Raw genomic sequence first — 71,872 nt, 5'->3', positions numbered from 1 at the left:
TAGGGCAGTGTGTAGCGTGATGGCGATTGCATCATCTGTGGATCTATTTGGACGGTAAGCAAATTGAAGTGGGTCTAGGGTGGCAGGTAAGGTAGAGGTGATATGATCCTTGACTAGTCTCTCAAAGCACTTCATGATGACAGAGGTGAGGGCTACGGGGCGATAGTCATTAAGTTCAGTTACCTTTGCCTTCTTGGGAACAGGTATAATGGTTGCCATCTTGAAGCATGTGCGGACAGCAGACAAGAATAGGGAGAGATTGAAAATGCCCATAAACACACCAGCCGGCTGGTCTGTGCATGCTCTGAGGGCGCGGCTTGGTATGCCGTCATGGATGAGGGCGAGGGTTAACACGTTTAAATGTTTTACTCACGTCGGCCATGGAGAAGGAGAGCCAACAGTCGTTGGTAGTGGTCCGCGTCGGTGGCACTGTGTTATCCTCAGAGCGTGCGAAGAATGTGTTAAGATGTCGGTCTCGGCGACGTGACTTGTTTTCCTTTTGTAGTCCGTGATTGTCTGTAGTCCCTACCACATACGTCTTGTGTCTGAGCCGTTGAATTGCGTCTCTACTTTATCTCTATACTGACGCTTAGCTTGTTTGATTGCCTGCCGGAGTGAATAACTACACTGTTTATATTCTGCCATATTCCCAGTCACCTTGTCATGGTTAAATGCGGTGGTTCAGTTTTGTGCGAATGCTACCATCTATCCATGGTTTCTGGTTAGGCTACGTTTTAATAGTCAAAGTGGGTACTCTATCTCCTAAACACTTCCTTATAAACTCAGTCACCGTATCTGTGTATGCGTCTCGATTATTTTCACAAGCTATCCAGGACATATCCCAGTTCAAGTGATCAAAACAATCCTTAAGCGTGGATTCCGATTGGTCAGACCAGCATTGAATAGATCTTAGCACGGGTACTTCCTTTATGAGTTTCTGCCTGTAGGAAGGGAGGAGCAAAATAGATTTGTGGTCAGATTTGCCTAAAGGAGGGTGGGGGAGGGCCTTGTAAGCATTTCGGAAGTTTGAAAAGCAATGGTCGATTGTTAGCAGCGCGAGTAGTCCAGTCAATATGTTGATAGAACTTCGGCAGCCTTGTCCTCAAAATTATTTTGTTAAAATCCCCAGCTACAATAAATGCAGCCCCAGGATATGTGGTTTCCAGTTTGCATAAAGTCCAGTGAAGTTCTCAGAAAGCTGTTGTGGTATCGGCTTGAGTGGGGATGTAAACGGCCGTGGCAATGACGGAGGAGAATTCTCTTTGGAGATAATATGATCGGTATTTGATTGTGAGGTATTCAAGGTCGAGTGAACAAAAGGACTTGAGTTCCTGTATGTTCCTAGAATTACACCATGAGTCGTTAATCATGAAACATACCACCCTTCTGCATCCCGGAGAGAAATGTATTCCTGTCTGCGAGATGTACTGAGAATCCTGCTGGCTTTACAGACTCCGACAGAGTATCCCAAGAGAGCCATGTTTCTGTGAAACAAAGTATGTTACAGGCCCGATGTCTCTCTGGGAAGAAATCCTTGCTCTAAGCTCATCAACTTCATATCCAAATAATGAACATTAGTGAGTAATGTACTCGGAAGCTGACCAACTGAAGCGGAAGATTCCCGGTGTGCGCGCATCCTAAGACGAACCAGCAGGCCGCCTCAAATACCTCTCCTCCGCCGGTGATGTTTTGGGTTCAGCCTCTAGAATAACATCAATTGCTCTGGGGAGAGTGAACAAAGGATCTGCTCCAGGAAAGTAATATTCCTGGTAGTTCTGTTGAGTTACCGCCACTCTAATATCCAATAGTTCTTCCCGGCTGTATGTAATGACACAAAACATTCCCTGGGCTAATAATGTTAAAAAAAATAGTACATAAATAAAAAAAAATAATGCAAAGTTTCGTAAGAGCTAGTCGCAATGCTGCCATCTCCGCCGGATGTCCCCTTTAAGAACGGAGCTCCCTTGGTCATGCGCAGTGTTGCTCTATTTTATTCTTGTACTAATTCGCTTTGTAAATGTGAAGCTCCAGTTCACTTCCTTGTATTCAGAGTCTTTCTTAATATATAAATTAGTAATAAGAGCTAAGACACTACACTTGCCTTTTGGCTGATCGATTCGTGGTTTCAGGTTGGGTGAAAACAGAGTTGGGTGCTGTGGAATCGGTGAGGGTAACCAGAAGGGGTCTTGTGATAATTGTTTATGTTTCTGCTGGTCATTGAATTGTTTTGCTTTCAAGAAAGGGCGCCATTATAAAGGAGTGATTACTGGGGTAGAAGTAAACGTGTGAAAGTTGACCAACTGAAGTAGAAGATTCCTGGTGTTTGTGATGCTTGTCGTTTGGTGCGACGCAGACAGGGTGGTATGTGTGGTGAAACAGAAGAGTCATTGTCTGTTCTTTTGAGTTCAGATGTTGAGTTTTTGCCTGACAAAGTGATGTTAGAATATATAAGTTATTCTGTACGAGCTTTTGTGCCGAATACATTACGTTGTTACAGGTGTCAAGCTTATGGGCATTGTTGCAGCAGAGTGTATGAGGGAGGTTCCTAGGTGTGAGAAGTGTGCAGAAGGGCATGAGACAAAGGAATGTGTAGCATTGGGGAAAATAGTGGTATGTGTTAATTGTAGGGGTGCCAATGAGTCTGTGGAACAGAAATGTCCGGTGCGAGAGAGGCAGGTTGAGGTATTCAGTGTTAGAGTACTGCAGAATTTTTCATATGCTGAAGCAGTGAAGAAAGTAGAGGAAGATGGGTCAAGGGGGAGGGATCCTGAGAGGAGTGGTGTGAGTAGTAGATCAGTACCAGTACAGAGGGATAGGGCAACAAGTGATATGTGTACGAGACTTGACATCAGAAGAGTTACAGGGTGTGTTAAGTAATGGTGGCCCATCTGTTCAGGCTGTTGGCCTGAAGTAGGACTAAATATATTTAAATAGTGGAGTAGGATATTTTTTGGGGGGGGTTGCCAGGGCGGGAGGGTTTGTGAGTGTAGTGTTTTTTATTTATTTTTTCAAGCTAAGTATAAGGGAGTTATACTCCAGTCTAGTAGGTGGTGGAAGCGCAACATTTATTTGATGCCAACCACCATTAAACCTAGAAGAAGAAGAGTAGGTTACCTTGAAAACAACAGTCGTACATCTTGGACACAGTCTCCAGTTCTTATTATACCTCTGTACTTCAGCCCCATTCAGCAATATGGTGTGCTTCAAATTAAAATACTTTCGGCTTCATACGCTATCAGGTGTTTTTCATAGAAATATGTGGATGACATCAGCACCACCACTATCTACTGATTTTAATGTCTATGGATTAATCAGACAAGCCTGGACCAGAGCAGCCCCCTAGCTCTGAAGTTGATTATTAATTAGCTAGATGCTTCAATAACAAAAAATGACACATTTCTTCAGCAGCAGTGTGAAGTCAGGGCTTTGGATAGTAGCTCCAAACCTCTCTTGTTTTTCTTCCAGGAGGTTAACTGTAGGTTGCTAGCTGCTTGAAGTCCTAAAACCCAGAAAGCCATCCCTATGGGGAAAATCAATGGGGTTTTGGGATAAACTCAGAAAATAATGTCTGAGGTTAACACAGGCTTAGGAGATCTTATATGTTTTGTTATATAACATAATATCAGTCAGTTGACATGACCTTTATGAATTATGAAGCCTTTGTGCTTATTTGTCATTACATAAATGCTTAAAAATGCAGGAAGAAAATACGCTAGTGGATGAAGATTATCTCATAGAACAAAATGTATAAGATCTCCTAAGCCTGTGTTTACCACAGACCTTATTTTCAGCGTTTATCCCAAAACTCTACAAAAACGCCATTCATTTCCCCATAGCGACGAAGCGTCCAACAAACCATGGCAGAGTTAGTGCCTACAAAAAAATGGCATTACTATTTCTCTCTATATCCAGGGATCTGTTCCAGTGGCGACCTGTCATTTTTGACAGGGTTTGCCTGTTTTACATGTTATTTTGGCACTAATACGTGTCACATATCAGTTTGCAAACAATGTTAAAAAAATATATAATAATAATAATTCAGTTAATAAAGCAGAATACAAGTATGGTCTCTTTTTTGCTTTCTTGAGTAAGGCAGCTTCAAAATGCAGGTGTTTCAGCCTAGCTCAGTGCTTTCTGTGGTGGTGGGGCAGCCAGTGGGAAAAAAACTGAGCGTAGGGGTTGGTCATGTTCTCTAGTTGCGCTGTGATTGGCTCAGTGTTCTGTCACTCATGGGGACACAACGTCACCGCCTATCCTAAAAGGTAGAGCTTCGAAAATTGAAGCCCCTTGGGTGCTGCCATAGAGTTACATTAGAAGTGCCCATCCAAGAAGGCTCAAGCTCATTGGTTACATATAAAAGGATGTCAAATCACGTTATATCTACAGTAGCTTTGATTGGACTGATAATGTAAACATTATACTTTTAAAATATTAGCTAGCAGTCATCATCATGAATTAAGTCAACAATCTACTGGCAAATCCATTTTAATCCTTGTCATATGAAGAGAACTAATGAAGAGAAACTATAGATAAAATGTATCGGTGCTCATTGGCCATTAGACATAAACATTACACAACAAGTTGGAAATTGCAAATTCAACAATGAGTGTTTTGGAAGTAATCAGTGGCTAACTGCAAGCAATTCAAAGCAATAACTAGCCTGCTATTGAGTGGAGTGGCTGTGTGATCCCAAGTCTGGCATAAAAGGTCTCTTTTCTAAGCTTAAAATGATAAACATTCAACGTTGGCAATGCTGTCAATGAAGCATGATTTGTGCCGCACTCAAAACAACTTAACTCGGAAATCTGACTTCAGTGAGTTCAAGACAACTGGGCACTCGGGGAAAAAACTAGACTGGGAAAATATGTCATGAACAGTCAACCAAGTCAGAATTGTAAATCGGGAAATTGGGCCTCTTTCTGGAGCTACAATCTGAAGATCACTGATGTCATCATCGACCTTGTTTTTTTCCCAAGTTCCCAGTTGTCTTGAAAACACCATACATCCAGAGAATGCCAGACTGATGAAAAAATTTGCCCAGGAAGGACCGCCGCACCACCTTCCTGTTCAAGTGAGTATAGCACTACAAGGAGAGTCCAAAAATGTATTGTATGCTGCTGCATAAATTATGTAATATGCCAGGGAGATATGTATACTGTAGCTAAGAAAGTAATACTAAGTGTATGTTGTGTAGTAAGCTGTTAGTAGCCCACGTGCCTCACCCTAATACTTTGGTTTCTTTTCCCCTCTTAATTTCACCTACTGTTCTGACTTGGTGGTGCACATGTAGCCTTTAACATGTTTTAGAGAAATATAATCATTGACTATTGTAAGAGCTTTCATTGTCTGTTTATATGCCTAATTTATCCTACTGTTCTGACTTGGTGTACAGGGAGAACACGGTAAGAATGTTCCATGTTCTGAATTCTGTCACTGTACATTTAAAAAGTGCTGAACAAATAATTATATTTCCTGTCCATCCTAGCTCGCTCATTAATGTTTTAATATAAATTACGGATTGCCTCTTATCCGCATGTCGTCCCCTTATGCCATAGTTTGTACATCTGAATTGTTAGTAGAAACTACATTTGTTTAAGCAAGTCAGCCATATCAGCTGTTTTTTTTAAAGACAGTAAATGAGGCCGAATTAACTGTTTTTCTGCCAGAAAAGGCTCCGCTGATAGCCAGGGGTAGCAGTGGTAAGGTGTTGGGACTGTTCTGCTGGAACTGTGCTGTTGGGACAGCGATATGTAGGCCCTACAGTTTGTCACCGTTATAGTGCAATTAATGTATTGTTCAGTGTTGTGTAGTGGCATGCATCCCATATTTTTTTTTTTTTTTGCCCCACCAAGATTTACATGCTAAAATTACCACCGATTACCACCGTGTGTTAGCTGGGGCTGGGGCAAAACTGTGACACCAATCAGGCCCACAAGGACTGGAATTGCCCACCCCTGTTGGGAATGTCCCTTTGGCCAGAAAAGCATGGTAAGCTAACGTTACTGAGTGAGTATCATGCTAGCTAGTTTGACCACAGCTGATAAAGTTGAGGTGGCTAGCTAGCTGCAATGTACAGGCACTCAGTTTTACACTTAGCTAGCCAGTTAATGAATTTAACTGCAATGATCATAAATCATTGCTAGCTAAGGTACCTAAATATCTGTCAGATGTAAAGCAAGCAGTATCGTGGCATGTCAGAAGCAATGCATGTTGACTAGCTCACGTTAGCTAGATCATTGATTAAGCAATAGAGTGGATACTTAATTAATAGGGTTGTCATTTAGTTAGCCAATGTCATTCTTGACATCATCTTTGAAGCGGTTTGGCTGCAAAATTAGGTCTCAACAATCCAGGCATCTAAGATAGCAGCTAGCTACCTACAGTCAAATAAGAAGAAACATGTTGTCATAATGGAATAATTATTCTATGTGAAGCTAGCCACAATACGGATTAGCCAGAATAGTGGAATTTGCTGTTCGCCTTAGCAATTGTTAGTGAGATGAAATGAGATGTGATACCATAATATATTAGCTTGGTATAAAATCACATGTATGCCATGTCATTTGTCATAGCTATTATCACAAAATGGCATGTATACTTTTAATCAGGTCTATTGCATTTACATACATGAATGTGGAGTAGGCAAACTGATACATTAATTCAAAATACAGATACCAGGTTGAGGCTTTTGACCAGCAGGATCATTGAGCACTCTGTCAGTAAGTCATGAAATTGTTTTCCTTCACGTTGCATGATACTAGGGAGGAGGCCATGGGCCAGTGGGAGGTCAGGGCTCTCTCTTTCTAGTATTCACTACCTCGCTCTGTCTCTCCAGGTGCTACTAAAACAGACTGGTCCAGGAACATCCGGAGCTTTCTGACCAACTACCTGCGATCTCTCCAGATTGGATTGGATTTACTGTACTCATGTCAAAACTCATGCGCTCTCCTCCCTGTAAAAGTCTCCCAGACATTTATCAGATACATTACACAGGTGTCAACTAAAATATATATCCAAGACAAGATTGAAGAATGAGACAAGACAAAGTGAATATATGTATGTGACTGTGTCTGTAGCAGTTTGTATGAATTTGAGTGGTTACTTACAATACATGTTGACAGAATGGCTGCGAGACAGAGAGTGAGAGAACTGTTGCTGTACTCCCAGCACAGGAGGTTGGTGGCACCTTGAAGAGGAATTTTACCCTGGAGGAATCTGGGCTTGTTTTCATCATGTCTGAGGCATTTCTAGGACAGTGAGATAATTACCCAAGAGAATCGCAAGTCAGGGCTTTGCGTGCGGAATGATAAACCCTATGATGGCTTCCAGTGTATTGATGGGGGGGTAATCAAAATGTATGTAGTCCTGCTTTGTGGCATTTCGAAGGGTCTATGTCAAACTGATCATACTATACGTTTTTGTGGGTATAAATATGATTGTCCTTAGAGCCATTGGACGTCTTTCAGCGATGTTCCTATCGGCGGAGTCATTGCTAAATATACAAGCAGACATTTTTTCCAGTCGTTAAGACTACAACTTGTGTTGGGCGGTGTTTCATACTCTGGCCCCCGTCCCTCACCCAAAGCGGGCTTTTTTGAAAAGGAGACGGACACTAACAACAATCCTTTGGACAAAACTGAAATAACTCCAGACGCAATGGCTTCAAGTGATTACTCTCATCGACATGAATTCAATGATGGAGCATCCATTAGCGACATTGAACCATACATGTTTCAACCGGGATAGAGCGAAGAGGATTTGAAACAGAGTTTGATTTAGCTAACATAACGTTTGAAGCTGAGCTCCAGCCGATGCCAGTACCAAGAGGTCAGATGACATTACCGTACCTAGCAGTGGAGGCTGATGAGGGGAGGATGGCTCATGGTAATGGCTGGAACGGCGCAAATTGAATGGCATCAAATACATTGAACTCATGTGTTTGATACCATTCCACCCATTCTGCTCCAGCCATTACCATGAGCCCTTCCTCCACAATTAAGGTACCACCAACATCCTGTGGTGCCTCACTAAGAAAATTATTTTTCCTGCAAGCCATCTGGTTAATTTAGTTTATCTACTGAAACCCATATTGCTGGCTATTGCTGGCTAACATAATACTGTTACAGTAGGGGGAAATCAAATAATGTTTCTGTTTGCTAACTTAGCTACCTAGATGCTATAGCTAGCAAACAACTACCGGTAGCCATATCTATAACTAAAAATAGAAGAGGTTTTACAATTGGAGATCTTTTGTATCTCGATTTTTAGTCGTAGATATGGCTAGCTACTAAACAGCAAGCTACAATGTTACAACCAGCCAACTAAAGCTAGGTTTACCAGCAAAAGTTAGCACAACTGGAATTGGTTAGCTAGTTAGCCTGGCGCCTGCTAACTTGTTATGCGCCACACCTCACATTTGTAACTTGTTCGCAAATGTGTAACATCAGCAACTGTAAATCATTTTACGAGCTAGCTATGTAAAATCATTTGAGGGTTGACATTGGTTATGATTATGACCGTGTATTTCAATCTCATAAAATGATAGGTGTGATGCAAGATAAGCATGCCTGATAGACATGGCTGTATGTAGATACGGTCTGCCTTCCTACCTAGGCTCATTTGTACAGTCTTGGTCACTGTGCAATGGTTGATGGTTATGCCATATTTCTTTCTATTAGGCTAGATATTGTTGTAAATGTAATCTCTGTGCCTGTGCACATGTATGCATGTTCAACTCGTCTATCCTAATGTTGATGCTATGCTGGCATGGTTCAACTGTTGTTCAAACTGTATAAATGTTTTAGTTAGTCTTACAGAAAATACTGTGTGGTGCCTGGGCTTCTTCCTGGAGTGGATTCTAGATACAGAAACAGGATTCCTTTGCTTGCGTGTGTCATTGTAGCAGAACTGTATCCCTTGAACCATATCACGCTCGAGGGATGAGACATTATGCTGGAATTCAAGCAGATGACTCATGAGGAGTTGAATGGCAGGTAGATCATGACAACACTCCTTCCACAGATTTACAAGTATTTCCTGAACTTACTGTATGTTTCTTTGAAATGGCTATTTCTTGACCATCTCTCCCATCTGCTGATCACCAGTTCTCTTAGCTAAAGATTGTTACAACGGATAATGTGATTTAACTGATTTATGGGGTACATTACTGGGCGTTACAAGATACAGTTGATGTCAAGTTTACATAAACTACTTTTAATGACTCCAACCTAAGTGTTTCAACCACTACACACATTTCTTGTTAACAAACTATAGTTTTGGCAAGTCGGTTAGGACATCTACTTTGTTCAGGACACAAGTAATGTTTCAAACAATTGTTTACAGACAGACTATTTCACTGTATCACAATTCCAGTGGGTCAGAAGGTTACGTACACTAAGTTGACTGCCTTGAAAACAGCTTGGAAATTTCCAGAAAATTATGTCATGGCTTTAGAAGCTTCTGATAATCTAATTAACATCATTTGAGTCAATTGGAGTTGTACCTGTGGATGCATTTCAAGGCCAACCTTCAAACTCGGTGCCTCTTTGCTTGACATAATGGGAAAGTCCAAATAAATCAGCCAAGACCTCAGAAAAATATTTGTAGACCTCCACAAGTCTGGTTCATCCTTGGAGTAATGTTCAAACTCCTGAAGGTACCACATTCATCTGTACAAACAATAGTACGCAACTATACAAACAATAGTACGCAACTATACAAACCATGGGACCACGCATCCATCATACCGGTCAGAAAGGAGACGCGTTCTGTCTCCTAGAGATGAACATATTTTGGTGCGAAAAGTGCAAATCAATCCCAGAACAACAACAAAAGGACCTTGTGAAGATGCTGGAGAAAGCAGGTACAAAATTATCTATCACCACAGTAAAACGAGTCCTATATCGACATAACCTGAAAGGCCACTCAGCATGGAAGAAGCCACTGCTCCAAAAATCGCCATAAAAAAGCCAGACTAAGGTTTGCAACTGCACATGGGGACAAAGATCATACTTTTTGGAGAAATGTCCTCTGGTCTGATGAAACAAAAATGGAACGGTTTGGCCATAATGATCCTCGTTAGGTTTGTCTCGCAAGCCAAAGAACACCATCCCAGCCGTGAAGCACGGGGGTGTTAGCATCATGTAGTGGGGGTGCTTTGCTGCAGGAGGGACTGGTGCGAAGTATGTGGATATATTGAAGCAACATCTCAAGACATCAGTCAGGCATTTAAAGCTTGGTCGCAAATGGGTCTCCAAATAGACAATGACCCCAAGCATACTTCCAAAGTTGTGGCAAAATGGCCTAAGGACAACAAAGTCAAGGTATTGGAGTGGCCATCACAAAGCCCTGACCTCAATCCGATAGAAAATTTGTGAGCAGAACTGAAAAAGCGTGTGCGAGCAAGGGGGCATACAAACCTGACTCTGTTACACCAGCTCTCTCAATTTAAAGGCAATGCTACCAAATACTAATTGAGTGCATGTAAACTTCTGACCCACTGGGAATGTGATGAAAGAAATCAAATCTGAAATAAATAATTCTCTCTATTATTCTGACATTTCATTTTATTCTGACTCCCCTCCCGCTCCGTGGCTCAACGACTCATTGCGAGCTCACAGAACAGGGCTCCGGGCAGCCGAGCGGAAATGGAGGAAAACTCGCCTCCCTGCGGACCTGGCATCCTTTCACTCCCTCCTCTCTACATTTTCCTCCTCTGTCTCTGCTGCTAAAGCCACTTTCTACCACTCTAAATTCCAAGCATCTGCCTCTAACCCTAGGAAGCTCTTTGCCACCTTCTCCTCCCTCCTGAATCCTCCCCCCCCCCCTCCTCCCTCTCTGCAGATGACTTCGTCAACCATTTTGAAAAGAAGGTCGACGACATCCGATCCTCGTTTGCTAAGTCAAACGACACCGCTGGTTCTGCTCACACTGCCCTACCCTGTGCTCTGACCTCTTTCTCCCCTCTCTCTCCAGATGAAATCTCGCGTCTTGTGACGGCCGGCCGCCCAACAACCTGCCCGCTCGACCCTATCCCCGCCTCTCTTCTCCAGACCATTTCTGGAGACCTTCTCCTTACCTCACCTCGCTCATCAACTCATCCCTGACCGCTGGCTACGTCCCTTCCGTCTTCAAGAGAGCGAGAGTTGCACCCTTCTGAAAAAACCTACACTCGATCCCTCCGATGTCAACAACTACAGACCAGTATCCCTTCTTTCTTTTCTCTCCAAAACTCTTGAACGTGCCGTCCTTGGCCAGCTCTCCCGCTATCTCTCTCAGAATGACCTTCTTGATCCAAATCAGTCAGGTTTCAAGACTAGTCATTCAACTGAGACTGCTCTTCTCTGTATCACGGAGGCGCTCCGCACTGCTAAAGCTAACTCTCTCTCCTCTGCTCTCATCCTTCTAGACCTATCGGCTGCCTTTGATACTGTGAACCATCAGATCCTCCTCTCCACCCTCTCCGAGTTGGGCATCTCCGGCGCGGCCCACGCTTGGATTGCGTCCTACCTGACAGGTCGCTCCTACCAGGTGGCGTGGCGAGAATCTGTCTCCTCACCACGCGCTCTCACCACTGGTGTCCCCAGGGCTCTGTTCTAGGCCCTCTCCTATTCTCGCTATACACCAAGTCACTTGGCTCTGTCATAACCTCACATGGTCTCTCCTATCATTGCTATGCAGACGACACACAATTAATCTTCTCCTTTCCCCCTTCTGATGACCAGGTGGCGAATCGCATCTCTGCATGTCTGGCAGACATATCAGTGTGGATGACGGATCACCACCTCAAGCTGAACCTCAGCAAGACGGAGCTGCTCTTCCTCCCGGGGAAGGACTGCCCGTTCCATGATCTCGCCATCACGGTTGACAACTCCATTGTGTCCTCTTCCCAGAGCGCTAAGAACCTTGGCGTGATCCTGGACAACACCCTGTCGTTCTCAACTAACATCAAGGCGGTGCCCCGTTCCTGTGGGTTCATGCTCTACAACATCCGCAGAGTACGACCCTGCCTCACACAGGAAGCGGCGCAGGTCCTAATCCAGGCACTTGTCATCTCCCGTCTGGATTACTGCAACTCGCTGTTGGCTGGGCTCCCTGCCTGTGCCATTAAACCCCTACAACTCATCCAGAACGCCGCAGCCCGTCTGGTGTTCAACCTTCCCAAGTTCTCTCACGTCACCCCGCTCCTCCGCTCTCTCCACTGGCTTCCAGTTGAAGCTCGCATCCGCTACAAGACCATGGTGCTTGCCTACGGAGCTGTGAGGGGAACGGCACCTCAGTACCTCCAGGCTCTGATCAGGCCCTACACCCAAACAAGGGCACTGCGTTCATCCACCTCTGGCCTGCTCGCCTCCCTACCACTGAGGAAGTACAGTTCCCGCTCAGCCCAGTCAAAACTGTTCGCTGCTCTGGCTCCCCAATGGTGGAACAAACTCCCTCACGACGCCAGGACAGCGGAGTCAATCACCACCTTCCGGAGACACCTGAAACCCCACCTCTTTAAGGAATACCTAGGATAGGATAAAGTAATCCTTCTCACCCCCCTTAAAAGATTTAGATGCACTATTGTAAAGTGGCTGTTCCACTGGATGTCATAAGGTGAATGCACCAATTTGTAAGTCGCTCTGGATAAGAGCGTCTGCTAAATGACTTAAATGTAAATGTAAATGATTTCACATTCTTAAAATAAATTGGGGATCCTAATTGACCCAAGACAGGATTTTTTTTACTAGCATTAAATGTCAGGAATTGTGAAAAACGGAGTTTAAATGTTATTGTCTAAGGTGTATGTAAACTTCTGACTTCAGCTGTAGGTAATGTTTGGTGTAGCACAGAGAATTTTCCACCCACCTTAGCGATGCCGTGTCCGTCCTTGATTTGGGGAAACATGGTTCTTAAAATGTCTGTGTCCAGTTGCAGGGGGTCCGTTTGGATTTACAAAATGATCCATTATTAAAATAAATACTTTTTTTGCTCCATAAAGTAATCCAACAATATGTGCGCCGCCATCATGTCTATTTCAAGTCTTCTCATTGATCGAGATGGCTGTCTGTCATCATGACATGCAGAAATTTAGGGCGGACACCCACCTGTCTCGATCAATGAGAGAAGACTTAAAATAGACAAGATGTCAGAAAACAACTTTTAAATCACATTATCTGGTGTAACAATTTGTAGCTACGGTTCTCTGCACTTGTGCGTCTCTACACCTGAGACACACTGAACTACACTGTTCATACCATTTTTTTTGTATGTTACTTTTACCATATAACATTTTTGTTGAATAACCAGTTAACATGTGTACACACAAATAAACATTCTTTGAGATCTGAATGTCTAGCATTTGTTTGACGCGACTGAGCCCTATCTTCTGTGAATCCATAAGGACAGACAAATGTCTATGATTGATAGAAAATATCCATATTTATGTTATGATGGTTTTCCAACCTTGTTCCTGGAGAGCTTCCATTCTGTAGGTTTTCAGTACAACCCTAATCTAGCACACCTGATTCTAATAATTAGGTGATTGATAAGCTGAACCAGGTGAGTTACAACTGGGGTTGGGGTGAAAACCTACAGAAGGGCTCCAGGAACAGAGACCAGAGACCCTTGTCTTACCACAGGAGGTTGGTGGCACCTTAATTGGGGAGGACGGGCTCGTGGTAATGGCTGGAGAGGAATAGGTGGTATGGTATCAAATATATGGAACACATGGTTTCCAATTGTATTTTGTAAAGTGGTTTCTTGCATCAAACATCACATTTTCAGTCACCTCCTTGTCTGAAGGACAAGTGAATGAACAGGTTAATGTCAAACCCTGCATGTGTTTTTCAAAAGTCTCATGGAATGTAGGCCAACATTGAACACCACACATTTTATGCTACTGTAGGCTGAATGATATAATAGCTATTTCCATGTTATGGGATGCATATTTTTCCATGATTTTAGATGATAAGCCATTCTGGTAGGCCAGATAATCAAATAGCCACAGTACCTACTTGGCCACTGTTAAAACTAACTTAAAGTGACTACAGCATCAGTGTTCACAGTAAACGTGTGATGGAAGTGTCAAACTTCTGTGCAAATGTTCAAGTTTGCTCTCAGCAGACCTGAAATTTGCTCAGTGCCTAAAAGAAATTGAGGGAACATTTGATTATGAGCCACATTATTCAGCCTATTGTGTGAATTGAACATGTACACTGCTCAAAAAAATAAAGGGAACACTTAAACAACACAATGTATCTCCAAGTCAATCACACTTCTGTGAAAGCAAACTGTCCACTTAGGAAGCAACACTGATTGACAATAAATTTCACATGCAGGTGTGTAAATGTAATAGACAACAGGTGGAAATTATAGGCAATTAGCAAGACACCCCCAATAAAGGAGTGGTTCTGCAGGTGGTGACTACAGACCACTTCTCAGTACCTATGCTTCCTGGCTGATGTTTTGGTCACTTTTGAATGCTGGCGGTGCTTTTACTCTAGTGGTAGCATGAGACGGAGTCTACAACCCACACAAGTGGCTCAGGTAGTGCAGCTCATCCAGGATGGCACATCAATGCGAGCTGTGGCAAGAAGGTTTGCTGTGTCTGTCAGCGTAGTGTCCAGAGCATGGAGGCGCTACCAGGAGACAGGCCAGTACATCAGGAGACGTGGAGGAGGCCGTAGGAGGGCAACAACCCAGCAGCAGGACCGCTACCTCCGCCTTTGTGCAAGGAGGAGCAGGAGGAGCACTGCCAGAGCCCTGCAAAATGACCTCCAGCAGGCCACAAATGTGCATGTGTCTGCTCAAACGGTCAGAAACAGACTCCATGAGGGTGGTAGTATGTGGTCCCGACGTCCACAGGTGGGGGTTGTGCTTACAGCCCAACACCGTGCAGGACGTTTGGCATTTGCCAGAGAACACCAAGATTGGCAAATTCGCCACTGGCGCCCTGTGCTCTTCACAGATGAAAGCAGGTTCACACTGAGCACATGTGACAGTCTGGAGACGCCTTGGAGAACGTTCTGCTGCCTGCAACATCCTCCAGCATGACCGGTTTGGCGGTGGGTCAGTCATGGTGTGGGGTGGCATTTCTTTGGGGGGCCGCACAGCCCTCCATGTGCTCGCCAGAGGTAGCCTGACTGCCATTAGGTACCGAGATGAGATCCTCAGACCCCTTGTGAGACCATATGCTGGTGCGGTTGGCCCTGGGTTCCTCCTAATGCAAGACAATGCTAGACCTCATGTGGCTGGAGTGTGTCAGCAGTTCCTGCAAGAGGAAGGCATTGATGCTATGGACTGGCCCGCCCATTCCCCAGAACTGAATCCTATTGAGCACATCTGGGACATCATGTCTCGCTCCATCTACCAACGCCACGTTGCACAACAGACTGTCCAGGAGTTGGCGGATGCTTTGGTCCAGGTCTGGGAAGAGATCCCTCAGGAGACCATCCGCCACCTCATCAGGAGCATGCCCAGGCGTTGTAGGGAGGTCACACAGGCACGTGGAGGCCACACACACTACTGAGCCTCATTTTGACTTGTTTTAAGGACATTACATCAAAGTTGGATCAGCCTGTAGTGAGTGTGGTTTTATACTTTAATTTTGAGTGTGACTCCAAATCCAGACCTCCATGGATTGATACATTTGATTTCCATTTGTACTTTTTTGTGTGATTTTGTTGTCAGCACATTCAACTATATAAAGAAAAAAGTATTTAATAAAAATATTTCATTCATTCAGATCTAGGATGTGTTATTTTAGTGTTCCCTTTATTTTTTGGAGCAGTGTATATTGCAATGTGATTTCCCACAGTCAAAGTCCTGCAAAATGAGCTACAGTACAATGGTAATATTTGTAAACTCTTCACAGTTGTGTTCTCTGGATGTCACTGAGTAGGCTGATACCCAATTTTCAGGACCCAAGATCCATAGGTAAAGCCTATGAATGTACAATAGGCTGAATAGTGAGGCGATTTCCCACAGTTAAAGTCCTGTCATAAGAGCCCTGACTCTAAAATTTGTGTAAACTCTTCACAGTTATGAACATTTCATGGACCCAAGATCCATAGGCAAGGCTTTACCATGCCCCCAACGCAATTCTGAAGTCTTAATACATCCAGAGTGGGATTTTCAACTGATACATTTTTTTGTTGGTCAAATTAACTCATTGTCTTTTGTTGAATTGCTATAACAACATTCCGAACTTGTTCAGCATTATCTAGTCCAATTCTGTTATGATTCCACTATTTGTATCTGTTTATGTCCATTTCAATGCTGACTTTTATTTTGATGCTCCTTCAAGCAATTTATATATATTTTTATTTGACCTTTATTTAACCAGGTAGGCTAGTTGAGAACAAGTTCTCATTTACAACTGCGACCTGGCCAAGATAAAGCAAAGCAGTTTGACACATACAACAACAGAGTTACACATGGAATAAATAAACATACAGTCAATAATACAGTAGAAAAGGTCTATATACATACAGTGTGTGCAAATGAGGTAAGTTAAGGGATGAGATAAGGGGCAATAAATAGGCCATGGTGGCAAAGCAATATAGCAATTCACGTACTACGGGTTGGTGCTGCTATGGTGACCAATGAGCTGAGATAAGGTGGAGCTTTACCTAGCAAAGACATGTAGATGACCTGGAGCCAGTGGGTTTGGAGACAAGTATGAAGCGAGGGCCAGGCAACGAGAGCGTACAGGTCGCAGTGGTGGGTATTATATGGGGCTTTGGTGACAAAACGGATGGTACTGTGATAGACTGCATCCAATTTGTTGAGTAGAGTGTTGGAGGCTGTTTTGTAAATGACATCGCCGAAGTCGAGGATCGGTAGGATGGTCAGTTTTACGAGGGTATGTTTGGCAGCATGAGTGAAGGATGCTTTGTTTTGCGAAATAGGAAGCCGATTCTAGATTTAATTTTAGATTGGAGATGCTTAATGTGAGTCTGGAAGGAGAGTATACAGTCTAGCCAGACAGTTAGGTATTTGAAGTTGTCCACATATTCTAATTCAGAACCTTCCAGAGTTGTGATGCTGGACGGGTGGGCAGGTGCGAGCAGCGATCGTTTGAAGAGCATGAATTTAGTTTTACTTGCAGTTGGAGGCCACTGAAGGAGAGTTGTATGGCATTGAAGCTCGTCTGGAGGTTAGTTAACACAGTGTCCAAAGAAAGGTCAGAAGTATACAGAATGGTGTCGTCTGCGTAGAGGTGGATCAGAGAATCACCAGCAGCAAGAGCGACATCATTGATGTATACAGAGAAGAGAGTCAGCCCGAGAATTTAACCCTGTGGTACCCCCATAGAGACTGCCAGAGGTCCGGACAACAGACCCTCCGATTTGACACACTGAACTCTATCAGATAAGTAGTTGGTGAACCAAGCGAGGCAGTCATTTGAAACCAAGGCTGTTGAGTCTGCCGATAAGAATGTGGTGATTGACAGAGTCGAAAGCCTTGGCCAGGTCGATGAATACGGCTGCACAGTAATGTCGTATCGATGGCGGTTATGAAATCGTTTAGGACCTTGAGTGGGGCTGAGGTGCACCCATGACCAGCTCTGAAACCAGATTGCATAGCGGAGAAGGTATGGTGGGAATCAAAATGGTCGGTAATCTGTTTGTTACAGTGCCTTGCGGAAGTATTCGGCCCCCTTGAACTTTGCGACCTTTTGCCACATTTCAGGCTTCAAACATAAAGATATAAAACTGTATTTTTTTGTGAAGAATCAACAACAAGTGGGACACAATCATGAAGTGGAACGACATTTATTGGATATTTCAAACTTTTTTAACAAATCAAAAACTGAAAAATTGGGCGTGCAAAATTATTCAGCCCCTTTACTTTCAGTGCAGCAAACTTTCACCAGAAGTTCAGTGAGGATCACTGTGCAAGCGATAATATTGAAATGGAAGGAGTATCAGACCACTGCAAATCTACCAAGACCTGGCCGTCCCTCTAAACTTTCAGCTCATACAAGGAGAAGACTGTTCAGAGATGCAGCCAAGAGGCCCATGATCACTCTGGATGAACTGCAGAGATCTACAGCTGAGGTGGGAGACTCTGTCCATAGGACAACAATCAGTCGTATATTGCACAAATCTGGCCTTTATGGAAGAGTGGCAAGAAGAAAGCCATTTCTTAAAGATATCCATAAAAAGTGTTGTTTAAAGTTTGCCACAAGCCACCTGGGAGACACACCAAACATGTGGAAGAAGGTGCTCTGGTCAAGATGAAACCAAAATTGAACTTTTTGGAAAACGATGCAAAACGTTATGTTTGGCGTAAAAGCAACACAGCTCATCACCCTGAACACACCATCCCCACTGTCAAACATGGTGGTGGCAGCATCATGGTTTGGGCCTGCTTTTCTTCAGCAGGGACAGGGAAGATGGTTAAAATTGATGGGAAGATGGATGGAGCCAAATACAGGACCATTGTGGAAGAAAACCTGATGGAGTCTGCAAAAGACCTGAGACTGGGACGGAGATTTGTCTTCCAACAAGACAATGATCCAAAACATAAAGCAAAATCTACAATGGAATGGTTCAAAAATAAACATATCCAGGTGTTAGAATGGCTAAGTCAAAGTCCAGACCTGAATCCAATCGAGAATCTGTGGAAAGAACTGAAAACTGCTGTTCACAAATGCTCTCCATCCAACCTCACTGAGCTCGAGCTGTTTTGCAAGGAGGAATGGGAGAATATTTCAGTCTCTCGATGTGCAAAACTGATAGAGACATACCCCAAGCGACTTACAGCTGTAATCGCAGCAAAAGGTGGCGCCACAAAGTATTAACTTAACGGGGCTGAATAATTTTGCACGCCCAATTTTTCAGTTTTTGATTTGTTAAAAAAGTTTGAAATATCCAATAAATGTCGTTCCACTTCATGATTGTGTCCCACTTGTTGTTGATTCTTCACAAAAAAATACAGTTTTATATCTTTATGTTTGAAGCCTGAAATGTGGCAAAGGTCGCAAAGTTCAAGGGGGCCGAATACTTTCGCAAGGCACTGTAACTTGGCATTCGAAGACCTTAGAAAGGCAGGGTAGGATCGATATAGGTCTGTAGCAGTTTGGGTCTAGAGTGGCTCCCCCTTTGAAGAGGAGGATGGTCGCGGCATCTTTCCAATCTTTGGGAATCTCAGACGATACGAAAGAGAGGTTGAACAGGCTAGTAATAGGGGTTGCAACAATCTCGGCAGATAATTTTAGAAAGAGAAGGTCCAGATTGTCTAGCCCGGCTGATTTGTAGGGGTCCAGATTTTGCAGCTCTTCCAGAACATCAGCTATTTGGATTTTTATTTATTTATTTAATTTGACCCCCTTTTCGTGATATCCAATTGTTAGTAGTTACTATCTTGTCTCATCACTACAACTCCTGTACGGGCTCGGGAGAGACGAAGGTCGAAAGCCTCCGAAACACAACCCAACCAAGCCGCACTGCTTCTTAACACAGCGCGCATCCAACCCGGAAGCCAGCCACACCAATGTGTCAGAGGAAACACCGTGCACCTGGCGACCTGGTTAGTGTATACTGCGCCCGGCCCGACACAGGAGTCACTAGTGCGCAATAAGGCAAGGATATCCCTACCGGCCAAACACTCCCTAACCCGGACGACGCTAGGCCAATTGTGCGTCGCTCCATTGACCTCCAGGTCGCGGCCGGCTGCGACAGAGCCTGGGCTCAAACCCAGAGTCTCTGGTGACACAGCTAACACTGCGATGCAGTGCCCTAGACCACTGCGCCACCCGGGAGGCCCAGCTATCTGGATTTTGGAGAAGAAGAAATGGGGGAGGCTTGGGTGAGTTGCTGTGGGGGGTTCAGGGAGGTTGACCGGGGTAGGGGTAGCCAGGTGGAAAGCATGGCCAGCCGTAGAAAAATGCTTATTGAAATTCTCAATTATAGTGGATTTATCGGGGGTGAGTGTTTCCTAGCCTCAGTGCAGTGGGCAGCTGGGAGGAGGTGCTCTTATTCCCCATGGACTTTACAGTGTCCCAGAACTTTTTTGAGTTTGTGCTGCAGGATGCACATTTCTGTCAGGAAAGCTAAGGCTAGCTTTTTCAAACTGCCTGTGTATATTGGTTTCTACCTTCCCTGAAAAGTTGCATATCACGGGGGCTGTTCGATGCTAATGCAGTCCGCCACAGGATGTTTTTGTTCTGGTCAAAGGCAGTCAGGTCTGGAGTGAACCAAGGGCTATATCTGTTCCTGGTTATAAACTTTTTTGAATTGGGCATGCTTATTTAAGATGGTGATGAAGGCACTTTTAAAGAATAACCAGGCATCCTCTACTGACGGGATGAGGTCAATACCTTGACCAGGATACCCGGGCCAGGTCGATTAGAAAGGCCTGCTCACTGAAGTGTTTTAGGGACCGTTTGACAGTGATGAGGGTTGGTCGTTTGACCGCAGACCCATTACGGATGCAGGCAATGAGGCAGTGATCGCTGAGATCTTGGTTGAAAAAAGCAGAGGTGTATTTGGAGAGCAAGTTGGTTAGGATGATATCTATGAGGGTGCCCGTGTTTACGGATTGGATGTTGTACCTGGTAGGTTCATTGATAATTTGTGTGAGAATGAGGGAATCAAGCTTAGATTGTAGGATGGCCGTGAACCGCAAATTGTACTATTGTGGCGAATCCTTTTTGTGGCGAGCTTCACATAGGGGGGTGCAACAGCAATTGTGCTAGGCACTGTGACATTGATCAACCAATGCTGTTTTATACCCTGATGAAAACCGCTTGTCTGTCAACGTTGGTTATTAGGTTATTAAATTATTGCATCTGAGCTCCTAGAGTGTGCGGCTCTCCTTTTAGTTTTTCAAGTGTTAGATACCACCGACCCGACAGATGTTTGAGTGACACAGATGTTTTATTAACACCCCCTCATTATCATATTGGAGTAAGAAATACAGAAATGACTAAAAATGAATTCAAGTTTGAATTAGATAAATAATAAAATACATACAGATATGTAGAGAAGGTGTGTTCATTTTAGTCAGTATTTTTGTATTTCCTTGCTCATTCATTTGTCGATTTTATTGATTTATATAATTATGACAGGTTTGGTCCTACATAGTAAACTTGTAAAGAGAAAACAAAAAACTTTAGTCGCGGGAGAATGACGTATTCCACGTAGAGTTTGTGGGCGTAACATGGCTGAGTCCAAAATACAGCACAATGGGGGCTGTGTTCGATTACTTTGAAGATGTATCCACCCTTTCTTCCTCGTGCATACACTAAACTGTATGAAAGCGGAAAATGTTGCCACGTATCCATATTTATCTCAGATATGTGATTGTTCTAGGGGAAGGAATGTAAAATTATTTTAACGGAGCCTGGCTTGTAAAATAGAAAAAGTGTGCTAAACGCTTCTTCTTTTTTTGTTGGTTTGTTTTAACCTTGAGTTCTGCTTCTGACTTGTGTGTAGTGTGGCCCATGCAAGGTAGGCTACAGTGAAGTGGGACGAAGCCAATGACTATGTCATTCCATTTGGGACGCTCCCTGTTATTTGTTTATATCTTGTTAGATAGCGAGCTAGGTTAAGTAGCGTACTATTATGGTTATGAATGTCACATGAGCCTGTGTGGTTGTATTGAAATGTTTGACCCTGCCAAGTCACTTAATATTCAGCCCAAAATCCAGTCCAATAATTTCTTATAGGCAGCTGGCTAATTTTGCATGCTGACGTTAGCCTAGCCTACGGTCGGCTAATTCTGCCTGAAGGTAACTCTGGCATGGTAAATTGCTTTATTCCTAGTGCGCAAGCCGGGCTGGTGTGCTAATGACATGTTTTTTCTCTGTAGGAACACAATGTCCAGTACTGAGTCCGAGGTTAGCGTTGCAGGTTCGGTGGTGTCAGACCCTCAACACTCTCAGAAACTTCTCAAGGCCCTTCGCTCCTTTTGGCAAGAACAATGCTTCCAAGACGCAGTGTTAGTACTGGACGGGGAAAAGATTCCAGTCCAGAAAAACATTTTGGCTGCGGCTAGTCCATACATCAGGTAATCCGTTAGTTATGTCTTGCTTTACCATTTTGTCGAAAGCAGCACTGTTGCAATGGATTAAATCCATTCCATGGTTATTATAACTTTGATACGGCTGGGCATGTGACATTGTTTCCAGCTGTCAACAGGGCGTCTCTTTCAGTGTCCCACTCGATGCTGGTAGACTGTCAGTTTTTTTTACCTGGCATGCTGATCACATTTGTATTGGTTTTAGTACACATATTTTGCAGACTTTACCGCGGGTGTAGAGAAATGTGTATGTTCCTAGCTCCAACAGTGCAGTAATACCTAACAATACACTCAAAACCAAACAAAAAAGGAATGAAGAAATACTAGAATGCGACACATACTGTATTCTGACATATTCCATAGAACAAAACTGAACTACAACCCTCCAAAGGAAGATGGATCCATGTACACCATTGAGCTTCAGGGAATCTCTGTCACTATCATGAAGCAGATCCTGGACTACATCTTTAGTGGGGAGGTGAGTAGTGTGCAATGCTGTAAATGGGCCTAGAATAATGTGTAAATGGCTATAACAATATTGTCCTGTACTTCCTAACTCTTTTGAGGGAGTCCATATTCCTATTTGTAGCTTACAGTTTTTGAATCTTATGTTCCCTACTTGAACAACCCTGATCTTACACTCCTCCTTCCATCCTGCTCATTGTTATCTGTGTGTAGATCAGTTTGAGTGAGGACACCATTCAGGACATGGTCCAGGCTGCTGACCTGCTGCTTCTGACAGACTTGAAGTCCCTGTGCTGCCAGTTCCTAGAGAGCTGCATTGCTGCAGAGAACTGCATTGGGATCCGGCTCTTCTCTCTACATTACTGTCTGCACCATGTTCACCATGTTGCCACAGACTTCCTCCAGACACATTTCCGTGATGTGGCTGCCACGGATGAGTTCAGGGAGTTACCCCCAGACCGGCTGTGTGAGATCCTGTCCATGGAGAAGCTCAATGTGGGCAATGAGAAGCATGTCCTGGAGGCTGTGGTGCGCTGGCTCGGTCATGACCTGGAGGAACGGAGGGTGAGGACCTTGTTTTACTACTAGGGGTATGGGGGTTCTGCCCTTGTTTTTGTCTGTCAGAAAACAACCCGTGTAGTATTCCATGGCTACAAAAGTAGAATTACAAGTACAATTATGTTCAGAGACTACTATATCATTTGAAGGACTGTTTTTCGCACACTATTTGCCTATCCATTACTATTGGCCTCTCAGCTCATCCCGAGTAACCTATTTCTGATGCTCCCCCAGGTGCACATGAAAGAGGTGATGTCATCAGTGTGGATCCAGGGCCTGGACCAAGGTTACCTGAGGGAGCAGGTATTGGGAGAGCCCTTGATGAGGGAGGTGATCAGGGAGTACTGCAACGCTCCACTGGGGGGTGCTGCACTGCAGGGTGAGGCTCTTCTAGCCGCCTTCAAACCTCGTGGCTACTCGGAGTGCATCGTCACTGTAGGAGGGGAGGAGAGAGGGTGAGTATTTGCTGACTCTTACTCTGGGAGGATGTCCAGGCATAAGATGTCTACATTCTGTTGTGTATATGAATCATACAATGTGGCCATAACGCATTTATTCTCATTTTGCAGACTGCTGTGGTTTTGTGTGCGTATGCTTGTTATACAAACAACAGTTTGCAATGGAAGTTCTTGCAAAACATTCAGAGAACTGAAATGTATGTCAAGCAAGATGAGAATTTATTAAGGGCCGTAAGAATAGTGTGGTTGATATACTGAGAGATTTGAGGTGACAGAGATTTTTATGGTGACACAGAGAGAGGATGATGTTGGAGAGGGAGCCAGTGTGTCAGATAAAACCAACAGGATATAACTCACTTGACTTCCTGTTCTCTGGTTCCTGTTTAGAACGAGGAAGCCGTCAGCCATGGCACGCTGCATGTGTCCACTCTATGATCCAAACCGTCAGCTGTGGATCGAGCTGGAACCAATGAGCATTGGCCGAATAGGGCATGGGGTGCTGGCTGCAGGTTGGTATTGAATCCAGACGTACTTTTATTTTTACAGTACCAGTCAAAAGTTTGGACACACTTACTCATTCAAACTATGGAATTACACATGCAATCATGTAGAAACCAAAAAAGTGTTAAACAAATCATAGTAGTAGCCACTCTTTGCCTTTGACAGCTTTGCACACTCTTGGCATTCTCTCAACCATCTTCACCTGAAATGCTTGAAGGAGTTCCCACATGCTCAGCACTTGTTGGCTGCTTTTCCTTCACTTTTCATCCCAAACCATCTCAATTGGGTTGAGGTCGGGTTATTGTGTAGGCCAGGTCATCTGATGCAGCACTCCATCACTCTCCTTGGTCAAATAGCCCTTACACAGCCTGGATGTGTGTTGGGTCATTGTCCTGTTGAAAAACAAATGATCGTCCTACTAAGCGCTAATCAGAGGGTGTATCACTGCAGAATGCTGTGGTAGCCATGCTGATTAAGTGTGCCTTGAATTCTAAATAAATCACCAACATGCTTCAGGGTGGGAACCAAACATGCAGAGATGATCTGTTCACCTACTCTACGTCTCACAAAGACACAGCGGTTGGAATCAAAAATCTCAAATTTGGACTCATCAGACCAAAGGACAGATTTCCACCTGTTGAATGTCCATTGCTTGTGTTTCTTGACTTAAGCAAGTCTCTTATTATTGGTGTCCTTTAGTAGTGGTTTCTATGCAGTAATTCGACCAAGAAGGCCTGACTCATGCAGTCTCCTCTGAACAGTTGATGTTGAGATGTTTGTTACTTGAACTCTGACGCATTTATTTTCTGAGGCTGGTAACTCTGTAATGAACTTATCCTCTGCAGCAGAGGTAACTCTGGATCTTCCTTTCCTTTTGCGGTCCTCATGAGAGCCCGTTTCTTCATCAGTGCTTGATGTTTTATGCAACTACACTTGAAGAACCGTTCAAAGTTCTTATGTTCCGTATGGATGACCTTCATGTCTTAAAGTAATGATGGACTGTTTCTTGTTGCTTATTTGAGCTGTTCTTGCCATAATAGGGCTATTTGGTAAAAGACCAAGTCCATATCTTCTGTATACTCCCCCTACCTTGTCACAACAACTGATTGGCTCAAATGCGTTAAGAAGGAAAGATAATCCACAAAATATATTTTGATTTTTGTTTAACACTTCTTTGGTTACTACATGATTCCATATGTTATTTCATAGTTTTGATGTCTTCACTATTATCCTACAATGTATAAAATATTAAAAATAACAAAAAACCCTGGAATGAGTAGGTGTCCAACTGTTTGACTGGTGCTGTACACACACAGTATATACAGTGTGTTCGGAAAGTATTTTGGTCCCTTTTTCCACATTATGCTACAGCTTTTTTCTAAAATGTATTAGATACATTTTTATTGGCGGGAACTGGATCAAGCTGTCGATCCAGAGCATCCCAAACTTGCTCAATGGTGGCATATCTAGTGAGTATGCAGCCCATGGAAGAACTAGGACTTTTTCAGCTTCCAAGAACTGTGTACAGATCCTTGCGGCAAGGGGCCGTGCATTTATCACGCTGAAGCATAAGGTGATGGCGGCAGATGAATGGGGCGATAATTGGTCTCAAGATCTCGTCAAGGTATCTTTGTGCATTCAAATTGCCATCGATAAAATGCAATTGTTCGTTATCCGTAGATTTGCCTGCCCATACCATAACCCTACTGCCACCAAGGGACACTAATCACAATGTTGCCATCACAAAACCTCTCGCACTCACAACGCCATACATGTGGTTGTGAGGCCGGTTGGACGTACTGACAAATGTTGTAAAATTATGTTGGAGGTGGCTTATGATAGAGAAATAAACATTAAATTCTCTGGCAACAGCTCTGGTGGACATTCCTGCAGTCGGCATGCCAATTGCACACTCCCTCAAAATGTGAGACCTCTGTGGCGTTGTGACAACTGCACATTTCATGTGGCCTTTTATTTTCCCCAGCACAAGTTGCACCTGTGTAATGATCATGCTGTTTAATCAGCTTCTTGATATGCCACACCTATCAAGGTGGATGGATTATCTTGGCAATGGAGAAATGCTCATTAACAGGGATGTAGAATACATTTGTGCACAAAATGTGAGAAATTAGCATTTTGTGCTTCTGGAAAATTCTGGGGATCTTTTATTTCAGCTCTTGAACCATGGGACTAATACTTAACATGTTGTGTGTTATTTCATAGTGTTGATGTCTTCACTATTCTATAATGTAGAAAATTGTAAAAATAGAGTAGGTGTGTCCAGTCTTGACTGGTACTGTACCAGTGCAGTCTTCATGGCAGTTTATAATTATGGATCCCACAATTCTCATGTAAGTCAAACCCAACCCAGTGTAAGGGATCAACCATGAATTAACACCATTCTTTGTCCTCTTAGAGGGCTACCTCTTTGTGATGGGTGGTATGGATGAAACTAAGATGGTCCTGAGCAGTGGGGAGAAATATGACCCAGACACAAACACCTGGACCCCAATTCCTTCCATGAAACAGGTATTCTACTTAATTGATAATGCCCTCAACCGGTGTTTGGAGGATATATTGGCACGGGTGGTGTTTTGTCGAGGGAGGGCAAATCATGCCAATATATCCTCCGAACATCGGCTTTGAGGGCATTATCACTTTTTTCTACAATGGGGTTACCAACATATTCATATAATGATTGACATATTTTCATATGTTGGTTTTATTCATGCTATGTCATCCTTTCACAAGATATAGTTCCGACACAAATCTAGGGTTGCTACCTAAGCCGGCTGGTTGTTCGTTTGCCATTTAACGACTAGGTCACATCTGTCTTTTTATTCTGTATCTATGAACGCAACCCAGTTGTTCCTTCTAAATGTTCCATTACCATGCTGGCTGGCAACGTTCTTATCCCTTGCTTGCTAGCTAGCCAACTATGGCTAACTTAGTCACGTCAAACAGTGTAGCCAGAATAACAATAGTACCTTCATTTGCATTTATGCAAGCTGTTTTCTAGTGACATTTATTTGGACACATCCATAAGAATGATGCCAGCTGATTCATGATTTCGACTGGCTGAGAAACGCTGCCTGTCTGGCTCATCCCGACTCCCGACACGTTCATTACTATAGGATAGCTGGAGATCAAATTTGAATATTGAAACAATGTTGCAATTGTCGGAGAGGCAGGCGGCAAGGTTTATACAAATCTCCACTGTTGAAAACTAAATGTTAGTATAAAAGAAATTGGATAATGTCTAGATGCTTTTATAGTGGAGATCAAGTTTATAAATTGCCTGGCTGGACTGATGACTGGATTGCGCAGTCAGATGGAACAGAGGAAATAGGAATTTTAACGTCATAGATTTAGCCGGTGATAACTTGTGGAATTGACACCTTCTGGAATGCGGTTTTAACCAATTGGCATTCAGGATTGGACACACCCGTTGTATAATACTGCACACAATATAGAAACTGCAACTTTTTTTCCCTTTGCAATCCTTCCAACCTGTCAGTAGCAACATTCAACCCACTTGTTTCATAGACATTTCCAGTGATGCCATTTTGAAGTTACTTCAATTGGTTACATAGGCCAAATGTCTTTCACTGAACCAAGTAATTTAATCCATCAAACGTTCCATGTGTCCTTTTTACTTGTATAGGCTACTCACTGGTAGCCATGTTTTATGTTCTTATCTATCCTTCTAAAGCGTTATCGTTCTGAGTAATGCCACCAGGGGACAGTATTGCCCACTGTTATTAAAGGCTTCTACTCTTTGTTTGGTCAGGCGAGGCAGAACTTTGGTGTTGCAGAGCTGGATGGGATGATCTATGTTTTGGGAGGAGAGGATGAGGACATAGAGCTCCTGACTGTGGAGGTTTTCGACCCTCACTTTAACACCTGGACAACCCAAACCAGCATGACAATGGTCCGCAAGGTGAGACATGAGCACTTCCAGCTTGCTATAAACACATTCACAAATTGCAACCTCTCACCACTTGCCCAACGATCTCTCCTCAGATTGGCTGCTATGCCACCATGAAAAAGAAGATCTATGCCATGGGTGGTGGGTCATATGGAAAGCTGTACGACTCAGTAGAATGCTATGATCCGAAGACCAAGCAGTGGACTGCAATCTGCCCTTTGAAAGAGAGAAGGTACAGAATCAACTCAGTAGTTAAAATAAAATAGTTCCTGTCAAAAGTTTGGACACACCAAGCCAAGGTTTTTCTTCATTTTTACTATTTTCTACATTGTCTTTACTATTATTCTACATCAAACTATGGAATCATGTAGTAACATTTTTGTATTCATTTTTTTAATCTAAATATCTTAGCGAGATTTCAAAGTAGCCACCATTTTCCTTGACGACAGCTTTGCATACTCTTGCCATTATTTCAACCAGCTTCACCTGGAATGCTTTTCCTTCACTCTGCTATCCAACACATTTCAATTGGGTTGAGGTCGGGTGATTGTGGAGGCCAGGTCATCTGATGCAGCATGCCATCACTCTCTGTCAAATAGTCTTTACACAGCCTGGAGGGGTGTGTTGGATCATTGTCCCGTTGAAAAACAAATAATAGTCCCACTAAGCGCAAACCAGATGGGATGGCGTATAGCTGCAGAATGCTGTGGTAGCCATGCTGGTTAAGTGTGCCTTGAATTCTAAATAAATCACTGACCGTGTCACCAGCAAATCATCCCCACACCATTACACCACCTCCTCCATGCTTCATGGTGAGAACCACACATGTGGCAATCATCTGTTCACCTACTCTGCATCTCACAAAGACACAACGGTTGGAACCAAAAATCTCAACTTTGGACTCATCAGACCAAAGGACAGAATTCCACCGGTCTCATGTCCATTGCTCATATTTCTTGGCCCAATAAAGTCTCTTCTTATTGGTGTACTTTAGTAGTGGTTTCTTTGCAGCAATTTGACGATGAAGGCCTGATTCACGCAGTCTCCTCTGAACAGTTGATGTTGAGATGTCTGTTACATGAACTCAAGTATTTATTTGGGCTGCAATTTCTGAGGCTGGTAACTCCAATGAACTTAACCTCTGCAGCAGAGGTAACCGAATCTTCCGTTCCTGTGGCGGTCCTCATGAGCGGCGGTTTCATCATAGCGATTGATGGTTTTTTTGCGACTGCACTTGAAGAAACGCTCAAAGTTCTTGTAATGTTCTGTGTTGACTGACCTTCATGTCTTAAAGTCATGATGGGCTGTTATTTCTCGTTGCTTATTTGAGCTGTTCTTGCCATAATATGGACTTGATCTTTTACCAAATAGCCCTATCTTCTGTATACCACAGCTACCTTGTCACAACACAACTGATTGGCTCAAACGCATTAAGAAGGAAAACAATTCCACAAATGAACAAGGAACACCTGTTAATTAATGCATTCCAGGTGACTACCTCATGAAGCTGGTTTAGAGAATGCTAAGAGTGTGCAAAGCTGTCTTCAAGGCAAAGGGTGGCTACTTTGAAGAATCTAAAATATACTTTGATTTAACATTTCTTTGGTTACGACATGTGCTATTTCATAGTTTTGATGTCTTCACTATTATTCTACAATGTATAAATTAGACTAAAGAAAAACCCTGGAATTAGTAGGTGTGTGTGTGTGTGTGTGTGTGTGTGTGTGTGTGTGTACACACTCACTAACGTTTAAACGTTTGGGATCACTTAGAAATGCCTCAAGTCCTCAACTTGCAGCTTCATTAAATAGTACCCGCAAAACACCAGTCTCAACGTCAACAGTGAAGAGGCGACTCCGGGATGCTGGCCTTCTAGGCAGAGCTGCAAAGAAAAGCCATATCTCAGACTGGCCAATAAAAAGGAAAGATTAAGATGGGCAAAAGACCACAGACACTGGACAGAGGAACTCTGCCTAGAAGGCCAGCATCCGGGAGTCGCCTCTTCATTGTTGACGTTGACACTGGTGTTTTGCGGGTACTATTTAATAAAGCTGCCAGTTGCAGACTTGTGAGGTGTCTGTTTGTCAAACTAGACACTAATGTACTTGTCCTCTTGCTCAGTTGTGTACCAGGGCCTCCCACTCCTCTTTCTATTCTGGTTAGAGACACTTTGTGCTGTTCTGTGAAGGGAATAGTACACAGCATTGTACGAGCTCTTCAGTTTCTTGGCAATTTCTCGTGTGGAATAGCCTTCATTTCTCAGAACAAGAATAGACTGACGAGTTTCAGAAGAAAGGTCTTTGTTTCTGGCCATTTTGAGCCTGTAATCGAACCCAAAAATGCTGATTCTCCAGATACTCAACTAGTCTAAAGAAGGACAGTTTATTGCATCCTTAATCAGCACAACAGTTTTCAGTTGTGCTAACATAATTGCAAAAGGGTTTTCTAGCCTTTTAAAATGATTTGGATTAGCTAACACAATGTGTCAGAACACTGGAGTGTTAGTTGCTGATAATGAGCCTCTGTACACCTATGTAGATATTCCATTAATCAGCTGTTTCCAGCTACAATAGTCATTTACAACATTAACAATGTCTACACTGTATTTCTGATCATTTTGATGTTATTTTTATGGACAAAAGAAGTCTAATAAAAAAATAAAAAAACACATTTCTAAGTGACCCCAAACTTTTGAATGTGTGTGTGTGCATACCGAAAGTACTTGACATTATGGATTTATGGTACAGCCTTATTCTAAAATGGATTAAATTCTATTTTAGTGGCGGGAACTGGACCACGGGCATACACTTTTATCCAGAGCATCCCAAACATGCTCAATGGGTGACATGTCTGAGTATGCAGACCATGGAAGAATTGGGACTTTTTCAGCTTCCAGGAATTGTGTACAGATCCTTGCGACAAGGGGCCGTGCATTATCATGCTAAAACATGAGGTGATGGCAGCGGATGAATGGGATGACAATGGGCCTTTGAATATCATCACGGTTTCTCTGTGCAATTGTGTTCGTTATCCGTAGCTTATGCATGCCCATACCATAACCCCACCGCCACCATGAGACAAACCTTTCGCAGTCACAACGCCATACACGTGGCCTGCGGTTGTGAGACTGGTTGGACGTACTGCCAAATTCTGTGAAATGATGGCGACGACTTATGGTAGAAAAATAAACATTAAATTCTCTGGCAACAGCTCTGATGGACATTCCTGCAGTCGGCATACCAATTGTAGCATTGTGTGGTGTGACAAAACTGCACATTTTGGAGTGGCCTTTTATTGTCCCCAGCACAAGTTGCACCTGTGTAATGATCATGCTGTTTATTCAGCTTCTTGATATACCACACCTGTCAGGTGGATGGATTATCTTGGCAAAGGAGAAATGCTCAAAAACAGGGAGGTAAACAAATTTGTGCACAATTTAAGAGAAATAAGCCTTTTGTGTGTATGGAAAAATGTTACATCGTTTTTTTTTTCAGCTCATGAAACATGGGACTAATACTTTACGTGTGTGTCAGGTTTGACTTTAGAATAGAATACACAGTTATTGTCCACATTTAGATGGAACATTTATGAAGAAATCCCCTGTGAAGGATTTGTTTACTGTTGGTGTTGCTATTGATATGTTCTCATTGAATGACCCCTGATGTTATGGTGTGAATGTCTCTGCCTTCAGGTTTGGCTCAGTGGCATGTGGTGTGGGTCAGGAACTCTATGTGTTTGGAGGCGTGAGGAGCCGTGACTCAGACAACCCAGAATCCAGCACCATGACCACCTGCAAGTCTGAGTTTTTCCATGATGAGATGAAAAGGTCAATAATAGGGCTTGTTAATTTGATCAAGAACTTCCTTATTTGAATTTATGCTTCAGCCAGAATGTGTTGGACTGGGTATATCCTTGTTACCTAAAGATGTATGTACAGTTGAAGTTGGAGGTTTTTACATACACTTAGGTTGGATTCATTAAAACTAATTTTTCAACCACTCCACAAATTTCTTGTTAACAAACTATAGTTTTGGCAAGTCGGTTAGGACATCTACTTTGTGCAAGACACAATTTTTCCAACAATTGTTTACAGACAGATTATTTCACTTATAATTCACTGTATCACAATTCCAGTGGGTCAGAAGTTTACATACAATAAGTTGACTGTGCCTTTAAACAGCTTGGAAAATGCCAGAAAATTCTGTCTCCTAGAGATGAACGTACTTTGGTGGGAAAAGTGCAAATCAATCCCAGGACAACAGCAAAGGACCTTGTGAAGATGCTGGAGGAAACGGGTACAAAGGTATCTATATCCACAGTAAAACAAGTCTCATCGTCATAACCTGAAAGGCCGCTCGGCAATGAAGAAGCCACTGCTATAGAACCGCCATAAAAAAGCCAGACTACGGTTTGCAACTGCACATGGAGACAAAGATTGTACTTTTTGTCGAAATATCCTCTGGTCTGATGAAACAAAAATTTAACTGTTTGGCCATAATGAGCATTGTTATGTTTGGAGGAAAAGGGGGGAGTCTTGAAAGCCGAAGAACTACATCCCAACCGTGAAGCACGGGTGGCAGCATCATGTTGTGGGGGTGCTTTGCTGCAGGAGGGACTGGTGTACTTCACAAAATATATGGCATCATGAGGCAGGAAAATAATGTGGATCTATTGAATCAGTGTCTCAAGACATCAGTCAGGAAGTTGAAGCTTGGTCGCAAATGGGTCTTCCAAATGGACATTGACCCCAAGTATACTTCCAAAGTTGTGGCAAAAAGGCCAACAAAGTCAAGGTATTGGAGTGGCCATCACAAAGCCCTGACCTAAATCTGATAGACAATTTGTGGGCAGAACTGAAAAAGCGTGTGCGAGCAAGGAGGCCTACAAACCTGACTCAGTTACACAAGCTCTGTCAGGAGGAATTGGCCAAAATTCACCCAACTTATTGTGGGAAGCTTGTGGAAGACTACCCAAAACATTTGACCTAAGTTAAACAATTTAAAGGCAATGCTACCAAATAGTAATTGAGTGTATGTAAACTTCTTACCCACTGGGAATACAAGCTGAAGTAAATCATTCTCTCTACTATTATTCTGACATTTCACATTCTTAAAATAAAGTGGTGATCCTAACTGACCTAAGACAGGGAATTTTTACTATGATTAAATGTCAGGAATTGTGAACCTGAGTTTAAATGTATTTGGCAAAGGTGTATGTAAAACTTCTGACTTCAACTGTATGTATGTGGTCTCTGTTTACTGTATTTGTAGTTGATCAAAAATCTTTTAAGTGTTTATTTTCCCAACCACGCTCTGTCCAGATGGATGTACCTTGATGACCAGACTCTCTGTGTTCAGACCAGTTCCTCTTTTGTGTATGGCGCTGTCCCCATTGGTGCCAGCATCTATGTAGTGGGAGACTTAGACACTGGTGAGTTAAAGGCAGACTCCTGAAGTAAATTACCACTACTTGGCAAGCATTGGCAAATACATCTTACTGTATGCGTGCACTGTGTAATGTATACATCAATCTCTAAATGTCTGTGTGTCTCTGCACAGGTACAACCTATGACTATGTGAGAGAATTCCGTCGCAGCTCGGGGACATGGCACCGCACCAAGCCCATGCTGACATCTGATCTGTGCAAGACTGGCTGTGCAGCCCTGCGCATCGCTAACTGCAAACTGTTCCGTCTGCAGCTGAAGCAGGGCCTGTTTAGACTCAGAGTCCCGTCCTCCTAGATGGAGCTCATTTAGGTGCTCTGTCTCCACACTCACAGCAATGGAACATGAGAATGGAGGTTGAAGGGACTTCCCAAAGGGGACGTTTGGAGTATTTATCTGCATATTTTGGTGGCTTTCTTAGGTTCCATCAGGGTATTATTCTATGTGTGGGTACTTGCTTGAAGAGGGATTATTGCGTTATTTCATATGCATTTTAACAATGGGTATGATTTGTAAATAGGTTTTACTGACCATTTACCCATTGCTTTTTGTTTACTACGTTCTTGCTGCTGTTTGGTGGGTTTTAAAGAATTTAACACAACTTTTAAGGGGAGAAAAGCAAGAATGCCATAGTACTGTCATTCATTGTAGCATAGGTAGTCATTTTTAAGGAAAATCTATACCCATGTCTAACACTGCATTTTTAGTTGTTGTTAAAGATCAGTCGCTGAATGACAACGAGACATCCCATTTTCGTTGTTACCTTATAGTAGCTAAGGGATTCGTGGCCTTTGAATAGACTTGGGCAATATGGACAAATCCATAATTATATTGTGACTGAATTTTCACGATAATGATACGATAAATGTATAACATTAATGTGCATCAGTTACTTTTTACATTATCCTTAGGTACAACACTCAAAGTAGTAGTTATCACTTGTTCTGTTAGCATTCGCACATATTAGCAGGCTTATTTCGTTTCAAACTTCACATTTATTTAGTATAGACTGCTTATCGATATCAGTAAGATGTCCTCGGTGGTGGGTTTGGTTGGTGGCAATAATTTTTCTGGTTTATCATGACAACTAGAGCTACACGAGGAGACTTCTAAAAGAACAGATGTGGTTTTACTTGTTCCCTTAGCTAAGGGACTTGTAGCCTATAAAATAAGCAAAATGTCATTTTTACCCACAAACTTAACTTGGACTGTTTTTAAATGGACAGCTTTGAATGAGTAATGCCAGAAGCTGGAGCATACTTTGTATTGAAATGGTAACAGGTTTTATGTAACATTACTGTATCTTAAGTGAAATCTCTTTGGGACGTGCGTGTTTAGTGAATGTAAAGCTGAGTTAAGCCCCTTCCTTTCATTGGTTTCCCCTTAACCAAGCACTCTAGGCACAGTGTGAGCCAGAAATGGATTTAGAGTTACTGGTGTCACTCTTAAGTTGCTGGATGTATTTTGCTGATGACTTTTGAACTGGCTTTCCAGTCAGTGTGGATGATTTTTTTTTTTGGCATCTGTTAACCCCATTTGTTTTGTGAGTTACAGCTGTTGCTGTCCATCCCATTTGAAGGGAAACTCGTCTCTCACGCTACAGAACTCACAGAAACATATTTTTTAAATGCATTCACACGCCTTTATGAAGCCAACAGAGCTCAGGACACGTCTGAAAATCACCAAGAACAAATGTAAGAACAGGTATCACAATTTACACAACACTGTATACTTGCAGCATGTTAGTGTATTGCTGAGAGACTCAACATTCCATAGTGTCACTCTCACAGTTTACACTAAAGACTATCTGCATTCTAGTGGTCCAAACAGTGCTTTCACAAAACATTCACCCATTGTGTAACTATCAGAACACTGTGATATGCGCTTTATGCATTGTTCTTCAAGGAATTCTGCAATAGTACCATCAAGTGGTTGTTAACCAAAGTTGGGATGTGAGAGGACAATGAATTTAAATCTGTTTGTATTTTTGTATTCAATTCTGTGGAGTAGCAAGGAAGGTGTCATGGAAAGAGCTCAATCATGAGTGTTTTCAGTTTGACAAGATGATTAAACAACACTGGCCAACTCAGTAGTTATTCCTGTGTGACTTCAGCCCTGGTTTAAATCTAGTAGCATTCAGGGTGTTGGAGTTTTGTTTTTATGTTTCAGAGGATTCAGGAGGAACTGAAGAGGTATTCTTCAAATAATCCATTATATTTGGGTTATTGTTTGTTTTAATCTCTCGGAAACAGTTTACCAAGAGAATCTGTTACAGATTCAGTGACACTGTTGACTTGTAACTGTGTGTGTCTTAGATGAGGGGCAAGCATCGGATTAACACAACAGGTTTACTGAAGATAATCAGGATGGAGTTAACCAAGCTGCTCTCATGACTTTCTCAATTTAACTATAGTCTTGTGACTCAACACCAAGTGGCTAATGTTAAACTGAGCCCTGAGAGACTACTGCTTCTGCTGCAGTTTAGACAAAGGATTTAGGCTGGGATTCAGCTGGGAGCACTGCCCACTGAACTTCCACTAGAAAAGACTTGTGGCATGTGAAGGGAAGCCTATCAGAAAGCCACCAGCGCACTACACTGCATTGACAAAACCTGTTTGAGATTTACATTGAGCATAATATTTTTTTTAAATAATAATGCAGATTGTAAAGTAATTCATTCCACAGACATTAAGAAACCTCCTCTGTTATTCCATAAGGTGTTGAGCTTGTTTGTAGGCTTTCATCGTTGCATTTCAGTGTGGTGGATCATTTTAAAAGACACTACATATGGGGTTAAAGTTCCTCATATCTGACATTTCAAAACTGCATCATGACAGTCACTGTTTCTTTCACTTTCAGCTTTACTTAACATTCAGGCATGAGCGGCTGAGCCACATCTGCAATGTTGTGGTCAAGTTAAGTAATGGGAGTGGTTGGAATGGAAAAGCTTTCTGAGAAAAGTGTTCAGCTCCCAGTTGGAGCATCAAACTCAGTGGTCAGGCGATCATAAAGAGCTTGTTTTCGACAGTGTGACCCATGAGATGAGTGCCCGAGATACAGTACGTCTCAAGCTCTTTCTACTGAGTCCCCACAAATAGAACAGTTTGAAAATGTATAAAGACTGACTTTTAATGAAGAGAACAGGCACAATTGCTCATGACTGTAGTGTATGGTTACTATCTCTGCAATACTTATTCTACTCAATATGCTCTTCAGCATGCCCCTAGTCTTGTCAACATAGACTGTCATATTCAGTGGGTTTGTAACAACTGTTTCTTAGGTGAAATCTGGACACATGGATACTGGTAGTCTCTGACCCACTGCTGAAACCGTTTTAATGGGGTGTGTTGTGCACTCCCCAACCAGATAATTTGGATGCTTATCAATCGTTTCTGCAAAGTACCAACGTTGAGGTCACAGTTAAAGGGAAACTGTTTGTGGTTCATGCTTATTGTAGCCTAGTGTGCATCAAAATGCAAAATATTTAGCAATAAAATTGAAAATAATCCTTTTTCTGTTTGCAATTTAAACTGTACCGACAATTAATTAAATAGGTCGACTTCCTCACATTAAATATTCGCATATGTTGCCCTCAGTTTCATATCAGGTCTTCTCATGATTCTTAAGGCCCATAATCCCAGCAACATTTATTGAATAGACTGATAGATTTGTGTCAAACGCCGTCTTCAACAAAAATGGAGACGGCACTGCTAGACGAGAGATAATTCGCATTTGTCGTACGTCCTCCATTTTTGTATTGAGGAAACTGCCCTCCTATCGCACAGACAGCAGACAGTGGAGCTAAAAGACTTACAGCGCATCCGCTTGCCTCCCCATTGACGTCACTTTGGTATCACATGAACGAGAAAGGACCAATCCAAGTGGCTCTATCGAAGTTCTTTTGCGAAGATAGAGGGAAGACCGAAAAGGGAACCTTGCCAATGAACATTTAAAGACAAAAAACCGTCGCCTTTTGGATTTAGGTCTTTTGTATCAGAGCTACGTGATTAGTATGAGTTAAATCTGTGGATTATGTTAGCTGAACTGGGGCTGGCAATGGCCCAAACATATTGAATAGATCGTTGGGGGAGCAAAACGCGACGTTGTAGTGGGCATTGTACGGATAAAGGATTATTTGCCTACCCAATAACTGCTCCGTCGTGAAATACCCCCACCAAAGATTCGTTCATGGCTTTTCTGTCAGTGTCTCCGCCGTGTCTGTTTTCCGCCCGCAACACCATTTTAACTATTGAGGTCGCATCGCTGTAGTTTTGCTCTCAAGCCCTACAATCTACACACCGCCGGCTTTCCTTTTTATATATATATTTTTTTAACTACTAAAAGTAATACATTGTTACCTCCTAGGATAATTTTTGCGACCAAATAAATATGGATTTTAACAGCAGCGGTGGGGGAAACGAGCTACATAATAACCAATTCTATCAATCTGAGGAGAGCAAGCCTTTGCTTGGAGAGATGTCTGCGCCGTTGGAGGGGAATAATAATAAATTATGCGCCGGGCCGTGCAAGAGAACCCTGCAACATTGCAGCAGCGGGATGCGATATAAACTACTACAGGAAGGGGACATCCAGGTGTGTGTGGTCAAACACCCTCGGACCTTCCTCAGCAAAATTCTAACCTCAAAATTCTTACGGAGATGGGAACCGCACCACCTCACCTTGACAGACAACAGCCTGGCGTCTGCGACGGTGAGTTGCTACTGTAGTTAACTGTTTCCAAAGGCCCTAATGTATTTTTTGAGGGGGTGGGTGACATTGTTTTCACTTGGGATCATCGATTAAGCACGACGACTGACTTGTATGGCACTAACATCAGAAAATGTAGCCAATATTTGTTGAACGTGTAGCGTTTCCTTTGTTACCTTCCATGTTCCATTTGCTCAGCTGATAATGTGATCACAACATTGTTGCTTTATTTCCCTCCTCCGTGACAGTTTAGTCGCTACACCTATACGCAACCTCGGACGACTCCTATTTGCTGTGCTTTTATTCTAGCTGGCTACGTTTTTCACATACAATTTGATAATCTCTAGGACTATTTGTTTAATCAAACATGGCTGTCCTACTGTTGTGCTACATAGGCAAGCACCAGCGTGTAATTTGATAAGAGTACAAATTATGGTGTGTGTATGTATGTATGTGTGTGTGTATATATATATTAAACATTGTTTTGTGAGCAGCGAGATGGCTGGCACGCTCGTAAGTTTTATTTGATGACGTTTTCTATAGGCTATGGAAGCTGAATTGGGTCTACTGTTATTGATCTCTCAACAGCTGCCGCCTATGGATTTGTCACCTAGAATAGTGTAGCATGTCAGCGGTCAATTTAGTTTAATTTAGTACATTCAATAAGTTAATTGAAATCCAATTCATGTATAAAATACACAAACAATATGCACTTATCAATTAAGGCATTACATTTCAATGCACTTCCTGAATTCACTGAATTGACACCAACTGTGATTTAGGGGGCGTAGGCCTAGCTCTCAAACTCTAGATGGCATTCTGCCTTCACCCTACAGTTCTATGCCATTAGCTTTTCCCACGACTGCCTCGTGAACTACAACCCTTTTTAACATTTAGAAACCTCAATCTTTGCTTGGGATAAGGGCCATATCCTTCAAAAGCCTTAACTTTCATAAATGAGAAGGAATCCTTCAAACAAAAAAAGATGCAGTTTTGCACAGATCCATACAGCTAGGTTATGGGTGTCTCCACCCGATGAAACTACATTTCCGCTACACTTCCCGAGTATGCTGACACACTAGTATTCGGAGTGTGCTAGATAGCTAATTCGCACGAGTGGTCGCCTCATTTTCCGTCAACAAGCGTAGCTCATAGATTAAAGTTATTTCTAAGAATGTGGGTTTTAAATATACACTGAACAAAAACATTAACGTTAAGTGTTGATTAGAGGTCGACTGATTAATTGGCATGGCTGCTTACCGATTGTTATGAAAACTTGCCAATCAGCCTTTTTGGATGCCGATTACTTTGCAATCCACGAGTAGACTGCGTGGCAGGCTGACCTGTAACGCGAGTGCAGCATCAAAAGGACCTTGTGGCTGCAGGGAGCCAAGGTAAGTTGCTAGCTAGCATTAAGCTTATCTTATTTAAAAAAAAACACAATTTTCACATCACTAGTTAACTACACATGGTTGATGATATTACTAGGTTAACTAGCTTGTTCTGCGTTGCATATAATCAATGCATATAATCTTGCGTTCAGTGCAAGCAGAGTCGGGGTATATGCAGCAGTTTGGGCCGCCTGGCTCGTTGCAAACTGTTGAAAGGCCATTTATTCCTAACAAAGACTGTAATTAATTTGCCAGAATTTTACATAATTATGACATAACATTTTAGGTTGTTAAATGTAACAGTAATATTTAGACCTAGGTTTGACACCCGTGCGATAATACAGAACGGTTCCGTAACATTTTGTTTTCAAAATGATAGTTTCCGGATCTGACCATATTAATGACCAAAGGTTCATATTTCTGTATTTATTATAATTAATTAAGTCTGAGTAGTGGTCGGCAGCAGCAGGCATCGTAAGCGTTCATTCAAACAGCAGCTCTTAACAATGCTTGAAGCACAGCGCTGTTTATGACTTCAAGCCTATCAACTCCGAGATTAGGCTGGCAATACTAAAGTGCCTATAAGAACATCCAATAGTCAAAGGTATATCAAACACAAATGGTATCGAGAGAGCGAGTCCTATAATTCTTGTAATAACTACAACCTAAAATTTCTTACCTGGGAATATTGAAGACTCATGTTAAAAGGAACCACCAGCTTTCATATGTTCTGAGCAAGGAACTTAATTAAATGTTTGCTTTTTTTACATGGCACTTTTACATCTCCAACACTGTTTTTGCATTAATTAAACCAAATTGAACATGTTTTATTTATTTGAGACTAAATAGATTTGATTTATTATATTACGTTAAAATAATAGTGGTCATTGTTCATTCAGTATTGTTGTAATTGTTATTTATTACATATAAAAATGAGCCGATTTAATCGTTATCGGCTTTTTTTGGTCCTCCAATAATCGGTACCGGCATTGAAAAATCATAATCGGTCAACCTCTAGTGTTGATCCCATGTTTCATAAGCTGAAATAAAAGATCCCAGAAATGTTTCATACGCACAAAAAAAAATTCTCTAAAATGTTGTGCATGAACTTGTTTACATTCCTGTTAGTGAGCATTTATCCCTGGCCAAGATAATTCATCCACCTGAAAGGTGTGGTATATTTGATTTTTAACCTTTATTTAACTAGGCGTGTCCGTTAAGAACAAATTCTTATTTACAATGGCCGACGCTGGCCAATTGTGTGCCGCCCTATGGGACTCCCAATCACGGCCGGTTTTGATGCAGCCTGGATTCGAAACTCAAGCGCTGAGACGCAGTGCCTTAGACTGCTGCGCCACTCGTGAGCCCTCTCAAGAAGCTGATTAAACAGCATGATTATTACACAGGTGAACCTTGTGCTGGGGACAATAAAATGCCTCTCTAAAATAGAAGCAGTGCGGCTTGGTTGGGTTGTGTATCGGATGACGCATGACTTTCAACCTTTGTGTCTTCCAAGCCCGTATGGGAGTTGTAGCGATGAGACAAGATAGTAGCTACTAAAAAAACAATTCGATACCACGAAATTGGGGAGAAAATGGGGTGAAGTTAAAAAAAAAAGTTGTTTTATAATAGTAATAATAAGGAGATAAAGGAAAAATAATCATTATTTTAAATTATTTTTGGAACAGAGGCTGTTCTAACGGGAAAAACGTGTAAATCCCTTATTACAGCAAAACGAAGATTTAAAAACAGACAAATTTGTACATTTATTTACTTGACATGTTGCCTGAGGTTTGGTGCTTACAGAGTCAGTAGGCTATTAAACACTCAAACAGGCAACAGAAGCAGGATCTGTCTTATTTCTGTAGATATATTGCCGATTTTATAAAGCCAGGCACATTTAACAGTTAAGATATTTATTATACACCTAATTATGTTTGGGTTTAATTTCTCCTCACTTTTCTTAAGACAATTCTTAAGACAGACTGTTTTCTCATCTCCTCATTCTGCTGCTGCTGCCTCCGGTATTGTTCTCAACACCAATATGCTGGTTAACTTTGCTATTATGCACATAGCAACAAGGTCTAGGAAAAGGCGCCAATTCAACAGCGCACTGATGTGTTTCAGAACTGTGGACAGCGACCGCTATCCAAAGAGGGAGATTGCATTTGGTATAAAATATTTTTTATTGGTGTTGCACAATGGTTCTTATGTATTATAATCCTATACAATTTCAGTAGCATGTCTTGGACTGATGGACTATGCCACCCCCACGGCCTCCATAATGGATCAGTCCAATCATACAGGCGCAATTCAGACAGGTGTCTTGTACACCATGATATTTTTTGTCTACTGCTCGACTAAGGCTGTTGGACGACCAAGATTTTCTTATCGACCAAACAATCGACCAGTCTACTTAATTGGACCAGCCCTAATATAGTGTTCATAACAAGGTCACATACGGTTAATTAATTGCACGTTGAGGCCCCCAAGTAAATAATTTCACTCATACCTTGTAATTCCACTAGCTTGACTATATATCAGACGAGTCCGGTCAATAACTAGTTCAATCACAGATGATAGTGCAGAACAGTTGTTTTGTACTAATAACGACTTATTGGAGTTCTATTCGAATGTTGTATTGGGTAACCAAACTCACTTAAACCGGAGCCACGTCCCAACATTTTCAGTGGCATTTTCTCACATTCCAAGTGCTAATACATCAGACTTCCTCCTTTCCTGTCATTATTTACATTAGGGGGGGAAAAGCCAGCCCTGTGGATGCTTCAGTTTCAATAATTGAGGTAGGCTACTTTATAAAGAGGTCTTAGGGACCAGTATGAGAAGTGACTCACTACTTAATTAAGCATAGGGCAGTCACTATTGAGAACCTGCATCATATTTGCATAACACTAACCTATTTCAAGAACTTCCTGTCACTCCTCCTTTTCAAAGGCCTCCAATAAAAATGATCTTGCAGTTCTGATATTTCAAGGGTCCTGTTCTATCTTGAAGCAAACACAAACTAAGAATGGGAGGTTGACTATCTAATAAAGAAGGGTTAGGCCACATTGCTCCCCAAAGGGCTCAGATTGGACAGAGATACCTCACTATCAGCAAGAAACTGAACACTATCAGCAAGAAACTGAACACACTATCTAAACACAAAATAAAGTAAGACCTAAAAAGCCCAAATGGTTTTCCACGTCATACTCCACCTAGGGCTAATATTGTAGCGTACAATGAAGTGAAGAGATGTATAATACACATTTGTGACACACTGAAGCCTCGTAGAACCTCATGGCAGACATCAATACTGTGTTCACATTCAAATACATGACCTTTTTGGGGGATAATCACCCATTATGAGAAGATTTGACTTATTGTCTGTAATGAAGCTGCCGTGCCCTGCCATATCTGGTTTCTTATTATTGATCTGAATTGGACTTTCCCTTTGCCAGGACATGCAGTAGTGGGAGAAAGACAGAAAGTGTGTAACAAAATAATGAAATTCATTTTAGACATATAGGCATAGATAGGCCTGTTTGTCACCTGTCCTGTGTTTGTATTTATTATGGATCCTCCTCGGGTCCAGCAAAATTAAGGCAGTTATACATTTGTATTGTAATGTTTAAGTCACAGCAGATTTCACAACGTATTAAGTACTTTACTACCACATATCTATAACACAATCTGTGTATGTTATCGGGTGTTTGTATCTATGTTTGTGTTGCATCACAGTCCCCGCTGTTCCATAAGGTGTATATTTTTACAAATCTAATTTTACCGCTTGCATGAGTTACTTGATGTGGAATAGTGTTGCATGTAGTCAAGGCTCTGTATTGTGCACCTCCCATAGTCTGTTCTGGACTTGGGGTCTGTGAAGAGACCTCTGGTGGCATGTCTTGTGTGGTATGCATGGGTCTCTGAGCTGTGTGCCAGTAGTTCAAACAGACAGCTCGGCTGCTTTTAGTTTTTGAAATATTTAGGACTAACTTATTCCTTGTCACCTATTCTGAAACTGCAGCTCTTTAAGTGTTGCGGTCATTTCAGTCACTGTGGTAACTGACGTGTTGAGTCATCCGCATACATAGACTCACTCCAAGCCACTGGCATGTCGTTAGTAAATATTGAAAAATATATATGTTTACAGTCTTATTAGAAGTGTACAGTGGCTTACCACCTTAAGCGTCTAACCTTTGCGCCTAGGCCTACTGTATGCCATAACAATGATGAGCAGGGGTTTTAGCTTTGTGCTAATTGGACCAAGAGGTGTTAATCAGAAATCCCTTTACAGGAAATGTTATAGATATTTGAACTGAAGTCAAATTTAAACTTAAGTTTATATGTCGTGTACACATATTTGCAGATGTTATTGCAGGTGCAGCCTGGCTCGCAATCAGCGTATCAATTCATCCCAAAGGTGTTCGATGAGGTTGATGTCAGGGATCTGTGCAGGCCAGTCAAGTTCTTCCACACCGATCTCGACAAACCATTTCTGTATGGATCTCACTTTGTACATGGGGGCTTTGTCATGCTGGAACAGGAGAGGAGAGGGCCCCCAAATTGTTGACAGAAAGTTGGAAGCACAGAATAGTCTAGAATGACATTGTATGCTGCAGCGTTAAGATTTCCCTTCACTGGAACTAAGGGGCCTAGCCCAAACCTTGAAAAATGGCCCCAGACAATTATTCCTTCTCCACCTAACTTTATAGTTAGCACTGCATTGGGGCTGATGGCGTTTTCCTGGCATCTGCCTAACCCAGATTCGTCCATCAGACTGCCAGACGGTGAAGCGTGATTCATCACTCCAGAGAAGGCTGCTCCAGAGTCCAATAGCGTCGCCCTTTACACCACTCCAGCCGACACTTGGCATTGCTAATGGAGATATTTTTCTTTAGGGGGCAGATCAGCTTGTAGCTTCCATCAATATAATTGTCTATCATTTCCAATCCCCCATATCTTTTTTTTTGTGTGTTCCTTCAGAAAGTTTTCAGACCCCTTGACCTTTTCCACATTTAATGTTACAGCCTTATTCTAAAATTGATTCAATATTTTTTTTTACCCTCATCAATCTATACCCAATAATGACAAAGCAAAAACAGGATTTTAGACATGTTGGTTTTTTATTTTTATTTATTTTTTTTTAAATAAGGAAATATCACATGAGTATTCAGCCCCTTTACTCAGTACTTTGTTGAAGCACCTTTTGGCAGCGTTTACAGTCTTGAGTCTCCTTGGGTATGACACTACAGGCTTGGCACATCTATATTTGGGGAGTTTCTCCCATTCTTCTCTGCAGATCCTTTCAAGCTTTGTCAGGTTGGATGGGGAGCGTTTGCTGCACAACTATTTTCAGGTATCTCCAGAGATGTTAGATCGGGTTCAAGTCTGGGCTCTGGCTGGGCCACTCAAGGACATTCAGAGACTTGTCCCAAAGCCACTCCTGCATTGTCTTGGCTGTGTACTTAGGGTGGTTGTCCTGTTGTAAGTTGATCCTTTGCCCCAGGTCCTGAGTGCTCTGGAGCAGGTTTTCATCAAGCTTCTCGCTGCACTTTGCTCTGTTCATCTTTGTCTCAATCCTGACTAGTTTCCCAGTCCTTCCACTGAAAAACATCCCCACAGCTGATGCTCCAGACACTTGGCATTCAGGCCAAAGAGTTCAATATTGGTTTTATCAGACCAGAGAATTGTTTCTCATGGACTGAGAGTCTTTAGGTGCCTTTCGGCGAATTCCAATTGGGCTGTCATGTGATGTTTTACTGAGGAGTGACTTCCGTCTGACCACTACCATAAAGGCCTGATTGGTGGAGTTCTCAAGAGATGGTTGTCCTTCTGGAAGGTTATCCCGTCTCAGCAGAGGAAATCTAGAGCTCTGTCAGACTGACCATCGGGTTCTTGGTCACCTCCTTGTCCAATGCCCTTCTCCCCCTATTGCTCAGTTTGGCCGGGTGGCCAGCTCTAGGAAGAGTCTTGGAAGAAGTTTGGAACCACCATCTAAGCATGATGGAGGCCACTGTTCTTGGACCATCAAGGCTGCAGAATTGTTTTGGTACCCTTCCCCAGATCTGTGCCTCGACACAATCTCGGGGCTCTACGGACAACGCATTCTACATCATGGCTTGGGTTTTGCTCTGACATGCACTGACCTTTTTATATAGACAGGTGTGTGTGTGTGTGTGTGTGTGTGTGTGCCTTTTAAAATAATTTTCAATCAATTGAATTTACCATAGGTGGACTCCAAGTTGTAGAAACATCTCAAGGATGATCAATGGAAACAGGATGCACCTGTGCTCAATTTCCAGTCTCATAGCAAAGGGTCTGAATACTTATGTAAATAACCTATTTCTGTTTTTAGTCATTTTTATACATTTGAAAACATTTATAAAATCCTGTTTTTTCTTTGTCAGTATGGGGTATTGTGTGTAGATTGACGGACTTTAATCTTTTAAAAAAATTCATTTTTAGAATAAGGCTGTAATGTAACAATGTGGGAAAAGTCAAGGGATCTGAATACCTTCCCACTGTACCGTATACCGGGGTGTTTGGAAATAGCCACTTGATGGTTTTTCAATACTGTCAATACTGTTGAAACCATTCCTTTTTATTTTAATATTGGTAGCAATATAAGTAAATACCTGCAGTCAACTTGTGCAATGTGTTAGATTAAGCAGATCACAGATTGAAGCTGTTTTTCAGTCGCTCGGTCCCAGCTTTGTTAAACCTGTACGGTCTCCTCATCCTAGATGTTAGCGGCCATGGCCTTGATGATAATCTTTTCTTTCCTGCGAAGGGTGCTGTAGATGTGCTGGAGGGGGCCCTGTGATACTTTGGGCTGACCGCACCACCCTCTGGAGAGCCTTGCGGTTGTCGGTGGTGCAGTTGCAATACCAGGCGGTGATGCATGTTGTCAATGTATGGAGGGACAATTTCAGGTCTTCAGTTTTTGTTCACATGAAAGAGCTGTCAATGGGGCGTGTTCAAAATCAGCTCCTACGCTTTGTTGACATTAAGGGAGAGGTTCCTGGCACAACTCCACCTGGTATCTCACCTCCCTGTAGGCTGTCTCGTTGTTGTTGGTAATCAGGCCTACCACCGTGGTCATCAGCGAGCTTGATGATTAAGTTGGAGACATGCATAGCCAAACTGTCATGGGTGAACAGGGAGTACAGAAGGGGTAGAAGCACACGCCCTGTGTTGAGGATCAGTGTGGCGGAGGTGTTGTTGTCTACCTTCAACACTTAGTTAGGGTCGGCCCTTCAGGAAGTCTATGACACAGTTGCACAGAGAGCGGTTCAGTGATGAGCTTGGGCGGCTCTATGGTGTTGAAGTTTAAGCTGTAGTTGAAAGTTGAACAGCATTGCTTGAATGTCTTACTCACGTTGGCCACGGAGATCGGGATCACACAGTCCTCGCGAGCGGTAGGAGTCACGTCTGCGGCTCTTTATTCCCCCTCGAGGCGGGCAAAGAATGTGGTTAGTGTTTGAGTGCGGTGTCAGTGTCTGCGACATGGTTTCTTGGCAATTTCTCTCATGGGATAGCTGTGATTTCTCAGAACAAGATTAGACTGAGTTTCAGAAGAAAGATCTTTGTTTCTGGCCATTTTTGAGCCTGAAATCTAATCAAACCCACAAATGCTGATGCTCCAGATACTCAACTAGTCTAAAGAAGGCCAGTTTTGTTTCTTTAATCAGCACAACCGTTTTCAGCTGTGCTAACTTAATGGCAAAAGGAGTTTCTAAAGATCAGTTAGCCTTTTTTAAATGATAAACTTGAATTAGCTAACAAAAACGTGCCATTGGAACACAGGAGTGAGTGATGGTTTCTGATAATGGGCCTCTGTACCCATATGTAGATATTCCATTAAAAAATCTGCCGTTTCCAGCAACATTAGTCATTTACAACATTAACCATGTCTACACTGTATTTCAGATCAATTTGATGTTATTTTAATGGACAAAAAAAAAGTGCTTTAAAAAAAAAGGGCATTTTTCTAAGTGACCCCAAACTTTTGAAAGGTAGTGTACACCGGATAGATGCAGTGAAATGTGTTTTACTTCGGCGTTGCCGTTTTGGTGTAGCTCTCGGGATGAATGAGGCTGCCTCGTAAGTCCAAAAAGGATCCAGGCCAAGGAAGTCAAAATGTTGGTGAGTGACCGCCGATCTGATGTCCAGATGTTGTTTTCGGCTGTAGGAAACATTCTGAGCAAATAATGTAAGAAATAATACTTAAAAAAAAAAATACTGCAAACGTGGCTAGGAACTAGAAACAGGGTGAATTGTCTGTCTATGCCATCTTGTACTAAACTACTGTAAGTTTGAGCTTGCCACCTTTTTTGTTGTAACCCAATCTGTACAGTAACACTGGAGCAGGTGCTCGCAAATATACTGAGACGACCCTGGGTTTATAAGCGCGGAAATCGACTCTGCCGCACGAGCATGCTTTTACAGCACAGTCGATAGTGCGCCGGACCTCGGGCTCGAAGGTCAGGGGTTCGAGACATGCTCCCTGCTGTTTCGTTACATTGGTGTCGGAAGTGAATCGGACCTTGCTTCCACGACAGTGCGTATGCTTGGCACAACATGTAAAGTGTTGGTCCAATGTTTCGTGAGCTGAAATAAAAGTGCCCAGAAATGTTCCATACACACAAGAAGCTTATTCATCTCAAATGTTGTGCACAAAGTTGTTCCATCCCTGTTAGTTTGAGGATATCCCTGCTGGCCAAACCCTCCCTAACCCGGACGACACGGGGCCAATTGTGCGCAGCCCTATGGGCCTCTCTGTCGCGGCAGGCTGGCCTCAAACCCAGAATTTCTGGTGGCACAGCTAGCAATGCAGTGCCTTAGACCACTGCGCCACCCGGGAGGCCTACCACAGATGGGAGTGTGCAATTAGCATGTTGACTGCAGGAAGGTCTACCAAATCTGTTGTCAGAATGTAATGTTAATTTCTCTACCATAAGCTGCTTCCAACATCGTTGTAGAGCATTTGGCAGGAAGTCTAACCGGCCTCACCCGCAGACCATGTGTAACCACGCCTACCCAGGACCTCCACATCCAGCTTCTTCACCCGCAGACCATGTGTAACCACGCCTACCCAGGACCTCCACATCCAGCTTCTTCACCCGCAGACCATGTGTAACCACGCCTACCCAGGACCTCCACATCCAGCTTCTTCACCCGCAGACCATGTGTAACCACGCCTACCCAGGACCTCCACATCCAGCTTCTTCACCCGCAGACCATGTGTAACCACGCCTACCCAGGACCTCCACATCCAGCTTCTTCACCCGCAGACCATGTGTAACCACGCCTACCCAGGACCTCCACATCCAGCTTCTTCACCCGCAGACCATGTGTAACCACGCCTACCCAGGACCTCCACATCCAGCTTCTTCACCCGCAGACCATGTGTAACCACGCCTACCCAGGACCTCCACATCCAGCTTCTTCACCCGCAGACCATGTGTAACCACGCCTACCCAGGACCTCCACATCCAGCTTCTTCACCCGCAGACCATGTGTAACCACGCCTACCCAGGACCTCCACATCCAGCTTCTTCACCCGCAGACCATGTGTAACCACGCCTACCCAGGACCTCCACATCCATCTTCTTCACCTGCAGGATTATCTGAGAACAGCCAATCGGACAGCTGATGAAACTGAGGAGTATTTCTGTCTTTAATAAAGCCTTTTTTGGGGGGAAAAACTCATTCTGATTGGCTGGGTCTGGCTCCCCAGTGGGTGGTCCTGGCTCCCAGGTGAATGGGCTTATTTCCATTTATGTGAAATCAATAGATTAGGGCCTAATGAATTCATTTCAATTGACTGATTTCCTTATAAACTGTAACTCAAAATTGTTGCATTTTATATTTTGTTCAGTATGTATGTATTTGTGTATCCAATACTCTGAGACAATACATGGGATCCTTGGTATTTCTAAGTGAGGGAGTAGCAGAGGGGTGAAAGAAAGGACAGTGAGCTGGTTAATGTGGCATGAGGAGAACTTGTCATATGAGAGCCTTTGGAAACGCAGCTGTGGTGAGGTCCTGACTGGGCTCTATTTTGTCTCTGTCACAGATCTCACAGTACATGTCCCAACGTGATACCGTTTAGATTTATTTAGTTTTGTGTTTGTTGTTTTGTAATGTTCATAGTGAAATCCCAGTTACAGGGTCCTTCACGATAGCTTGTTTTAGACAGCAACCTGGTGGGTAATTTACAACCTACTGTTTGGTTCCTTATTATTATTGAGGGAAGTTACTGTAGTAATAATGGTAACCTGTTTTGTCACAGTAGCTCTACTGTGTGTGCAGCTGTTTAACACACAGTTCTGCATCATTCATTTTGACACAGTACAGTGGCCATTTGCATGAAATTTGGGAAGTCATGTTTGCACAATCATATTCTTTAAAAAAAAATGATCAATGTGTTATCAAGGGCTCCTGAGTGGCGCAGAGGGGTGAAAGAAAGCGGTCTAAGGCACTGCATTTCAGTGCAAGAGGCGTCACTGCAGTCCCTGGTTCGACTCCAGGCTGCATCACATCCGGCCGTGATTGGGAGTCCCATAGGGCGATGCACAATTGGCCCAGCGTTGGCCGGGGTAGGCCGTCATTGTAAATAAGAATTGGTTCTTAACTGACTTGCCTAGTTAAGGATAAATAAATCCAAGCCAAGTGTCATATATTTCCATTAGTTATGTAATGGTTATTTTCCAGCATTGTATAATGCAATGCTTGATCAATTTGCTCTGTATCCCATAATCTATTTCACTTTGATCTTATCGTCTTCCAAATGCCAAAAATGTGTATTTATTTTTTTATATTTATTATAAATTGTTACATTTGTGCAATGTTTTTATTTATTTTACCACCTTTTACCTTGGCATCTCAGTGACGCCTCTTGCACTGTGATGCAGTGCCTTAGACCGCTGCGCCACTCGGGAGCCCGAATGTTGAAAGTACTTTCCTAAAGTACTCTGCTAGTATTACTAGTACAACAGAACCACAGTCGGTGTAAAGTTGATCAAGGAATTGGCAAAGAGGAAACCACACAGTGTCTAATGTTTATTGGGTGAGAGAAGAGAACAGGGTAAAGGTTGCATACACGTGCACATCCACTACAGCTTGTCTCTGGTGTATCTCTGATTAGATCAAACCACACATTGTGCAAGTCACAATCAGTATATGGAGTTGTCCCCATACACCAGTCACAGCTTGAATTGATTCACCTCCAGTCCACTAGGTCATGCCTGATAATGCGCCTCCAATATCTCACCTTCTGCAGACTGATGCTGTGTTACAAAGTTATGTGCCTTTCAACCACTGTGTCCTCTCTCTAAATCACTCAGTTTCAGGCTGCAATTGAGAATGTATTAATTGTATATCCTTCATACAAGCTACCCAGAGGCAACTGCCATTATTATTATTACTGGTCTCGGATGTTTGTAACATGTGCTAATTAGAAAATGGAGAGTACTTGGCTAGCAATACCCATAATGGCTATATAATGGAAGGAGAGATGTGATGCTGCATATTGTGAATAGATGATTTCATGCATCTTTTAGTTGCATCAGAATGCAAAAGGACCTGGCTATTGGTTTACCTATACATTCTTAAATTCACAATGAATTGAATGGTCTGTTTTTCTATATTTTTTAGTTTTTTTTGTTTTGTCAAATGACATGCATCAACAGATATATTGATATAAACATCCTATCAAGACACATGGGGTTTGATAATTTAATAAGGTGAGCACAGTATTGAATAGGCTTGGGAGATACAGTGGGGCAAAAAAGTATTGTCAGCCACCAATTGTGCAAGTTCTCCCACTTAAAAAGATGAGAGGCCTGTAATTGTCATCATAGGTACACTTCAACTATGACAGACAAAATGAGGGAAAAAAATCCAGAAAATCACATTGCAGGATTTTTAATGAATTGATTTGCAAATTATGGTGGAAAATAAACTTTTGTTATTGACAAAATACTTATCTCAACACTGCCAACAAAGGGTATATAACAATGACCGAGGTCAAATGTCTTCACAAGATTTTCACACACTGTTGCTGGTATTTTGGCCCATTCCTTCATGCAGATCTCCTATAGAGCAGTGATGTTTTGGGGCTGTTGCTGAGCAACATGGACTTTCAACTCCTTCCAAAGATTTTCTATGGGGTTGAGATCTGGAGACTGGCTAGGCCACTCCAGGACCTTGAAATGCTTCTTACGAAGCCACTCCTTCGTTGCCCGGGCGGTGTGTTTGGGATCATTGTCATGCTGAAAGACCCAGCCACATTTCATCTTCAATGCCCTTGCTGATGGAAGGTTTTCACTCAAAATCTCACGATACATGGCCCCATTCATTCTTTCCTTTAAACGGTTCAGTCGTCCTGCTCCCTTTGCAGAAAAACAGCCCCAAAGCATGATGTTTCCACCCCATTCGTCTCAGTAGGTATGGTGTTCTTTGGATGCAACTCAGCATTCTTTGTCCTCCAAACACGATGAGTTGAGTTTTTACCAAAAAGTTATATTTTGGTTTCATCTGACCATATGACATTCTCCCAATCTTCTTCTGGACCATCCAAATGCTCTCTAGCAAACTTCAGACGGGCCTGGACATGTACTGGCTTAAGCAGGGGGACACGTCTGGCACTGCAGGATTTGAGTCCCTGGCGGCGTAGTGTGCTACTGATGGTAGGCTTTGTTACTTTGGTCCCAGCTCTCTGCAGGTCATTCATCATTCACTAGGTCCCCTCGTGTGATTCTGGGGTTTTTGCTCACCGTTCTTGTGATCATTTTGACCCCATGGGGTGAGATCTTGTGTGGAGCCCCAGATCGAGGGAGATTATCAGTGGTCTTGTATGTCTTCCATTTCCTAATAATTGCTCCCACAGTTGATTTCTTCAAACCAAGCTGCTTACCTATTGCAGATTCAGACTTCCCAGCCTGGTGCAGGTCTACAATTTTGTTTCTGGTGTCCTTTGACAGCTCTTTGGTCTTGGCCATAGTGGAGTTTGGAGTGTGACTGTTTGAGGTTGTGGACAGGTGTATTTTATACTGATAACAAGTTCAAACAGGTGCCATTAATACAGGTAATGAGTGGAGGACAGAGGAGCCTCTTAAATAAGAAGTTACAGGTCTGTGAGAGCCAGAAATCTAACTTGTTTGTAGGTGACCAAATACTTATTTTCCACCATAATTTGCAAATAAATTCATTAAATATCCTACAATGTGATTTTCTGGATTTTTTTTTCTTCTCATTTTGTCTGTCATAGTTTAAGTGGGAGAACTTGCACAATTGGTGGCTGACTAAATACTTTTTTGCCCCACTGTATATACTGTATTTATTGTTATTTTTTTACCCTCTTCTCCACGCTGGGGCGGCAGCGTAGCCTAGTGGTTAGAGCGTTGGACTAGTAACCGGAAGGTTGCAAGTTCAAACCCCCGAGCTGACAAGGTACAAATCTGTCGTTCTGCCCCTGAACAGGCAGTTAACCCACTGTTCCCAGGCCGTCATTGAAAATAAGAATGTGTTCTTAACTGACTTGCCTGGTTAAATAAAGGTAAAAAAAAAAAAAATCCTGATATCCAATTGCAATACAATTACAATCTTCTCTCATCGCTGCAACTCCCCAACACGCTCGTCAGATGCGAAAGTCGAGTCATGCGTCCTCCGAAACATGACCCGCCAAAGCCTGCTACTCAGGCCCAGAAGCTAGAATCTGTATATAATTAGTATATTTGGATAGAAAATACTCTAAAGTTTCAAACTGTTGCAATAATGTCTGAGTATAACAGAACTCATATGTTAAGCCACAACCTTCATTTCCCACTTCCTGGTTGGATTTTTCTACGGTTTGCAGTTTTTTAAAGTGATTTGCCTATCCAATATACTGTATATTGCACTTCCTAAGGCTTCCACTAGATGTCAACAGTCTTTAGAAAATGGTTTCAGGCTTCTGTGTAAGGGGAGCGAATAAGAGCTGTTTCAACCAGTGGTCAGGCTGAAAGCCTTGGAGTTTGTCGTGCCCGGCCGTGAGCACGAGCTCCGTTCCCTTTCCTTTCTAATGACAAAGGAATTGTCCGGTTGGAATATTATTGAAGATATATGATAAAAACATCCTAAAGATTGATTATATACATCGTTTGACATGTCTTTTCGTCTGGACTTTGTGAGAGCGCTTTGTGCATTTGGATAACTGGACTAAACGCACAAACAAAAGGGAGGTATTTGGACATAAAGAAGAACTTTATCGAACAAAACTAACATTTATTGTCTAACATGGAGACATGGGAATGCCATCAGATGAAGATCATCAAAGGTAAGTGATTCATTTTAATGCTATTTCTGACTTTTGTGACACCTCTCCTTGATTGGAAAATGGCTGTATGGTTTTCCATGGCTTGGCGCTGACCTAACAGTCACGGCCTGGGATCGAATCCGGGTCTGTAGTGACGCCTCAAGCACTGCGATGCATTGCCGTAGCGTAGCGGTCTATCTTTTGATATATATTTTTTTAAATACATTTGAATATTTGTTGCTACTTTTTAAGTAAATACCTGCTGTCAACTTGTGCAATGTTAGAGAAGATTGTCTTCATTTTACCTGTCACAGTTGTTAATTATGAAGCTTACCGGTCGTCCCCAGTCACGTGGTGTTTGTTTACAAGCACACAATAAGGAGAGTCCGGAGCCTTGTGAGTTGCTAACACGCACCAGAAGAATGTTTGCCTGCTAGATATCTCATAACTATTAAGCTAACTTTCTAAAATGTGCTAAAATGCTCTTCAATGTGCCATTTTGATTTGCAAATTTAGTAACTAAGTGGTTAGCTTCTTCCAAAATCAAGCTTCGCTTGGAAACAGCAGAGAATCCCCCCCTCGATCAAGCGCCTTTGTCTAATATTTGTTTTGTGTGCAACAAACTGTGAGTAGCATTTTTGAGTTACTTGTATGACTTTGACCTGAGATGTCTGTCCTGCAAATGGTTTAGAGCAGAGATTGTGTGCAATGTGCTCTTCAGCATTTAGTTTGTTTTCTCTATGGGATTATACATGTATTTATTAGCATTGCTAACATTTGGATTGCAGAGGTGAAGTGGGGTTTGAAAATAGCGCCCCTTGTGTTGGTATTACTGAATATCCCAGGATGGTATAAGGTCGGTATAATCTGGATACCGCCCAAGCCTAGTGTTGAAATAGGAATTGTGTTTATTACTAGAGCTACAGATTTGATGAACACTGAGACCTGCTGTAAGAATATTAATTGAGCAGGATCAACAGATTTTTCTTTATCGTTCATATGATCAGTTTGCCAGTTCAGCTTAATACAGAGATTCTTTTTGCACATCTTTGTCCACCTGGTTCTCCCTGGAAACACAAAAAACAAGTCTCGATTTCACCTACTAGTTTCCATGGCAACATAGCTGTTTTGGGGAGGAGAGCTGTACTCCACTTCTCTTTAAGAAAAGCATAATTAAAAAGGACAGAATGAGATGAAGAAAGACCGTGAGCAAAATAGATGGAGGAAAACATGAGGAGTGAATGCTAGAGGAAGATAGATTGGCACGGGTTACCACAGCAAGGTGTTGTACAGGATATGACTTCTGTCGGTTATTTTAATCTGTTTGCTCCTGTTCTATATTGACTTTTTCGTTTGAGTTTCGCAGAGATGCAAGCTTCCCCTTATCTATTGTGAATTTTGTGTGTGTGCGCGTGTCCAAGTACATGCACTTTACGTTCAATTAAAAATGGTTTTGAAGAATGACTTGTTTTCAAGATAAATATGTGATATAGAAATGGTGTGTAATGATAACCCTCCTGATTTCACAATATGGCTACAACATTTCAAGCATCTCCATCTCAGGAGGGAGATGCGATGAAGAACAGCTAGCTTGCTCTATCACCTAGAGAGCGAGATGTAAATAAAGGGAATTTGTTTGTTCTTTTACAGGGGGAGGGAGACACAGGGAGGAACTGCTTATTTGTTCTATTACACAGAGGCAGTAAAGGAGATATGCAAATAAACAAACAGCCTGTTAGCTTCAATGAGGGCGACATAAACTAAGGAACTCCGTTAATTTGAATTTACAAGGAAAACGTCACAAAGAAATGGCTCCGGTGTGCTAGTGCAGAGGGAGGGCATCAGAAGTAAAAGGAACAGCTTGTTGATTTGACTGCAGGGAAGGTGTCACTAATAACTGAACAGAGGGATGGAGACGCAGAACAGCCTGTTGACATTTCAGGCCATGTGACCAGAAATGCAACAGTCAGTCGTGCAGCTGAAAAATGTATGTTTTTTTCCCCTCTCCCTCGCTTTACCCCTCTCGTTCTTTCTTTTGTTCTTTTTTTCCCTTAACTTTCCTTTATTAGTATCAATATGGTGGTCCTTCTGTAGCTCAGTTGGTAGAGCATGGCGCTTGTAACGCCAGGGTAGTGGGTTCGATTCCCGGGACCACCCATACGTAGAATGTATGCACACATGACTGTAAGTCGCTTTGGATAAAAGCGTCTGCTAAATGGCATTTATTATTATTATTATTATATTAATATATCACAAAGTAAACTGCTTGACTACCTATTGGGGTCAGTGATGGAAAAACGAGCCGGTTCAAATGTGATATTAGAGCAACCATAGGATGGCTCAATGCATGACCCAAATGCAGAAGTAGGCCTTTTCACATAGTCCTATAAGGACATCTCTGTTGGGTGTTGAATACTGCCTTGTACAAGTTGTCAGTACAGTGATCATTGTGTTTTTACCAATGAGCGATTTGTTTAACACTGCTTGCCTGTGTTGGCCTTGTATTCGTCTTCACAAGTGTGTAGCCTATATGAATGAGTGGTTGACATTATTTCTCTCCTCTACTGGTCTCTAGCCCACGGGGTACATGGAGGCTGCCCTGTCCTACAGCACCATAGAGGACCTGCAGCTGCTCTCCTGGGATAATGCCCCCAAATACTGTGTGCAGCTCAGCTTCCCCGGGGGCACCGTCCTCCTGCAGGTATGTTCTGCCCCCCTCCCTCCCTCTTCATGTCATGTGTGTGCCAATCATGTATCTTTTACTTGACTGACTATGTGCCCTAACAGGCAGCCAACAGCTATCTGCGGGACCAGTGGTTTAATTCTCTGCAGTGGAAGGTAGGATTACTAAGTTGAAGTATTCATTGGTTTGCGTTCATGGGGGTTCAACAAGATTCACAGCACTTTGGGCAGAGATTTTATCTGTAGTCTACACAGAACGCTGCATACATTTCCTTCATGCATTTTTGCGTTGGTTTGGTAAGCACATAAAACTGTATCTGTATGTGAGTATGTGTGTGCCTCTTTATTTCCAACCAGAAAAAGATCTACAAGTACCGTAAGGTTCTGAACAACCCAAGTCGCTGGGAGGTGGTTCTGAAGGAGATCAGATTGCTGGTGGACATGGCCCTGACCTCTCCCCTGCAGGATGAGTCCATCCACCAGGCCCCGCTGCAAATCATCTCCACCCTGCTGGCTGAGGTATGCCCATCTGCAGGCCACACACACACACACACACACACTGCTACTGGGAGGTCAGCTCAAAACCCACAGATGTCTGCTATTTGGCAGAATCAGTTGTTTGGGAGTGTCTCTATTACATTTATTTGTCTGAGCTCTCTGTTGCTGATCATACCAGTCTTATTTCTGTTGTTCCCTTCCTCAGAACACCAACCTCAGCACTCAGGACCATGAGAACATCATTGTGGTGAGTTTGAAGTTGCTGTTATAGTGTAATGGTGGATTCATCGGGATGTGTTTGTGTCCCTAACCCCATGGGACCTGGCCACTAGATATGGGATGTGTTTGTGTCCCTCACCCCATGGGACCTGGCCACTAGATATGGGATGTGTTTGTGTCCCTCACCCCATGGGACCTGGCCACTAGATATGGGATGTGTTTGTGTCCCTAACCCCATGGGACCTGGCCACTAGATATGGGATGTGTTTGTGTCCCTAACCCCATGGGACCTGGCCACTAGATATGGGATGTGTTTGTGTCCCTCACCCCATGGGACCTGGCCACTAGATATGGGATGTGTTTGTGTCCCTCACCCCATGGGACCTGGCCACTAGATATGGGATGTGTTTGTGTCCCTAACCCCATGGGACCTGGCCACTAGATATGGGATGTGTTTGTGTCCCTCACCCCATGGGACCTGGCCACTAGATATGGGATGTGTTTGTGTCCCTCACCCCATGGGACCTGGCCACTAGATATGGGATGTGTTTGTGTCCCTCACCCCATGGGACCTGGCCACTAGATATGGGATGTTGCAGCTCTTGAGGTAAAGTTTAATGTACACTTTAAAAACATTTTTTTTACATGGGAACAGTTGCTCACCTCATTTACCTGCCTTGGGGTGAGTTACGAGCTAAGATGATGAGAGAATTATAGGTACACCGGTGTATTTTTAGGGTGACTTCTGCAGTAACTCTTGGGAATTACAGGCTAGGCTTAAGCTCTCGTGGACATATTATGTAAACATCAATGGTTGAGCATCTGACCAAATTATGCAAGCTTTTAGTTCTGGCTTAACCGAGATTAGGCTAGCACTCTTTATTCACCCATGGCAGGTTTATCAGCTGTATGCCCGGTCTACACTTGGAATACACTGTCCAACGAAATGCTTACTTGCAGCTTCCTTCTCGATAATGCAACAACAAAAAGAAAATATAAGAATACGAACATAAAGTAAATGGCTCAGTAGAATAGAATACACATTTTAGCGTAAGTACAATACAGATGGGCACAATTTATAGTCCAATATTTACACATGTTTTGGGGAAGGGGGATTGGGGGAAAATGTTTAAATTGTGTGGTATTTAGCAATAATAATGAGTCTGGTAGCAGCAGTTGTAGTGTGTGTAGCATGGATGTGTGCATGTCTGTGCGGGTGCGTGCGTGAGAGAATGCATGTGCGATTAGGTGCAGAGAATCAGAGCAGGTGGTTGGTTCAGTTATCTTGTTCACTAGTCAGATAGCTTGTAGTAGTTGATTTTTTGTACTTTTGTCCCTTTTTTCCCCAATTTCGTGATATCCAATTGTTAGTTACAGTCTTGTCCCATCGCTGCAACTCCCAGACTCAGGAGAGCCGAAGGTAGATAGCCATGCATCCTCTGAAACACGACCCCGCCAAGCCGCACTGGTTCTTGAGACACTGCTCGCTTAACCCAGAAGCCATCCGCGCTAAATGTGCCGGAGGAAACACTGTACATTTGGTGACCGAAGTCAGTGTGCATGCGCCCGGGCCAGCCACAAGGAGTCGCTAGAGTGCGATGGGAGGAGGACATCCCGGCCAGCCAAACCCTCCCCTAACACAGACGACTCAGGGCCAATTGTGCGCCGCCTCATAAGTCTGCCGGCTGCGACACAGCCTGGGATTGAACCCAGGTCTGTAGTGCCTTAGACCACTGTGTCACTCAGGAGGCCCGGCTAGTACTGTTTCACCCAATTGATGTATACTGTATTCTAGTCATGGCTCATACTATATAACTTAATATAAAAACAATTCTGGATTGTTTTGTTTTCGTTTTTATTGCTAGGTATTACTGTGCTGTTGGAGCTAGAAACACAAGTGTTTCGCTGCACCTGCTATAACGTCTACAAATCTGTGTACGTGACCAATAAACTTTGATTTGATTTAGTAGAAACTGTCTCTGAGCCTGTTTATCAGACCTCATGCACATGGTCATTGTAAATAGAAGATCACATGGCTGGGGAAATTGTGAAGTTATATTAATCAGTCCTGTCTCTGTGTGTCCCTAGGCCATCGCTCCTCTCCTGGAAAATAACCACCCTCCACCGGACCTGTGTGAGTTCTTCTGCAAGGTAAAGATGGGCCCCACTTCAACCTGTTGTCAAAATCAAACCCCATAACTGCCTTTGCCCTTAGTGCTTGTGTAACGGAGTTGGATTGGTAACCTCACTACTCCGCTTGAAATGCCTCCACCTGCGCCATCGAAAAGTTAACTTTTCAGTGGCGTAGCTGGTTAAGGTATTGTCTAGAGGGTGGTCACGTGTGTTTGCGAGGACCAAGGACAGATCAAGGTCCGGTAAGAGAAGGAAGCTGTACTGTTAAGCAAGCACAGTGACGTCCCTCACACTAGGGCCATTGTTGGAGCGAAAGATGGAACCACTTTGCTACCATGGCTGTCATTAACAGCCCATGTACAGTTTATCCAGGCCGAGGTAATAGATTCACATTGTTGTTAAGATGATGGCGTGAATGGTTGTTTTGTGCAGCACTGTCGGGAGCGTCCGCGGTCCATGGTTGTGATTGAAGTGTTCACCCCTGTGGTCCAGAGAATCCTCAAACACAACATGGTGAGCTGAGCGTTCCGTCTTGTTCCCTGTGTAGGTTCACACTCAGTTTGTTTATTTTCTTCTGTGGTTATATATTGGAGTGACAAAGCCCACTGTGCCGCCTCTCGTCCTCTCTGTCCCCGTGTTTATTTCTCTGCCTCCTTTCTGTCTGTGCCAGGACTTTGGGAAGTGCCCCAGACTGCGTCTCTTCACTCAGGAGTACATCTTGGCTCTAAATGAGCTCAACGCTGGGATGGAGGTCGTCAAGAAATTCATTCACAGGTGAGTCAGTGACATGTTTTTAGGACAGTGATTTTTTTTTCTTCCACCAACCAGGAAAATCTCAGGCCCTAGTTATTTTCAATAGTACTCCATGATTTACTCTGCTTTCTCCCTGTTCCATCGAGTCTATTGGGTGCTAATTGTGTGTGTGGCTGTGTTTCAGCATGCATGGCCCCACCGGGCAGTGCCCTCACCCCCGTGTCCTGCCCAACCTGGTGGCAGTGTGCTTGGCTGCCATCTACTCCTGCTACGAGGACTTCATCAACAGGTGAGTGATCTGCTGTACTGTAGATCCAACACACAGACTCGACTCTCTGGCCCAATGAACGTCCCTGTTTAGCTTGGGTTACTCACCTTCCCTTTAAAAAATGTACCGAGGTGTTGACTTGAGTAATGAGTTATCATTATATCATCACCCCTGGGTCCTCAGCCCCTGTAGGAGAAAATTTGCTGGATTTCCGTTGCATTGTCACCCCAGAGAATCATTGCTCGGATACATGACCCTCAACACGCTCCCTCTAAGTGTACAGGGGCTAATGCCGTTGTAACAGAGGCCTGGCTACAACCCCAGCAGAATGACATGTATTCTAACTTTGGACTTCTGAGTGTTTAGTCTTGAGATGATTATGTAATGTGTGATACAATGACTCTCCATTCTTCTATTACACAAAATGGTCTCTCCATCTCCCCAACAATATCTCTCTCTCTGTGCAGCCGGGACAACTCCCCCAGTCTGAAGGAGATAAGGAACGGCTGCCAGCAACAGAATGAGCGTAAACCCCCTCTGCCCCTCCGCCTGCTCCGCCCAGAGCCCCTGACACCCGCACCCACAGGTCTGCTGTCCCTCTCCCCTCCCCCCTCAGCTCCCCTCCCCCCTCCCCCCACACTGCCCCTCTCTCCTCCGCCTTCCATCGTCAACTCCAGTGAGATCCTGGTGGAGTTGGAACGCAACAACAACACTGCCAACGCCAGGCGGAAGGGCCCAGGGGGAGGCGACAGTGAGCCCAACCTGATCGACTGTCTGCTGGTCAGCCCCGCCCTCAACGCCCTGTCAATCCAGCTGCCTGCCCAGGCCGACCGCGTGCTTGGCTGCTTTGCACTCATCCTCAAAATGCTGTGAGTTACCACTACTGCTACTGTATCCCCTCTGCCTTACTGTGTGTGTTTAAATGTTAACATGTCTGGCACTATCTGTGTGGGCTGTGCTGAGTAGCTCAACACAGCTGCTGCCTCTGATGTCCTACTGGAGAATCATTCAAAAGGAAGGAGTGTCTGCTAGTGTGTCTCTGAATGGATGGATGACATGGGTGTGACGATGTTTTGCAAGAAGGAAATGGCACAAGTGGTTCTATTATGTGTGTGTGGGAACGGGGAATGACTGTAACTGTGACACTTAACAGACAGAAATCTGATCCTCTCCTCGTCCCATTGAATTGATGGATTTGTTTGGCATCATAGGGCGACACTCGGGTTACCTCTCGTGATTCCCTGTGTGCCCAGCCCCCTGCTCTCATTATGTGTCCACCTTTCTGTTCTTACTCTTATCTCTTTCTCTCTGCAACCATTCAGGTCTGACTACGATGACTGGAGACCCGCCCTGGCTAGCCTGCTGCAGCCCATCCCATTCCCCAAAGAGTAAGTATACTACCCTGGCTCTACACCTATCCACTTCCACCTCTTGTGCTCCCTCACCTTTTCCTGGTGACTCCCCGGCCCTCCACCCTTCCTCCTCCAGGCTTTGGGGTTGGGGCTGGGACTTTGGGTGAGGGCCTGTCTCCGCCGTGTAGTGGCCTGGGAGTGGTGTTGACGTGGGTGTGCTGCTGAGGTGCCCTGCTGGGGATGAGGCGCCCCCCCTGAGTGGCTGTTGTAATTGGCTCCTCAGTCCGGGCCCTCATTACCAGTCACCTACAGAGGGATGTTGTTGTCACAGCCGGCAGACTCACCTGCGCACCAGAGCCTAATCCAAGCGTTCAGGCGTCATTAGAAAGGGCAACAACACTCCGACACAACTCCTAGAGGGATTGAGTCAGACAGAAAACACACACCCCCAACTTCCGATAGATTGACATGTATTTGTGTGTTGTTGCTCAGATATTTTCAAACCAACAAAAAAATTGGATGCGTTTCCTATGCGATCCAGCTGCAATCTGTTCAACATTTTACTGCATGTTTAAACATGTTTTATTCTCAATTTAATCATAATTATTGTATTTCATCTTGTTTTTAATGTGTATTCTTACCACCTCTTTAGGGCCCTTGCACATGCCAAATTTACGAAGTAAGTATCTACAGCCATGACTTCTAGTTAACAAATGTTACATTTCAGTTACCATCCTACAAGGAAAGCATGAGGATTGTGCCTGACTTGTCTCTGTTTTGAACAGAGAGCTGAAACATGTTATTCAGAGGTTTGCAGAGGACCCCAGACAGGAGGTTAGTGTGTGTGTGCATCTCTGACCATACATCACTATTTCGCCTTAGTTCAGTGTTGGATTTGTGTGTGTGTGTGTGGTAGTCATTGTTGTGTGGTTGTTGCAGGTCCACTCCTGTCTTCTCAGTGTGCGCTCAGGAAAGGACGGTTGGTTCCAGCTCTACAGTCCAGGGGGTGTGGCTTGTGATGATGATGGGGAGCTCTTTGCCAGCATGGTGAGTGATTGGTGGTGTTACCCTAATAATCCTGACCCTCATGCCTACCTTGTGTTCTGATTGGCTAGACTTGACCTTTGACTCTCTCCTCCAGGTTCACATTCTTATGGGCTCCTGCTACAAAACTAAGAAGTTTCTCCTGTCCCTGGCTGAAAACAAGCTGGGGCCCTGCATGCTCCTGGCTCTGCGTGGGAATCAGACCATGGTTGAGGTGTGTGTGTGTGCCCTATGTACAGAGCTGACTTGTTTTTATTACTGTGTGTTTTTAGAGGTGCGAGTGCACAGGAAGCAGAGGTGACCTGTGTGTGTGTTTGTTTCAGATCCTGTGCCTGATGCTGGAGTACAACATCATGGAGAACAAGGACACCCAGCTACAGATCATCTCCACCCTGGAGAGCACTCCGGTGGGCCTTCACATGTATGAGCAGCTGTGTGACAGGCAGAGGGAGCTCAAAGAGCTGGTGAGTTACTACCGCACTGTGCACAAACAAAGGCTCGAACATGACACGCTCAACCTCACACTGCTTTCCCAATTCTACTGTAATGTCTTCTCAAAATACACAAGGTCTGGGCTGTCAGCGGACAACTGTAGTATCTGCTCAGTTAAAACTGTTACTACTCTACATTGTCCACTCTGCTAGAGTTATCTATTCATTATCCCGTGTTACCTAGTGTTTCTGTATTGTTACTTCATGCAAATATGAACCCTTTATCTCATTTAAGAGACCTCCTATTTCATCATTGGCACATTGCTCATAGACACCACCTGCTGTCTGAATAGGGAACTGCTGTAATCGTCGCCATTTTTTTAATTTCCTTTCTCCCTCAGCAAAGAAAAGGAGGCCCCACCCGACTCACTCTGCCCTCCAAGTCTACAGTGAGATTGGCTTTTATTACACAACTGCCATTTCCTTAAACATTATTTGTTTTTCTTTCACCTGAACATGTGATAATATTTTTTTTAATACAAAATGTTCAAATTTAACTGCTACATTTTGCAAGAAAGATGACCTGACTCTCCATGTCTCGATTCAATTTGAACAACATGTCTCTCCCTGCCTCTGTATCTGACCATGTCTCTGTGCATCTCTGAGTAGGATGCAGACCTTGCCAGGCTGCTGAGCTCTGGCTCCTTTGGGAACCTGGAGAACCTGAGCCTTGCCTTCACCAACGTCACCAGTGCCTGTGCTGAACAGCTCATCAAATTGCCCTCTCTCAAACAGCTCAACCTTTGGTCCACTCAGGTCAGAACACACACACACACACACACACATCACATCACATTTTTTGTTTTTATTTGAACTTGATGAGTCATACTCTGTATGACTTTGAAAGACAAATCCTCTCTTCCTGTTTTTGTCTTTCCTTCAGTTTGGAGATACAGGATTGCGGTTGCTGTCTGAACACTTGGCGTGTCTGCAGGTGTTGAATCTGTGTGAGACACCCGTGACCGACGCCGGCCTGCTGTCCCTCAGCTGTAAGAACTCATCTAAATCATTTGACTATATGCTACTCACATATGGTATATAGTGGGGCAAAAGTATTTAGTCAGCCACCAATTGTGCAAGTTCTCCCACTTAAAAAGATGAGGCCTGTAATTTTCATCATAGGTACACTTCAACTATGACAGACAAAATGAGAGAAATAATCCAGAAAATCACATTGTAGGATTTTTAATGAATTTATTTGCAAATTATGGTGGAAAATAAGTATTTGGTCAATAACAAAAGTTTATCTCAATACTTTGTTATATACTCTTTGTTGGCAATGAGAAGAGGTCAAATGTTTTCTGTAAGTCTTCACAAGATTTTCACACACTGTCGCTGGTATTTTGGCCCATTCCTCCATGCAGATCTCTTCTAGAGCAGTGATGTTTTGGGGCTGTTGCTGGGCAACACGAACTTTCAACTCCCTCCAAAGATTTTCTATGGGGTTGAGATCTGGAGACTTGCTAGGCCACTCCAGGACCTTAAAATGCTTCTTACGAAGCCACTCCTTGGTTGCCCGGCCGGTGTGTTTGGGATCATTGTCATGCTGAAAGACCCAGCCACGTTTCATCTTCAATGCCCTTGCTGATGGAAGGAGGTTTTCACTCAAAATCTCACGATACATGGCCCCATTCATTCTTTCCTTTACACGGATCAGTCGTCCTGGTCCCTTTGCAGAAAAACAGCCCCAAAGCATGATGTTTCCACCCCCATGCTTCACAGTAGGTATGGTGTTCTTTGGATGCAACTCAGCATTCTTTGTCTTCCAAAGACAACGAGTTGAGTTTTTACCAAAAAGTTATATTTTGGTTTCATCTGACCATATGACATTCTCCCAATCTTCTTCTGGACCATCCAAATGCTTTCTAGCAAACGTCAGACGGGCCTGGACATGCATGTACTGGCTTCAGCAGGGGGACACATCTGGCACTGCAGGATTTGAGTCCCTGGCGGCGTAGTGTGCTACTGATGGTAGGCTTTGTTACTTTGGTCCCAGCTCTCTGCAGGTCATTCACTAGGTCCCCCCGTGTGGTTCTGAGATTTTTGCAGGTCATTCACTAGGGCCCCCCGTGTGGTTCTGAGATTTTTGACCCCCATGGGGTGAGATCTTGCGTGGAGACCCAGATCGTGGGAGATTATCAGTAGTCTTGTATGTCTTCCATTTCCTAATAATTGCTCCCACAGTTGATTTCTTCAAACCAAGCTGCTTACCTATTGCAGATTCAGTCTTCCCAGCCTGGTGGAGGTCTACAATTTTGTTTCTGGTGTCCTTTGACAGCTCTTTGGTCTTGGCCATAGTGGAGTTTGGAGTGTGACTGTTTGAGGTTGTGGACAGGTGTCTTTTATACTGATAACAAGTTCAAACAGGTGCCATTAATACAGGTAACGAGTGGAGGACAGAGGAGCCTCTTAAAGAAGTTACAGGTCTGTGAGCCAGAAATATTGCTTTTTTGTAGGTGACCAAATACTTATTTTCCACCATAATTTGCAAATAAATTCATTAAAAATCCTACAATGTGATTTTCTAGATTTTCTTTTTTTCATTTTGTCTGTCATAGTTGAAGTGTACCTATGATGAACATTACAGGCCTCATCTTTTTAAGTGGGAGAACTTTTGGTGGCTGACTAAATACTTTTTTGCCCCACTATACTTCACCTGCCCCACAACCTCATACATTCAGTATAGAACAGGCCTTCCACACAGCCTCCTAGATCTATATATGTCCATGTAGGTTAAGGTGACATGTTTATGCGTGTCTCTTCCAGCCATGAAGAGCCTGTGCAGTTTGAACATGAACAGCACAAAGCTCACAGCAGACACATACGAGGACTTAAAGGTAAGATGAACCGTGAGACCCTCTCTGTTGACAAGAACACTGAATTATAGTTTGTGGTATCTTATCTTTTCTCCTCTCTCTTCCTGTCAGGCCAAACTCCCCAATCTGACGGAGGTGGATGTCCGCTACACCGAGGCCTGGTGAACACATCCTGTGTGACATCACTAGAACACCAACTCCCACACCATCCAAACATGAGGATTACCTGATATCAACAGAACACATAGTCTCTCTTACATCAACAACAAGAGGATCCTCTCCCATCTGTAGACAAGGACCTTTTTTTTTTTTAATCTGGAGACGACATCAGAACGCCTGGACCTCTCTAGAAACACCATGTCAAGCGAGATTTACTATCTTTCTAGTGACATCATCAAAATACAAGGAGCTCCTTTTTAGCGACATCATCAAAAAAGCAAGGACCCACTTTCTTGTGACACAAGGGACCTTATCTTTCTCTCTCATGCGTGGTTTCTCACTCAGTTCCTGTCCAGATCATCCTATTTGCCCTCAATAGGCTCCTCATAGATTTATTCAGTGTTGTGTCAAATGTACACAGAACACCAAGTAAACAAATGGATCTGTCTCCCCTCACTCTCTCTGAGGACCTTTATGTTTAAATGCACTCTTCCCTCCATTTACTGGGAGTTCTTCTATCCTTGTCTGATCAAGGTTAGATAACCAGGTCACATTCCAGTACACTTTTGATATTGCCTCTACTTCAATCCAAATGTAGCTCTAAAGATGTGTCCAATTGTCATTTCGGTCTTGTTCTTTTTGTTTGTGTTCTTTCAGGTTCAGATTCTGGCCTTTCCAGTCCTTTATTGGGGATGAGGTGCTACCTCAAACAAAATAAAAATTGCAAGACTGTGCCTAATGCCTAATTACTCATATGACACTCAATCAATTTTTATCAACTTGAATGAACATATTTTTACAGACATCTCTGCATTCATATATTGTGTGTGACATTTAAGCAGACATTTCAGGAGCTCTGCTCTGTGGTTGCAACACTATTAAAAGGAAGAAATGTTTCCTTTTAATTTGTGTTTTCAATGTACATAACTCCCATATTTAATAGAATGATTGTGTAGTAGGTGGTCTGGGACTGCCTTGTATTTATAATTTCTCAACTCCATATCCCTCTTTCTGCCTCCCATTATTTTTCTCATATGTTAAGACACTTTCCAGGCATACCGCAGTTGACTTTCGTCACACAATCAATCAAGATGTTGCCTAACATTCTTATCCATGCTGAGGCCCAAACTGAAGCCCTATGTGCACCTTGCATCAACCTCTCAATGTTGACATTTTGGCATGATGGTACAAGTTTTTCTAAAGATAAATATGGGATACGTTTTGATATTGGCTGTAGATATACAGGCCATGGTCAGGAGTGAACAGACTGTAGAGGCAACAGCATGGTGTATAGATGACCCTGTTTTTAAAAAGCAGCACATAACCTGCCCAGAGTCTCTAGAATAAGACCTTTTGTGGCTGGTCGGTCAGTACCAGAGTGGAAAGCCAAACAAGTTAATTTCTGTTTCAATCCATTGTTTTGTTGTTGCCATACTGCACTTCAAAACACAAATATATTGTATCATACATCAGTACTATCTGATACAGTGGCATAGAATCACGTGGACTCCAACATGCTAATCATTTGTTCACAGAGCCACATTTCTCTCTACTCTGACTAGGTCTCCCTCTTCCCTTTGCCCATCAACCATCATGCATGGAGAGAGGGCACTGTTTTGGAGTATGCTCACCCATTATGTAGTACATGTAGCTGGGGTAAAATGTTTCATTCCTCGATCTTCATTTGGAATCATGAGAACACTTTCTGTTTGCATGGGCAATACCACCAGTTCTGAATAGATTTCCTATATTATTACCAAGGAATGTGATATTACAGCATTCAGGTATGTGGTAACTTGGCCCACACAAACTGCAGAAGAGTTGTCCCTCTGTCTCTTCTGCTTTAGGTGGTTTTGATCAATCTGTTCCTTCTCTGTGCCCTTTCAGGGCGTCTCGTACACAATCGGAGCGTTATTCTGTATGCCCGACTCTGGTTCCCCCCACTTTTGTTTTCTCCAGAATGCTCAAGAATTATTTCCGTTCAGTTTTGGCAGAACTTTCACGACACAGTTGGACACCGTCCAATAAGATTTCAATGCTGTTTATTTTGAGTGCCACGACGGTTCGGTGCACTAAAGGTTGTTGTATATGGCCACCAGGCTTAGGACCTCGTACTGTCACATCCTGTATAATGTAAATACAAGTGTATATAATTTTCTGTCCCTCTCTATGTTCCCCTCCGCTCTGTGTTTCTCTTAGTCTCCCTGTTAGGGAGGCTGTTGCCTTCGTCTTCAGGATGTGTGCGTGTGGACATTACTTTAATTTTCACACAAAGTGCACTGTAATCTACCTTCCATTATGTTTTCATGGTAATTGTTATGGCTGATTTTTGTATTTGTTTCAACGGTTTGTTTGATTTGATCACTTTAATCAAGTGTTAGTCATCTGTTTTGTATGTACAGTACCAGTCAAATGTGGACACCTACTTTCTTTTTACTATTTTCTACATTTTAGAATAATAGGGAAGACATCAAACCTATGAAATGACACACATGGAATCATGTAGTAACCAAAAAAGTGTTAAAACAAATTGAAATATTTGAGATTTTTCAAAGTAGCCACCCTTTGCCTTGATGACAGCATTGGACTCTCTTGGCATTCTATTAACCAGCTTCATGAGGAATGCTTTTCCAACAGTCTTGAAGGAGTCCCCACATATTCTGAGCACTTGTTGGCTGCTTATCCTCCATGCTGCGGTCCAACTCATCCCAAACCATCTCAATTGGGTTGAGGTCGGGTGATTGTGGACGTCATCAGAATCTACATTTAGAAACCATTTACAGATTAAAAACAATTAAAAAACAAGAGATCTCATCCATTCATTTACAGGATCTCAAAAGGGGATACTCATCACACCTTTGTCAAATAGTCCTTACGCAGCCTGGAGGTGTGTTGGGTCATTCATTGTCCTGTTGAAAAACAAATAATAGTCCCACTAAGGGCGAACCAGATGGGATGGCGTATAGCTGCATAATGCTGTGGTAGCCATGCTGGTTAAGTGTGCCTTGAATTCTAAATAAAACACTGACCGTGTCACCAGCAAAGCACCATCACACCTTCTCCTCCATGCTTCACGGTGGCAACCACACATGCAGAGATCATCCGTTCACCTACTCTGCGTCTCAAAGACACGGCGGTTGGAATCAAAATTCTCAAATGTGGACTCGTCAGACCAAAGGACAGATTTCCACCGGTCTAATATCTATTGTCGTGTTTCATGGCCCAAGCAAGTATCTTCTTATTATTAGTGTCCTTCAGTGGTGGTTTCTTTGCAGCAATTCAACCATGAAGGCCTGGTTTGCGCAATCTCCTCTGAACAGATGTGTCTGTTACTTGAACTCTGTGAAGCATTTATTTCAGCTGCAATTTCTGAGGCTGGTAACTCTAATGAACATATCCTCTGCAGCAGAGGTAACTCTGGGTCTTCCTTTCCCGTGGCAGTCCTCATGAGAGCCAGTTTCATCATAGTGCTTGATGTTTATTGCGACTGCACTTGAAACTTTCGAAGTTCTTGAAATTTTCCGGATTGACTGACCATGTTTGTCTTTGCTTATTTGAGCCGTTGTCGCTATGATATGGACTTGGTCTTTTACCAATAGGACTATCTTCTGTATACCACCTCTACCTTGTCACAACACAACTGATTGACTCAAATGCATTAAGGAAAGAAAATCCACAAATATACTTTTAATAAGGCACACCTGTTAATTGAAATGCATTCCAGTTGACTATCTCATGGGGCAGCAGGTAGCCCAGTAGTTAGAACATTGGGCCAGTAACCGAAAGGTTGCTAGATCGAGTCCCTGAGCTAAAAAGGTAAAAATCTGTCGTTCTGCCCCTGAACAAGGAAGTTACTAGACCTGCATTGTAAATAAGAATTTGTTCTTAACTGACTTGCCTAGTTAAATAAAGGTAAAATAAAATGAAGCTGGTTGAGAGAATGCCAAGTGTGTGCAAAGCTGTCATCAAGGGTTGCTACTTTGAAGAATCTAAAACATATTTTGATTTAGTTTAACTTTTTTTTTTACTACATGATTCCAAGTCTGTTATTTCATAGTTTGGATGTCTACAATGTACAATGTAGAGAATTGTATAGAAAATCCATTGAATGAGTAGGTGTCCAGACTTTTGACTGGTATATCAGCTGTTTTTTTTATTTTAACTTGATTTTTTACGATTTTGAATATGAAAAGGGTCAGATCACTAGCTCTGCAGTCGCCCTACCCCCTTTGTCCATGGGTTACCACGATGTTCTGATCGAAGCGCAATGATGAGCAGTACATGTCGTAGACCAGCGACTGAATCACCTTTGTGTGATTACAGACCTTTTGTATTGCTGGAATACATTAGCTTGTGCACAAAATACTGTGTATAATGATATGAACATAGTATGTATGTATGCCAGTGAGTTTACTGGTTACTGTACTGTTTGTACACTGGTGAGATACTGTGTGATAAGTGGAGAGATTCAATATGTGGAATAATTGTTTTGTAACCGTTGACATAATCTGCTCTTGGACCATTTCTATTGATGTGGTAATAGTAGGGGGGTGGAGAGGGGGGGGGGGCAGTGGGAACTTTATTTTTTGTAGCTCTGATGCTCCTCTAGTTTTTAACATTTCAAATGTATAGTTAAAGAGGGAGACCTAGAGGTGGGAATGTGGAGGGTTTTATTACTGTAGAGGAAATTGTGATTGTTATTAAAAAATATATTAATTTGTTATATTGCTATCCTGTGGAGCTCACTGTGCTTTGCTTGGGTTTATGTCTCCTCTTCTCCCTAATTCCCTCTCTCTTCTCATTCCTCTCTATCCAGAGGTGATATTACCTGTTCTAATTTTTTGGGAATTTGTAAAGATTTTTCATTAGAATTGTGACTGCGGCTTGAGTCTTAATGTGGTTGACAGCGGGGTGCCTGCTGCTGTGCCCCCCCCCCAGTCATGGACATAAACTAGGTTTCCCATGATTCCTGTAATTTTTGCAGATCAAACACTGCCCTCATTTTCTCTTGTCTGTGTTATCTGCTTCTACAGCTGGGCTACTGCTGCTGCTGCTCTGTGGCTGTTGTAATACAAATACAAGACCTTCTACAGGAAAATAAGAACTATGATGTGAAATAATTTCAATCAAAATAAACTGTCTGAATATGTTTCAAATGTGAGTGCTGCATAGTTATTTATAGGATCACTGTACATTTCACTGGGATGTCAAACATCCCATAGTTAAACCTCATAAAATGAAGCAGAGGTCATGTTTTGACAAAATGATGCAGAGGAACCCTAAACAAAAATATAAACAAAGGATTATCAAAGCAACATAATTAAAATGTTGGAAAATAAAGGTGCTCTACACAACAATTCAACCTGCAAATAGCCCTTTTGTCTGATATCAGTAGTAAAGAAATGCATTTGTTGAAAGGAAAACATAAGAAAAGAAACCATTTACGGGTAACACTAATTCCTGCCCCTGCAGGTACTTTTCAGCTGTATTCTTCAAAAACCTCAGAAATTGTACTTATTTCAATGCTGCATAGTGCACCTTTCACTGTTCATCTGATTTACCTATTCATTAAAAAAAAGAAAACGTATGCAAAGGTTAAAAACAAATATATATATATATATATGCAATCACCTCTCGTACATTATCTCTCTTTTGGCATTGGCTTTGAAAGACTGAAGCTTGGGAGGCAACCC

General features: G+C 42.9%; 2 protein-coding genes and 1 long non-coding RNA gene across 6 annotated transcripts; 2 read left to right on the top strand and 1 right to left on the bottom strand.

Annotated features, from left to right (window-relative positions):
* Positions 1 to 21,169: 21,169 nt before the first annotated feature.
* On the top strand, positions 21,170 to 35,453 carry LOC118396618 (gigaxonin-like). 3 transcript variants are annotated; one of them, XM_035790920.2, is made up of 12 exons: positions 21,170 to 21,440; positions 21,802 to 21,999; positions 22,375 to 22,489; positions 22,690 to 23,040; positions 23,269 to 23,489; positions 23,880 to 24,001; positions 26,410 to 26,522; positions 27,784 to 27,933; positions 28,017 to 28,153; positions 31,613 to 31,747; positions 33,242 to 33,351; positions 33,480 to 35,453. In XM_035790920.2, the coding sequence occupies exons 2-12, from the start codon at positions 21,809 to 21,811 to the stop codon at positions 33,659 to 33,661; spliced, it is 1,827 nt and encodes a 608-aa protein (XP_035646813.1). In that variant the 5' UTR covers positions 21,170 to 21,440; positions 21,802 to 21,808; the 3' UTR covers positions 33,662 to 35,453. The 3 variants fall into 3 exon arrangements, with proteins under 3 accessions (XP_035646813.1, XP_052321646.1, XP_035646812.1); XM_052465686.1 differs by lacking the exon at positions 21,170 to 21,440 and adding an exon at positions 21,456 to 21,721 and having other exon boundaries at positions 33,279 to 33,351; positions 33,480 to 33,629; XM_035790919.2 differs by lacking the exon at positions 21,170 to 21,440 and adding an exon at positions 21,457 to 21,721.
* A 1,615-nt stretch (positions 35,454 to 37,068) lies between these two features.
* LOC118396617 (C-Maf-inducing protein-like) lies at positions 37,069 to 71,335 on the top strand. Of its 2 annotated transcripts, none has more exons than XM_035790918.2 (21): positions 37,069 to 38,074; positions 56,340 to 56,465; positions 56,552 to 56,602; positions 56,804 to 56,965; positions 57,150 to 57,191; positions 59,252 to 59,314; positions 59,729 to 59,809; positions 59,967 to 60,070; positions 60,234 to 60,338; positions 60,785 to 61,186; positions 61,640 to 61,705; positions 62,322 to 62,348; positions 62,455 to 62,503; positions 62,609 to 62,716; positions 62,811 to 62,927; positions 63,037 to 63,177; positions 63,546 to 63,593; positions 63,814 to 63,960; positions 64,088 to 64,193; positions 65,971 to 66,041; positions 66,132 to 71,335. In XM_035790918.2, the coding sequence occupies exons 1-21, from the start codon at positions 37,754 to 37,756 to the stop codon at positions 66,183 to 66,185; spliced, it is 2,391 nt and encodes a 796-aa protein (XP_035646811.1). In that variant the 5' UTR covers positions 37,069 to 37,753; the 3' UTR covers positions 66,186 to 71,335. The 2 variants fall into 2 exon arrangements, with proteins under 2 accessions (XP_035646811.1, XP_052321644.1); XM_052465684.1 differs by lacking the exon at positions 37,069 to 38,074 and adding an exon at positions 39,085 to 39,465.
* Positions 57,242 to 59,242, bottom strand: LOC127908223 (uncharacterized). The gene is made up of 2 exons (XR_008066402.1): positions 57,595 to 59,242; positions 57,242 to 57,547 (listed from the first exon to the last, which is right to left on the bottom strand). It is a non-coding gene; the product is annotated as an uncharacterized LOC127908223 (long non-coding RNA).
* Positions 71,336 to 71,872: the final 537 nt, after the last annotated feature.

Source organism: Oncorhynchus keta, chromosome 17 (genome assembly GCF_023373465.1).
Source record: "Oncorhynchus keta strain PuntledgeMale-10-30-2019 chromosome 17, Oket_V2, whole genome shotgun sequence".
Taxonomy (NCBI): domain Eukaryota; kingdom Metazoa; phylum Chordata; class Actinopteri; order Salmoniformes; family Salmonidae; genus Oncorhynchus; species Oncorhynchus keta.
Note: the sequence above shows the minus strand (reverse complement) of the source record. Positions and strands in the feature narration are given on the sequence as shown.

Coding starts and splice junctions, on each gene's coding strand:
- LOC118396617 (XM_035790918.2), top strand. CDS start 37,754: ATGGATTTTAACAGCAGCGGTGGGGGAAACGAGCTACATAATAACCAA. Junction 56,466..56,551: donor GGGGCACCGTCCTCCTGCAG/GTATGTTCTGCC, acceptor GTGCCCTAACAG/GCAGCCAACAGCTATCTGCG. Junction 62,504..62,608: donor CAGAGGACCCCAGACAGGAG/GTTAGTGTGTGT, acceptor TGGTTGTTGCAG/GTCCACTCCTGTCTTCTCAG.
- LOC118396618 (XM_035790920.2), top strand. CDS start 21,809: ATGTCCAGTACTGAGTCCGAGGTTAGCGTTGCAGGTTCGGTGGTGTCA. Junction 27,934..28,016: donor GCATGACAATGGTCCGCAAG/GTGAGACATGAG, acceptor ATCTCTCCTCAG/ATTGGCTGCTATGCCACCAT. Junction 28,154..31,612: donor TGCCCTTTGAAAGAGAGAAG/GTACAGAATCAA, acceptor CTCTGCCTTCAG/GTTTGGCTCAGTGGCATGTG.